General features: G+C 38.6%; 3 protein-coding genes across 5 annotated transcripts; all 3 read left to right on the plus strand.

The window, feature by feature from the left end:
- The first annotated feature begins 34,822 nt into the window (after positions 1–34,822).
- Positions 34,823–39,900, plus strand: LOC145907976 (uncharacterized). The gene is made up of 17 exons (XM_082995128.1): positions 34,823–35,338; positions 35,463–35,665; positions 35,817–35,951; positions 36,217–36,372; positions 36,442–36,498; positions 36,589–36,823; positions 37,024–37,199; positions 37,256–37,324; positions 37,384–37,584; positions 37,740–37,808; positions 37,869–38,087; positions 38,335–38,397; positions 38,462–38,680; positions 38,746–38,826; positions 38,895–39,047; positions 39,114–39,185; positions 39,300–39,900. Exons 1-17 carry the CDS (start codon positions 35,296–35,298, stop codon positions 39,669–39,671), a joined length of 2,523 nt encoding a protein of 840 aa, XP_082851254.1. The 5' UTR covers positions 34,823–35,295; the 3' UTR covers positions 39,672–39,900.
- A 1,619-nt stretch (positions 39,901–41,519) lies between these two features.
- Positions 41,520–46,474, plus strand: LOC145907982 (atlastin-3-like). Of its 2 annotated transcripts, XM_082995135.1 has the most exons (17): positions 41,520–41,619; positions 41,744–41,946; positions 42,096–42,230; positions 42,513–42,668; positions 42,732–42,788; positions 42,908–43,142; positions 43,349–43,524; positions 43,580–43,648; positions 43,712–43,912; positions 44,094–44,162; positions 44,223–44,441; positions 44,554–44,616; positions 44,681–44,893; positions 44,959–45,039; positions 45,108–45,260; positions 45,327–45,398; positions 45,513–46,474. In XM_082995135.1, exons 1-17 carry the CDS (start codon positions 41,577–41,579, stop codon positions 45,882–45,884), a joined length of 2,517 nt encoding a protein of 838 aa, XP_082851261.1. In that variant the 5' UTR covers positions 41,520–41,576; the 3' UTR covers positions 45,885–46,474. The 2 variants fall into 2 exon arrangements, with proteins under 2 accessions (XP_082851261.1, XP_082851262.1); XM_082995136.1 differs by lacking the exon at positions 43,712–43,912.
- A 2,393-nt stretch (positions 46,475–48,867) lies between these two features.
- LOC145907977 (uncharacterized) lies at positions 48,868–56,173 on the plus strand. Of its 2 annotated transcripts, XM_082995129.1 has the most exons (18): positions 48,868–50,732; positions 51,393–51,466; positions 51,591–51,793; positions 51,945–52,079; positions 52,345–52,500; positions 52,570–52,626; positions 52,717–52,951; positions 53,152–53,327; positions 53,384–53,452; positions 53,512–53,712; positions 53,868–53,936; positions 53,997–54,215; positions 54,463–54,525; positions 54,590–54,808; positions 54,874–54,954; positions 55,023–55,175; positions 55,242–55,313; positions 55,428–56,173. In XM_082995129.1, exons 2-18 carry the CDS (start codon positions 51,424–51,426, stop codon positions 55,797–55,799), a joined length of 2,523 nt encoding a protein of 840 aa, XP_082851255.1. In that variant the 5' UTR covers positions 48,868–50,732; positions 51,393–51,423; the 3' UTR covers positions 55,800–56,173. The 2 variants fall into 2 exon arrangements, 1 of the variants encoding a protein (XP_082851255.1); XR_014402907.1 differs by lacking the exons at positions 55,242–55,313; positions 55,428–56,173 and having other exon boundaries at positions 48,868–51,466; positions 54,590–54,781; positions 54,843–54,954; positions 55,023–55,163.
- Positions 56,174–72,089: the final 15,916 nt, after the last annotated feature.

Here is a 72,089-nt window from a genome sequence, read left to right on the forward strand (position 1 = left end):
AGTCCTCTTTCTTCACCACATAGACGTTGTTTAAATAAATTCTCTTTCTTCACTACACATTTGTCGGTCAAAACAAAGCACTTCAACTTCGGTTTTGCGAAACCTTATGTTCAGGGGATCATTTCCAGAGGTTCAATCTACTTAGGGATCCATGCAAGTCATTAACTGTTGACATTATCAACATTAAATAATGTGTTATGTAAAAATATTATGTTGCACTATACGTTTATGAAAGGAGAGTGTATAATTATAGAGGATTATTTTCAACAACATTCATGGGGTGGAGCTACAGAACTATTTTAAATAACATCCGCGTGACGGAGCTAGACGACCGTTTTAGAAATATAGTAAACCCTTGCAGTAGGCAAATATTGTATAGTTCAACAGAATATTTCAGTGTAACGCAGTATTTAATGTTGTATTCTCTTGCTCCTTTCGCTACATTTTAACTAACTTCATAATGTTGAGACATGCCGTCCATTGGACCTAGATAGCTTGGATTACATATTTGTGGCCAATACCTTTATATGTGTGTGACAAAACCAATCTATCCCTAAGTTATTTTCCCCAGTAACAGTCCGACAAGACTTTCTTAAACACTGTACACTACATTGTACAAACATTAACAACTGCCACTTGCATGAGACGTTTTTGCAAATTTGCGTAACCTACCATTACCTGTATGTGCAAAAAATTCCATAATAATTAAGAGCTGCAGACAAGGTGTACACGCACTATTTCGACCTGTAAGGTCTTATCAGTGCAGCTGTGTTGACTGTGGCACTGTGCCAGCTTTTACACTAGCGGACACACATATTTCCACTTTGTAGTACCTTTCGGTCAACGTCGATCTGGTTGAGTGCTCTAAGGAGTAACTTTGATTTGATCATTGTGACTAACATTACCTTTATGCATGTTTAAACACCTTTTCTGTAACAGGTTTTATGGCTTTGTTATATGCAATTTAAACGTGAGTTAAATAATCAAATCAAAGTTACACCTCGAGCGGCAAAACTAAACTGTTTGTACCGCTTTTGATCTTGCGTCACTTCAATATTCATGTGGACAAAACGTGTCTAGCTCAGTGCACCGCCTCCAAACGAGCAACTTAAAAAGAACAATCTTATTTCAACAAAAAGTTAAATATATTATGCAGCTTGTTGGGAAATAAAAAAACTCTTTCCGTGACTTATCAATTGGCAACGAGAACATGCTGGCAACAAACCACAGTCTTGTGAACTGGGACGTGAACTTCATTAAACGTGAAGTTTACTTCCTGAAACATATGACACATTTCACTTAAAAAAGAAACGTAGTAGAAAGTATGACTCACCATCTAGAAAGGTCTTAAATCAGCACATGAAGACTGAGCCGAACATTTGGTGAGAAACATTTACAAATCGTACGGAAAAATTAAGTATTAGTTATGATGAATTTTAGAGTTGTTTGCGTTTGCATATGTTTACTGGCGGTTATTCATGGCGGGTCGGCATGGTATGTTTTTTTGCCTCTTTGAATTCAACATAAATAATAAACCAATTTTCTCGTCAAATGTTTGTCAGATTTTCGGTTGGAAAGTTTTAAATGGCCAAGATGCAAAATTAAGCATTCACTTTTTTGAGAACATTTTCAATTACGCTAGAATGTAGATGTGTTTATTGCTAATTTGCGAAATCAAAGTTATGCATCTGTTTGTATGTGTAAAAGTTGTCAGACCAAGAAAAAGTTGATGTGATGATTATCATTTTTTTGTGCCGACAGAATATTTCTGTTTCTAGTATTTATTTTGTAAAAATTTAAGCTAAATGGCGACACTGTTTAAAATAACTCGTTCGGTCATGATAATTCTTGGCTAAGAAATTTATGCATTTGATTCACGTTTTTTGCAGGTGGCGTCGAAGAAGACGCAGATGCGACAAATCACCTTGCCAATGGACCTGGGCAAGCTGCTCACGGACTTGTGGAGGCGGAACCCAATCACCCCGTGTAACAAGAGGAAAAGGACAATGCGGTTCCTGCAACTTGCCGAGCGCGAGATCGTGCAACAACCATTGTTGTCCAGGCATGTTCCTTTATAATGCAAAATAAAAATAGTTAATTGTTGTAAACTTAGTCGCGCACATTATCTGAAATTCTTGGTAGGCACTTTTTTGTCTAATCGGTGCTTTTCATGACAAGGATTTCGATAACTGTCAATTCTCTGGTTTAACATACATGTGATTTTCCTAAAGTGTGAAACAAGATAAAACTGCTGTTCTTTAACCTTGCCGTACGGTAACAAGAAATCACCTGACGCCTGGTTGCCACAGTACCGAGAGTGGTTACCGTTGTGTTCATGAATTATTTCAGTCAACTGTGTATGGGGAACATGGAGAAGTTGGAACGAATGTTCTAAGAGCTGCTCAGACGGCACCCAATCACGGACTCGTGAGATTAGCCGCAGAGAAAGTTGCGGAGGCAGTCGATGTTATGGAAGTTCAGTTTCAACGCAGAGATGCAACACCAAGTGCTGTCCGATAGACATTCATTGGGCGTCGTGGTCAAATTGGGGAGAGTAGGTTGAACTTAACATTAGTTTTACCTTCAGGTTAATTTGTCATGACCATAAGCAAACATAATAAAGCGCGGACAAAAATATCGATAAACGGTTTTTCAATTGCAAGCCGAAACTGACGCAGAAGTTTTGAAAACATACGTCACAGAACTGTTGTTTTCATAAGTTGGCGTAATTGAAACAACTCATGAATGTTCTATTTCTGGTATTTTTGTTCGCTTCTGGCGTGATATTTTTTCCTTACTGGCAAGGTCGTGTTTAGATGTAGCACGTCATGCGGAAATGGCGCGGAGTTTCGAACTCGAGAAATTCTGTCTGATAAATCGTGCAAAGGAGCTGGCTGTAGTGGGCAACTCAGCGAGGAACGTCTGTGCAACCCTGGGTGTTGTCCTGGTTAGTAAAAGAACACTTTCCAGTAAATACACGACAAATACCTCAATTTCTTCAATACGACGTGTCAGTCCATGGTCTTACAACAACTCCATTGTACGAGCTTTCGCTTGTCTCTTATGAAAACAGTGCACCAGCAAGTACTATATATAACGATAAATGCTGCAAGTTAAACATGATTGGCAACGACAACAAGATTTAACACAAGTTCCAACTTCAAAGTATTCCAACTTTAATACAAGTCACACTTAACGTTAAAGGATATCTACAAAGGCTAAATTGTTTTTGGTTTCAGTGAACTGCACTGTATCGGATTGGGAAAACTGGGGCGTTTGTCCACAAACCTGCGGCGTTGCGATCAACAAAGTCAGGAACAGATCAGTGATCACTAATAACACGTGTGGAGGGGAGGAATGCCCGACCCTACAGGAAGTCGAGAGTTGTGAAATGATTTGTTACAATGGAGCCACTGCCAATGCTACAGGTTGTTTATGTCAACCAGGGTGGAGCGGTCTATGTTGTGATCAAGGTACATATTTTCTGTAGTAAAATCGTATCTCCTTAGCCATTTCTTGGTGGTTATCAATATTAAAATAAAAAAACGTCACTGTTCCAGACGTTGACGAATGCACGCAACAAGGAAGTAGTCCATGCCCCTTGAATTTAGTCTGCGTCAACACAGAAGGAAGTTACCGATGCGATTGCGACCCAGGCTATCAGAAAAACAGCGACATGGGATGTGAAAGTAGGTCATCAGGAAATTGCTGGAACATAGCAGTTAGTAATAACATGTCTAAAGGAAATTAGAACAGTGCGTATTCCAAAAATCCAAAGATCCATTCCAAAATATTTTGCATCACTAATTTGAACATTTCGCCCATAACACCCATTCAATGTTGCCTGTTTCAGATATTAATGAATGCGATGATCAGAGGGACACATGCCACCAAAACGCACAGTGTTTCGACACTAATGGAAGCTTCTACTGTTTGTGTGATGAAGGGTACTCTGGAAACGGTACTCATTGCTCGGGTAATGAACACGCATCCCATGTCCCATATCTTTACATTGACAAACATTTAAACATACAAAATTAAATTCTACACATATCAGGCATTAGGTTACATGGATAAATTCTTTCAGTTGCGCTACGTTGATTATTAACCGAAACTAACTTTTGTAGAAATAAACGAGTGCGAAGCGGGCACTGATACTTGCCCAGACAACAGTGAATGCGTCAACATTGAAGGAAGCTATACTTGTCCTTGTCTTCCTGGCTTCGTGTCCCAAGACGGACAATGCTCTGGTTTGAATTAATACGAAACTTTTTTTACATTTGTCCTTCGCGCCAATCAACAATAAGCATAGGCACCAATTGCAATATAGCTGTGTTGGTAATAGATAATTGCGCTATGAAAACAAGAAACGTGTCTCAACGATATTCACCTACGTGTAAACCACTTCCACGTGTATATAACCCTTTTATCTGCACATGTCAATTATGCTAAACCTATAGGATTTATAAAGCCTTTTATTATGAACAATCTACAGATATCAACGAATGTGCCGACCAAACCGCAAATTGCCACGTCCGAGCAATATGTGAAAATAAAGTTGGGTCGTACGATTGTCGATGTGATGAAGGTTTCGAAGGGGACGGCAGGACCTGTGTTGGTGAGAAATAAACGGATATGTTTATTTGTTTTTTTGTCATACACATTGATGACAAGTCTTTCTATGACCCAAATTTGTTACGTGGGTATAAAGAATTAAGAAGTTTCCAAATTAAAAGAGAGATTTTTAGTTTAAAAGCTTTTATGAAAATTTCTAAATTTGTGATAGGAATTGTGCTGAATTTGGCGAAGATGCGTGTCCAGATAACGCCGTGTGCGCTGATTTGCATGGATTTCGGTGTGTATGTAATTACGGAATCCTTCAGGCAAATCAGCGCACACGGCGTTATCTGTTGCTTGTGATGTAAAGTTAGTTAGCCTACCATATACGAGATTTAATGCTGCACGATTCCTAATGATTCTTGGCGAAAATTATGTAAAGATATCAACGAATGCGATGACGATCCGTGTACAGTAGACCACATGGAATGCACAAACACGGTTGGTAGTTACGTGTGTGCTTGTCCTGATCACATGGAATTGGAGGGTGGAAGCTGCATCGGTAAGAAACTGTTTGAAAGTTCGATTTTCTGTGAATGCTTGTTGGTATTGTGATTGCCAAAACTACGTCAACATATTTTGTACAGTTTTGAAATATGTGCTTGGTAAACTTCTCTACAACGTAAACAACAGGACTTAACACGATTCAGCTGAAAACAAGCTCAGTGTTTCCTTGTGAGTAAACTCACGAATTTCTTTCCAGAACTTCCGCCTGACTTACTTTAGAGAACGTGTGATGTGAAGTCTGGCCTTTAAAATGACAACCCGGAAAGACCCTACTTTTTTATTATTATTGCATCTCATATGATTTATCATCTATTAATACATCTTGAAAGAGTTTTAAAGTAGCGTGCCATTATCTATCTATCTATCGATTTTACTTTATGAAAACCTATTAAGCCAATTGAAAAACTCGAACTCTACGCAATTTTCTCTCTCGTATTTCACAGATCATATATCGCGATGACACAATTTTAATCATGGTTGATTGTGACTAAGTTAAACTCGTGAATCAAATTGTTGGAAATGTAACAATATTGACGGAGAATCGTTTTCAGCTACTTTCGCTCTAACATTTGAAACGTCTGACACCAGTTTTTTCTGTAGAATTACGAACATTATTGTGAACATCATGATCAACAAATTAAATTAAGTACTCACAATTTAAAAAAATAAAAGTTGTAAATTTGACGTTTTCATATAGTTTGTAGTGAAACCAATTTTATTGTTAAATGTTCTGTAATCATGGATCACAAGAAACGTTTTGATCGAAAGATGCATTCCTTAACTGATAAATAGAGCTAATAATACCCAGTACAAGGTTGATTGCCCAAGAATAATCAAAACATTTTGCGCTTTACTTTAAAACTACGAACTTTTTTCCGAAAAAAGAGTTTTCACAGCAAAAAGCAGCAAAAATGCAGTTTGGTTTGCACCAAAAGTTTGCAATTCGGTGTCGACCCCAAACATGTTCTACGCAATGGCAATAAAATTAGTCAAGCAGATTTTATCAAAATTAAAATTTTAAGAAAAATTTTAAGAAATCAAAATTACCTAAAATCGAGAAGAATAAAAATCGCAAGATTAGAAACTTGGCCTGTAATGTATTCTGCTTCTCCATAAAAACTAAAGTCAAAAGATAGTAAGATGCCAAAACTCCTTTGCATATATACCTGTTTGTGGTGGATAAATCATACTTCAACAAAAAGTTAAATATATCATGTGGCTTGTTGGCATCTTACCATCTTTTGACTTTAGTCTGTTATTGACAGTTTGCAACGAGAGCATGCTGGCACCAAAACGCTGTCTTGTGAACTGAAATTTGTAACTAAATTAAATTTTAGTTCCTTCAAGAAATCGTACATTTCTCTCAAAAAAGAAACGTGGTCGAAAGTATGACTCACCATCTAGAAAGGCCTTAAATCAGCACATGAGCACTGAGCTGAACATTTGATGGGAAATCAAAAAATCATTTAGTGACTTGTTGGCATTTTCCCATCTTTTGTCTTTAGTCTGTTATTGACAGTTGGCAACGAGACCATGCTGGCACCAAAACGCAGTCTTGTGAACTGAAAATTGTAACTAAGTTAAATTTTAGTTCCTTCAAGAAATCGTACATTTCTCTTAAAAAAGAAACGTGGTCGAAATTATGACTCACCATCTAGAAAGGCCTTAAATCAGCACATGAGCACTGAGCTGAACATTTGATGGGAAACATTGACAAATCGTGCGGAAAATTAAGTATTAGTTATGATGACTTTCAGATTTGTTTGCGTTTGCATATGTTTACTGGCGATTATTCATGGCGGGTCGGCATGGTACGTTCTTTGCCTCTTTGAATTCAACGTAAATAATAAACCAATTTTCTCGGCAAATGGTTTTCGGATATTCGGTTGGAATGTTTAAATTAGTTAGGATGCAAAACCAAGCATTAATGCTAGTAGTCTCTTACAACCTTTTTGGTGAACATTTTCAATTACGCTAGAATGTAGATGTGTTTAAGTGATTGTTATCATGTTTTTGTGCCGACAGAATATTTGTGTTGCCAGTAATTATTTTGTAAAAATTTGGCTAAATGGTGATTTGATTGACGTACTTTTGCAGGTGGCGTAGACGAAGACGAAGATGCGACTCCACGCCTTGCCAATGGACCTGGGGAGGCTGCTCAGTGCCATGCGGTGGTGGAACCCAATCTCCCCGAGTAACTAAAAGACAAGGAAATTGTGGCGCATGCAATTTACCCAGCCCGAGGTCGTGCAACAACCAATGTTGTCGAGGTAATAAAATAAAGAGCCGGGTTCTGCTCGATTATTGCTCAATAATGTTTGCTTTTCATTGATGAAACTGATCATTGCGTTTACCAAACCATGTTGGTACTTTCGACAATAAGTTACAGCGATACAGATATTAGGTGCATTCCGTTGAACGCACTGTCACGACGAATCAGTTCACATCAGCGCAGTTGGTGACTGGCAACAGTCTTGTCGCTAACTGTCCAGACTATTTCACTTTGTGGTGACTTTGCAGGGGACATGGTTACTTTGTAGGTACCAAACTAGGTACGAACTCCCCGAGACGAACTTCAGCGGAACACACTACGGCCAAACAATTGCTTGGGAACCAATAGTGTTGACGGCTGGGTATCACGAAAATCACTGGCTCGTTGCTTGTACATAAAATACAGTAGCTGTTAATAATTACAAACTACACTGTAAGTGACAGTTAGTATTGCTGCTAGAGAACACATGTACCTTGTATGGTACCGTAATGTACTTGTTATTCAAACTCCAAATATCGCACTTCCACTGTTATTCTCATGATTGTTTCAGTGAACTGCTATTGGGCTTCATGGAGGAGTTGGGGTGGATGCTCTGCGAGCTGTGGAAGTGGGACCAGAACACGGACCCGAGAATACGGCCGGAGTGCTAGTTGCGGAGGCAGTCAGTGTTCTGGAAGCTCAACTATGTCGGAGGCTTGCAACACAAAATGTTGTCCGGTGAACTGCGCCTGGGGTCCTTGGGGATTGTTCGGATCATGCTCCGCCAATTGTGGCGAAGGAACGCAATCTAGATCTCGCTCTACAACAAGATCACATTCTTGCGGAGGTTCTTGCTCCGGTTCGTCAACTTCGTCTCGTCCGTGCAGCAATCCTTCCCGTGAGTTAAAACCGTTTCATCATTGAACAAAAATTCCAAGCAATTAAACTTCAACACAAGTTACACGTAACATTGCACAATATCCCGGGTGGCTATTTTTTTGGTTTTAGTGAACTGCACTGTATCGGATTGGGAAAACTGGAGCACTTGTCCACAAACATGTGGTGTGATGAACAATAAAGTCAGGAACAGATCAGTGATCACTAATAACACGTGTGGAGGGGAGGAGTGTCCGACCCTACAGGAAGTTGAGAGTTGTGAAGTAATTTGTTACAATGGCGCCACTGTGACTGCTACGGGATGTTTATGTCAACCAGGGTGGAGCGGTCTTTGTTGTGATCAAGGTACATATTTTCTGTAGTAAAAACCGTATCTCCCTAGCTATTTCCCTCTGGTTATAACAACAGTGACATACATCGTCACTGTTTGGTTTTCCAGACGTTAACGAGTGCACCCAACAAGGAAGTAGTTCATGCCCCTTGAATTCAATCTGCGTCAACACAGAAGGAAGTTACCACTGTGATTGCCAGTCTGGCTACCAGAAAAACGACGATTTTGGATGTGAAAGTACGTCAGCAGGAAATTGCGGGAATCGCAGCAGATAACAAGGACATGTCCCAAAAAAAAAAAAAAAATTTCTTTCTGTCAACACTAAACTGTTACATTATAATTTTCATTGCATATTTTTAAATTTTTTGTTTATAATACTAATATAATATTGTTTTTTCCAGATATTAATGAATGCGATGATCAGAGTGCCACATGCCACCAAAACGCACAGTGTATCGATACTGATGGAAGCTTCTACTGTTTGTGTGATGAAGGGTACACTGGAAACGGTACTCATTGCTCAGGTAAAGGACCACGCACTTCATCTCCTCTTAATGTAGACAAACATTGAAACACATAAAAATTTAATTCTACACATATTATGCATTAGGTTACATGGGTAAAACGTTACAATTGCGCTACGTTGATTAATAACCGAAACTTACTTTTATAGAAATAAACGAGTGTGAAGCGGGCAGTGATATTTGCCCAGACAACAGTGAATGCGTCAACATTGAAGGAAGCTATACTTGTCCTTGTCTTCCTGGCTTCGTGTCCCAAGGCGGACAATGCTCTGGTTCGAATTAATGAGAAACGTTTTTCATATTTGTCTTACGCGCCAATCAACAACAAAACTGTGTTGGCAATAGATAATTATGCTATGGAAACAAGAAACGTCTCAAATTTATTCACTCATATGTTCCACGTGCAAAAAAAACCCTTCTCAGCCATTCTTATTTTCAAACATGTAAATTGTGTTAAACCTATTGAAGTTTATGTAGCCTTTTATTCTGAACATCGATCTACAGATATCAACGAATGTACCGAAGAAACCGCTAATTGCCACGTCCGAGCAATATGTGAAAATAAGGTTGGGTCGTACGATGGTCGATGTGTTGAAGGTTTCGAAGGGGACGGCAGGACCTGTGTTGGTGAGAAATAAACGGACATGTTTATTTGTTTTTTTGTCATACACATTGAAGACAAGTCTTTCTATGACCCAAATTTGTTACGTGGGTATAAAGAATTAAGAAGTTTCCAAATTAAAAGAAAACTTTAGTTTTTTTATGAAAGCTTTTATGAAAATTTCTAAATTTGTAATAGGAATTGTGCTGAATTTGGCGAAGATGCGTGTCCAGATAACGCCGTGTGCGCTGATTTGCCTGAAGGATTTTGGTGTGAATGTAATTACGGAATCCTTCAGGCAAATCAGCGCACACGGCGTTATCTGTTGCTTGTGATGTTAAGTTAGTTAGCCCACCATATATGAGATTCAATGCTGCACCATTCCTAATGATTCTTGGCGAAAATTATGTGAAGATATCAACGAATGTGGTGACGACCCGTGTACAGTAGACCACATGGAATGCACAAACACGGTTGGTAGTTACGTATGTGCTTGTCCTGATCACATGGAATTGGAGAGTGGAAGCTGCATCGGTAAGAAACTGTTCGAAAGTTAGATTTTCTGTGAATGCTTGTTGGTATTGTGATTGCCAAAACTACGTCAACATACTTTGTACAGTGTTGAAATATGTGCTTGGTAAACTTCTCTGTAACGTAAACAACAGGACTTAACACGATTCAGCTGAAAACAAGCTCAGTGTTTCCTTGTGGGTAAACTCACGATTTCTTTTTAGAACTTCCGCCTGACTTACTTTAGAGAACGTGTGATGTGAAGTCTGGCCTTTAAATGACAACCCGGAAAGACCCTACGTTTTTTTATTATTGCATCTCATATGATTTATCATCCATAAATACATCTTGAAAGAGTTTTAAAGTAGCGTGTTAATATCTATCTATCGATTTTAGTTTATGAAAACCTATCAAGCCAATTGAAAAACTCGAACTCTACGCAATTTTCTCGTATTTCACAGATCATATATCGCGATGACACAATTTTAATCATGGTTGATTGTGACTAAGTTAAACTCGTGAATCAAATTGTTGGAAATGTAACAATATTGACGGAGAATCGTTTTCAGCTACTTTCGTTCTAACATTTGAAACGTCTGACACCAGTTTTTTCTGTAGAATTACGAACATTATTGTGAACATCATGATCAACAATTTAAATTAAGTACTCACAATTTAAAAAAATAAAAGTTGTAAATTTGACGTTTTCATATAGTTTGTTGTGAAACCAATTTTATTGTTAAATGTTCTGTAAAATCATGGATCACAAGATACGTTTTGATCGAAAGATGCATTCCTCAACTGATAAATAGAGCTAATAATACCCAGTACAAGGTTGATTGCCCAAGAATAATCAAAACATTTTGCGCTTTACTTTAAAACTACGAACTTTTTTCCGAAAAAACAGTTTTCACAGCAAAAAGCAGAAAAAATGCAGTTTGGTTTGCACCAAAAGTTTGCAATTCGGTGTCGACCCCAAACATGTTCTACGCAATGGCAATAAAATTAGTCAAGCAGATTTTATTTAATAAGAAATCAAAACTACCTAAATTCGAGAAGAATAAAAATCGCAAGATTAGAAACTTGGCCTGTAATGTATTCTGCTTCTCCATAAAAACTAAAGTCAACAAGATGGTAAGATGTCAAAACTCCTTTGCATATATACCTGTTTGTGGTGGATAAATCATACTTCAACAAAAAGTTAAATATATCATGTGGCTTGTTGGCATCTTACCATCTTTTGACTTTAGTCTGTTATTGACAGTTTGCAACGAGAGCATGCTGCCACCAAAACGCTGTCTTGTGAACTGAAATTTGTAACTAAGTTAAATTTTAGTTCCTTCAAGAAATCGTACATTTCTCTCAAAAAGGAAACGTGGTCGAAAGTATGACTCACCATCTAGAGAGGCCTTAAATCAGCACATGAGCACTGAGCTGAACATTTGATGGGAAATCAAAAATTCATTTAGTGACTTGTTGGCATTTTCCCATCTTTTGTCTTTAGTCTGTTATTGACAGTTGGCAACGAGACCATGCTGGCACCAAAACGCAGTCTTGTGAACTGAAAATTGTAACTAAGTTAAATTTTAGTTCCTTCAAGAAATCGTACATTTCTCTTAAAAAAGAAACGTGGTCGAAATTATGACTCACCATCTAGAAAGGCCTTAAATCAGCACATGAGCACTGAGCTGAACATTTGATGGGAAACATTGACAAATCGTGCGGAAAATTAAGTATTAGTTATGATGACTTTCAGATTTGTTTGCGTTTGCATATTTTTACTGGCGATTATTCATGGCGGGTCGGCATGGTACGTTCTTTGCCTCTTTGAATTCAACGTAAATAATAAACCAATTTTCTCGGCAAATGGTTTTCGGATATTCGGTTGGAATGTTTAAATTAGTTAGGATGCAAACCAAGCATTAATGCTAGTAGTCTCTTACAACCTTTTTGGTGAACATTTTCAATTACGCTAGAATGTAGATGTGTTTAAGTGATTGTTATCATGTTTTTGTGCCGACAGAATATTTTTGTTGCCAGTAATTATTTTGTAAAAATTTGGCTAAATGGTGATTTGATTGACGTACTTTTGCAGGTGGCGTAGACGAAGACGAAGATGCGACTCCACGCCTTGCCAATGGACCTGGGGAGGCTGCTCAGTGCCATGCGGTGGTGGAACCCAATCTCCCCGAGTAACTAAAAGACAAGGAAATTGTGGCGCATGCAATTTACCCAGCCCGAGGTCGTGCAACAACCAATGTTGTCGAGGTAATAAAATAAAGAGCCGGGTTCTGCTCGATTATTGCTCAATAAAGTTTGCTTTTCATTGATGAAACTGATCATTGCGTTTACCAAACCATGTTGGTACTTTCGACAATAAGTTACAGCGATACAGATATTAGGTGCATTCCGTTGAACGCACTGTAACGACGAATCAGTTCACATCAGCGCAGTTGGTGACTGGCAACAGTCTTGTCGCTAACTGTCCAGACTATTTCACTTTGTGGTGACTTTGCAGGGGACATGGTTACTTTGTAGGTACCAAACTAGGTACGAACTCCCCGAGACGAACTTCAGCGGAACACACTACGGCCAAACAATTGCTTGGGAACCAATAGTGTTGACGGCTGGGTATCACGAAAATCACTGGCTCGTTGCTTGTACATAAAATACAGTAGCTGTTAATAATTACAAACTACACTGTGAGTGACAGTTAGTATTGCTGCTAGAGAACACATGTACCTTGTATGGTACCGTAATGTACTTGTTATTCAAACTCCAAATATCGCACTTCCACTGTTATTCTCATGATTGTTTCAGTGAACTGCTATTGGGCTTCATGGAGGAGTTGGGGTGGATGCTCTGCGAGCTGTGGAAGTGGGACCAGAACACGGACCCGAGAATACGGCCGGAGTGCTAGTTGCGGAGGCAGTCAGTGTTCTGGAAGCTCAACTATGTCGGAGGCTTGCAACACAAAATGTTGTCCGGTGAACTGCGCCTGGGGTACTTGGGGATTGTTCGGATCATGCTCCGCCAATTGTGGCGAAGGAACGCAATCTAGATCTCGCTCTACAACAAGATCACATTCTTGCGGAGGTTCTTGCTCCGGTTCGTCAACTTCGTCTCGTCCGTGCAGCAATCCTTCCCGTGAGTTAAAACCGTTTCATCATTGAACAAAAATTCCAAGCAATTAAACTTCAACACAAGTTACACGTAACATTGCACAATATCCCGGGTGGCTATTTTTTTGGTTTTAGTGAACTGCACTGTATCGGATTGGGAAAACTGGAGCGTTTGTCCACAAACATGTGGTGTGATGAACAATAAAGTCAGGAACAGATCAGTGATCACTAATAACACGTGTGGAGGGGAGGAGTGTCCGACCCTGCAGGAAGTTGAGAGTTGTGAAGTGATTTGTTACAATGGCGCCACTGAGACTGCTACGGGATGTTTATGTCAACCAGGGTGGAGCGGTCTGTGTTGTGATCAAGGTACATATTTTCTGTAGTAAAAACCGTATCTCCCTAGCTATTTCCCTCTGGTTATAACAACAGTGACATACATCGTCACTGTTTGGTTTTCCAGACGTTAACGAGTGCACCCAACAAGGAAGTAGTTCATGCCCCTTGAATTCAATCTGCGCCAACACAGAAGGAAGTTACCACTGTGATTGCCAGTCTGGCTACCAGAAAAATGACGATTTTGGATGTGAAAGTACGTCAGCAGGAAATTGCGGGAATCGCAGCAGATAACAAGGACATGTCCCCCCCAAAAAAAAACTTTTCTTTCTGTCAACACTAAACTGTTACATTATAATTTTCATTGCATATTTTTAAATTTTTTGTTTATAATACTAATATAACATTGTTTTTTCCAGATATTAATGAATGCGATGATCAGAGTGCCACATGCCACCAAAACGCAGAGTGTTTCGACACTGATGGAAGCTTCTACTGTTTGTGTGATGAAGGGTACACTGGAAACGGTACTCATTGCTCAGGTAAAGGACCACGGACTTCATCTCCTCTTAATGTAGACAAACATTCAAACATATATAATTTCTTTCTACACATATTATGCATTAGGTTACATGGGTAAAACGTTACAATTGCGCTACGTTGATTAATAACCGAAACTTACTTTTATAGAAATAAACGAGTGTGAAGCGGGCAGTGATACTTGCCCAGACAACAGTGAATGCGTCAACATTGAAGGAAGTTATACTTGTCCTTGTCTTCCTGGCTTCGTGTCCCAAGGCGGACAATGTTCTGGTTCGAATTAATGAGAAACGTTTTTCATGTTTGTCTTACGCGCCAATCAACAATAAAACTGTGTTGGCAATAGATAATTATGCTATGGAAACAAGAAACGTCTCAAATTTATTCACTCATATGTTCCACGTGCAAAAAAAACCCTTCTCAGCCATTCTTATTTTCAAACATGTAAATTGTGTTAAACCTATTGAAGTTTATGTAGCCTTTTGTTCTGAACATCGATCTACAGATATCAACGAATGTACCGAAGAAACCGCTAATTGCCACGTCCGAGCAATATGTGAAAATAAGGTTGGGTCGTACGATTGTCGATGTGTTGAAGGTTTCGAAGGGGACGGCAGGACCTGTGTTGGTGAGAAATAAACGGACATGTTTATTTGTTTTTTTGTCATACACATTGAAGACAAGTCTTTCTGTGACCCAAATTTGTTACGTGGGTATAAAGAATTAAGAAGTTTCCAAATTAAAAGAAAACTTTAGTTTTTTTATGAAAGCTTTTATGAAAATTTCTAAATTTGTAATAGGAATTGTGCTGAATTTGGCGAAGATGCGTGTCCAGATAACGCCGTGTGCGCTGATTTGCCTGAAGGATTTTGGTGTGAATGTAATTACGGAATCCTTCAGGCAAATCAGCGCACACGGCGTTATCTGTTGCTTGTGATGTTAAGTTAGTTAGCCCACCATATATGAGATTCAATGCTGCACCATTCCTAATGATTCTTGGCGAAAATTATGTGAAGATATCAACGAATGTGGTGACGACCCGTGTACAGTAGACCACATGGAATGCACAAACACGGTTGGTAGTTACGTATGTGCTTGTCCTGATCACATGGAATTGGAGAGTGGAAGCTGCATCGGTAAGAAACTGTTCGAAAGTTCGATTTTCTGTGAATGCTTGTTGGTATTGTGATTGCCAAAACTACGTCAACATACTTTGTACAGTGTTGAAATATGTGCTTGGTAAACTTCTCTGTAACGTAAACAACAGGACTTAACACGATTCAGCTGAAAACAAGCTCAGTGTTTCCTTGTGCGTAAACTCACGATTTCTTTTTAGAACTTCCGCCTGACTTACTTTAGAGAACGTGTGATGTGAAGTCTGGCCTTTAAAATGACAACCCGGAAAGACCCTACTTTTTTTTATTATTGCATCTCATATGATTTATCATCCATAAATACATCTTGAAAGAGTTTTAAAGTAGCGTGCCATTATCTATCTATCGATTTTAGTTTATGAAAACCTATTAAGCCAATTGAAAAACTCGAACGCTACGCAATTTTATCTCTCGTATTTCACAGATCATATATCGCGATGACACAATTTTCATCATGGTTTATTGAGACTAAGTTAAACTCGAGAATCAAATTGTTGGAAATGTAACTATATTGACGGAGAATCGTTTTCAGCTGCTTTTCGTTCCAACATTTGAAACGTCTGACACCAGTTTTTTCTGTAGAATTACGAACATTAATTTGAACAACGTAATCAACAAATTAAAAAAGCACTCACGATTTTTTAAAAAAAGTCGTTTTTATATAGTTTTGTAGTGAAACTTATTTTATTGTTAAATTTTCGGTAAAATCATGGATCACAAAGCACGCTTTGATCGTAAAATACATTCCTCAGCTTATAAAAAGTGTTAGCAATACCCAGTACAAAGTTGATTGCTCAAGAATAATCGAAATATTGTATGCTGTATTTGAACAATAGCAACAGTTTAGTGCGATTTTGGGTCAGGCGATGAACCGATCTTGCACACCGGGATTCGAACCCCAAGTGATCCTGGCCACGAACATCGATCAGGATTCCTTACTGGTATATGGGTCGGGGGATAAAGCGATGTTATTGGTCTGCGAACGTTAACGTTTTGCATATGCATAGAGCGATGGCTCCTTTATGCGGTCATTTTTGTACAATATGTTGACTATTTTGCACCAGAGCGTAAAATATGACTTGTTTACAAAAATTTCTCCCTCAAACTCGAGCGCATGTGTTTCCACTTTAGACAGAATGCTACGTGTTGTTAGGTGCCAACAACTTTTTGCTTTCTTAATTTTTCGGCAATGGCAGGGGGCGCTCGCGATTAGGCAGCTCTGTGCACATCGTGTTGATATTTTCCAACTGATTAAGTTCTAGAATTTCTATGTACAAATTCTGTTGCATCAAAATCTGGTGAAGTTTTAACAAAAAAGATCGATAAAAGTAGTGTTTAACAAACGGCTAAACATATTATGAAATAAAAGCTGTAATAATCTCTAAAATAGGATTGCAAAAAAATAAATAATACCAGAAATTTTGTGTAAAATTGTTCAGTGTCTTGGAATTTCCGGAATTTTAATTTTGCTAGAGCAATTTAATGTGCCGTTGTTTACAAAGATGCGTCATGAGTTTGGCTTCATTTGAATTTCACTTCCTTGCTCTTCAATCTCGCTTCCTTAATTGCTCTAAATGCTTGACTCATCCTGAAAACTCTTCAAATTAGCGCAAGCACGCTTGTGGTTCGTACATTCATTTGAGACCAAATAGTGTTGAAACGTTTATTTTAGCAAAACTGCAGAAATTTTAAGCACCGGTAGTTATGCTGAAAACTCTTTTCGTTTGTTTATGTTTGCTGGCAATTATTCATGGCGCATCGGCATGGTAAGTATGTTTGTTGTTGTGCGGAGTGAGGTTTGTGATGTGTTTGTAAATCGAATTTTGCCGTCAAAAAGAAATACAAATTGCAGCAAAATGTTCGATTTACCCCAGAATTTGGACTTCTGCAGGTTGTTTTGGAGTGATTGTAGCACCACGCCCTGTCAATGGAGGTGGGGAAGCTGCTCACGACCTTGTGGAGGTGGAAGAATGTATCCAACAATAACTCGGAGTAAGGGAGAGTGCGGTTCCTGCAACTTGCCTTACTCGAGATCGTGCAACACCCAATGTTGTCGAGGTAATGAAACAGAGAATAGGTTTCTCCTTATTTGCTGTTCAGTGGAAAATGAGGTTAAATTTGTTTTAAATTTATGAAACATATCAATGCGACTACAAAAAAACGTGCTGTTGTGTTGGAACGTAATAGCGATACAGATATTAGCTACAAAGCGTTGTGCGCATTGCTTCGACCTGCCAATACACATCAGTGCAGTTGGTGACTGACAACAGTCTTATCAGCTATAAAGAGAGGATCTCACTTTGCAGTTTCTTTGCGCTGGATGTCGCTGCGTTAGGTCCCAAACGAGGTACGAGCGGCTAGAGACAAACTGTATTGGATAATACCATCGCCAAGCAACTGCTTGGGATCTAATAGTGTGGCCGGCTTGGTATCACGAACATTATTGGCTCATTCCGTGTACATAATATACAGAAATTGGCAATATAACAATTATAATCTACACTCCGAGTGGAAGTTAGTAGTACTCTTTATGAACAAATGTACTTTGAATTTAACTGTAATGAAATTTTGTAATAAAAAAATTCAATCTCTGTGTTTTAAGATATCGCATTTCGACTATTATCATCATGATTGTTTCAGTGAACTGCTATTGGGCATCATGGAGGAGTTGGGGTGGATGCTCTGCGAGCTGTGGAAGTGGAATCAGGACACGGACCCGGGGATACGGCCGGAGTGCAAGTTGCGGAGGCAGTCGTTGTTACGGAGGCTCAACTTCGTCACAGACTTGTAACACAAGATGCTGTCCGGTGAACTGCGCCTGGGGATCATGGGGGCGTTACGGTTCATGCTCCGCCAATTGTGGCGGAGGAACGCAGTCTAGATCTCGCTCTAAAACAAGATCCGATTCTTGCGGAGGGTCTTGCTCTGGGTTTTCGTATTCTTCTCGCTCGTGCAATACTCACTCTTGCCCTATCAATTGTCGTTGGAGTTCATGGGGTGAATACGGGACATGTTCTGTCTCTTGCGGAGGGGGGACACACGTTAGATCAAGAAATATCTCTGTAAGTTCCCGGCATGGAGGTTTAGCTTGTTCGGGGCCATCGAAGTCTTCAAGTAGATGTAACTCTCAGCTTTGCCCTATCAATTGTCGTTGGAGTTTGTGGGGTGAATACGGGACATGTTCTGTCTCTTGCGGAGGTGGAACACAGGTTAGATCAAGAAATATCTCTGTAAGTTCCAGGCATGGAGGTTTAGCTTGTTCGGGGCCATCAACGTCTTCAAGTAGATGCAACTCTCAGCTTTGCCCTATCAATTGTCGTTGGAGTTTGTGGGGTGAATACGGGACATGTTCTGTCTCTTGCGGAGGTGGAACACAGGTTAGATCAAGAAATATCTCTGTAAGTTCCAGGCATGGAGGTTTAGCTTGTTCGGGGCCATCAACGTCTTCAAGTAGATGCAATTCTCAGCCTTGTCCTATTGATTGTCTTTGGAGTTTGTGGGGTGAATACGGGACATCTTCTGTCTCTTGCGGAGGTGGAACACAGGTTAGATCAAGAAATATCTCTGTAAGTTCCAGGCATGGAGGTTTAGCTTGTTCGGGGCCATCAACGTCTTCAAGTAGATGCAACTCTCAGCTTTGCCCTATCAATTGTCGTTTGAGTTTGTGGGGTGAATACGGGACATGTTCTGTCTCTTGCGGAGGGGGGACACACGTTAGATCAAGAAATATCGATGTAAGTTCCAGACATGGGGGTTTAGCTTGTTCGGGGCCATCGAAGTCTTCAAGTAGATGCAATTCTCAGCCTTGCCCTATCAATTGTCGTTGGAGTTTTTGGGGTGAATACGGGACATGTTCTGTCTCTTGCGGAGGTGGAACACAGGTTAGATCAAGAAATATCTCTGTAAGTTCCAGGCATGGAGGTTTAGCTTGTTCGGGGCCATCAACGTCTTCAAGTAGATGCAACTCTCAGCTTTGCCCTATCAATTGTCGTTGGAGTTTGTGGGGTAAATACGGGACATGTTCTGTCTCTTGCGGAGGGGGGACACACGTTAGATCAAGAAATATCGATGTAAGTTCCAGACATGGGGGTTTAGCTTGTTCGGGGCCATCAACGTCTTCAAGTACTTGTAACTCTCAGCCTTGCCCTATAGATTGTCGTTGGAGTTTGTGGGGTGAATACGGGACATGTTCTGTCTCTTGCGGAGGGGGGACACACGTTAGATCAAGAAATATCGATGTAAGTTCCAGACATGGGGGTTTAGCTTGTTCGGGGCCATCAACGTCTTCAAGTACTTGTAACTCTCAGCCTTGCCCTATAGATTGTCGTTGGAGTTTGTGGGGTGAATACGGGACATGTTCTGTCTCTTGCGGAGGGGGGACACACGTTAGATCAAGAAATATCGATGTAAGTTCCAGACATGGGGGTTTAGCTTGTTCGGGGCCATCAACGTCTTCAAGTACTTGTAACTCTCAGCCTTGCCCTATAGATTGTCGTTGGAGTTTGTGGGGTGAATACGGGACATGTTCTGTCTCTTGCGGAGGGGGGACACACGTTAGATCAAGAAATATCGATGTAAGTTCCAGACATGGGGGTTTAGCTTGTTCGGGGCCATCAACGTCTTCAAGTACTTGTAACTCTCAGCCTTGCCCTATAGATTGTCGTTGGAGTTTGTGGGGTGAATACGGGACATGTTCTGTCTCTTGCGGAGAGGGGACACACGTTAGATCAAGAAATATCGATGTAAGTTCCAGACATGGGGGTTTAGCTTGTTCGGGGCCATCAACGTCTTCAAGTACTTGTAACTCTCAGCCTTGTCCTATAGATTGTCGTTGGAGTTTGTGGGGTGAATACGGGACATGTTCTGTCTCTTGCGGAGGGGGGACACACGTTAGATCAAGAAATATCGATGTAAGTTCCAGACATGGGGGTTTAGCTTGTTCGGGGCCATCAACGTCTTCAAGTACTTGTAACTCTCAGCCTTGCCCTATAGATTGTCGTTGGAGTTCATGGGGTGAATACGGGACATGTTCTGTCTCTTGCGGAGGGGGGACACACGTTAGATCAAGAAATATCGATGTAAGTTCCAGGCATGGAGGTTTAGCTTGTTCGGGGCCATCGAAGTCTTCAAGTAGATGCAACTCTCAGCTTTGCCCTATCAATTGTCGTTGGAGTTTGTGGGGTGAATACGGGACATGTTCTGTCTCTTGCGGAGGTGGAACACACGTTAGATCAAGAAATATCGATGTAAGTTCCAGGCATGGGGGTTTAGCTTGTTCGGGGCATCAACGTCTTCAAGTACTTGTAACTCTCAGCCTTGCCCTATAGATTGTCGTTGGAGTTTGTGGGGTGAATACGGGACATGTTCTGTCTCTTGCGGAGGTGGAACACAGGTTAGATCAAGAAATATCTCTGTAAGTTCTAGGCATGGAGGTTTAGCTTGTTCGGGGCCATCAACGTCTTCAAGTAGATGCAATTCTCAGCTTTGCCCTATCAATTGTCGTTGGAGTTTGTGGGGTGAATACGGGACATGTTCTGTCTCTTGCGGAGGGGGGACACACGTTAGATCAAGAAATATCGATGTAAGTTCCAGGCATGGGGGTTTAGCTTGTTCGGGGCCATCGAAGTCTTCAAGTAGATGCAACTCTCAGCCTTGCCCTATCAATTGTCGTTGGAGTTTGTGGGGTGAATACGGGACATGTTCTGTCTCTTGCGGAGGGGGAACGCAGATTAGATCAAGAAAGATCGCTGAAAGTTCCAGGCATGGGGGTTTAGCTTGTTTCGGGCCATCAACGTCTTCAAGTGGATGTAACTCTCAGCCTTGCCCTATCAATTGTCGTTGGAGTTTGTGGGGTGAATACGGGACATGTTCTGTCTCCTGCGGAGGGGGAACGCAGATTAGATCAAGAAAGATCGCTGAAAGTTCCAGGCATGGGGGTTTAGCTTGTTTCGGGCCATCAACGTCTTCAAGTGTATGTAACTCTCAGCCTTGCCCTATCAATTGTCGTTGGAGTTTGTGGGGTGAATACGGGACATGTTCTGTCTCTTGCGGAGGGGGGACACACGTTAGATCAAGAAATATCCCTGAAAGTTCCAGGCATGGGGGTTTAGCTTGTTTCGGGCCATCAACGTCTTCAAGTGGATGTAACTCTCAGCCTTGCCCTATCAATTGTCGTTGGAGTTTGTGGGGTGAATACGGGACATGTTCTGTCTCTTGCGGAGGGGGGACACACGTTAGATCAAGAAATATCGATGTAAGTTCCAGACATGGGGGTTTAGCTTGTTCGGGGCCATCAACGTCTTCAAGTACTTGTAACTCTCAGCCTTGCCCTATCAATTGTCGTTGGAGTTTGTGGGGTAAATACGGGACATGTTCTGTCTCTTGCGGAGGGGGGACACACGTTAGATCAAGAAATATCGATGTAAGTTCCAGACATGGGGGTTTAGCTTGTTCGGGGCCATCAACGTCTTCAAGTACTTGTAACTCTCAGCCTTGCCCTATAGATTGTCGTTGGAGTTTGTGGGGTGAATACGGGACATGTTCTGTCTCTTGCGGAGGGGGGACACACGTTAGATCAAGAAATATCGATGTAAGTTCCAGACATGGGGGTTTAGCTTGTTCGGGGCCATCAACGTCTTCAAGTACTTGTAACTCTCAGCCTTGCCCTATAGATTGTCGTTGGAGTTTGTGGGGTGAATACGGGACATGTTCTGTCTCTTGCGGAGGGGGGACACACGTTAGATCAAGAAATATCGATGTAAGTTCCAGACATGGGGGTTTAGCTTGTTCGGGGCCATCAACGTCTTCAAGTACTTGTAACTCTCAGCCTTGCCCTATAGATTGTCGTTGGAGTTTGTGGGGTGAATACGGGACATGTTCTGTCTCTTGCGGAGGGGGGACACACGTTAGATCAAGAAATATCGATGTAAGTTCCAGACATGGGGGTTTAGCTTGTTCGGGGCCATCAACGTCTTCAAGTACTTGTAACTCTCAGCCTTGTCCTATAGATTGTCGTTGGAGTTTGTGGGGTGAATACGGGACATGTTCTGTCTCTTGCGGAGGGGGGACACACGTTAGATCAAGAAATATCGATGTAAGTTCCAGACATGGGGGTTTAGCTTGTTCAGGGCCATCAACGTCTTCAAGTACTTGTAACTCTCAGCCTTGCCCTATAGATTGTCGTTGGAGTTCATGGGGTGAATACGGGACATGTTCTGTCTCTTGCGGAGGGGGGACACACGTTAGATCAAGAAATATCGATGTAAGTTCCAGGCATGGAGGTTTAGCTTGTTCGGGGCCATCGAAGTCTTCAAGTAGATGCAACTCTCAGCTTTGCCCTATCAATTGTCGTTGGAGTTTGTGGGGTGAATACGGGACATGTTCTGTCTCTTGCGGAGGTGGAACACACGTTTGATCAAGAAATATCGATGTAAGTTCCAGGCATGGGGGTTTAGCTTGTTCGGGGCATCAACGTCTTCAAGTACTTGTAACTCTCAGCCTTGCCCTATAGATTGTCGTTGGAGTTTGTGGGGTGAATACGGGACATGTTCTGTCTCTTGCGGAGGTGGAACACAGGTTAGATCAAGAAATATCTCTGTAAGTTCTAGGCATGGAGGTTTAGCTTGTTCGGGGCCATCAACGTCTTCAAGTAGATGCAATTCTCAGCTTTGCCCTATCAATTGTCGTTGGAGTTTGTGGGGTGAATACGGGACATGTTCTGTCTCTTGCGGAGGGGGGACACACGTTAGATCAAGAAATATCGATGTAAGTTCCAGGCATGGGGGTTTAGCTTGTTCGGGGCCATCGAAGTCTTCAAGTAGATGCAACTCTCAGCCTTGCCCTATCAATTGTCGTTGGAGTTTGTGGGGTGAATACGGGACATGTTCTGTCTCTTGCGGAGGGGGAACGCAGATTAGATCAAGAAAGATCGCTGAAAGTTCCAGGCATGGGGGTTTAGCTTGTTTCGGGCCATCAACGTCTTCAAGTGGATGTAACTCTCAGCCTTGCCCTATCAATTGTCGTTGGAGTTTGTGGGGTGAATACGGGACATGTTCTGTCTCCTGCGGAGGGGGAACGCAGATTAGATCAAGAAAGATCGCTGAAAGTTCCAGGCATGGGGGTTTAGCTTGTTTCGGGCCATCAACGTCTTCAAGTGGATGTAACTCTCAGCCTTGCCCTATCAATTGTCGTTGGAGTTTGTGGGGTGAATACGGGACATGTTCTGTCTCTTGCGGAGGGGGGACACACGTTAGATCAAGAAATATCCCTGAAAGTTCCAGGCATGGGGGTTTAGCTTGTTTCGGGCCATCAACGTCTTCAAGTGGATGTAACTCTCAGCCTTGCCCTATCAATTGTCGTTGGAGTTTGTGGGGTGAATACGGGACATGTTCTGTCTCTTGCGGAGGGGGGACACACGTTAGATCAAGAAATATCGATGTAAGTTCCAGGCATGGGGGTTTAGCTTGTTCGGGGCCATCAACGTCTTCAAGTGGATGTAACTCTCAGCCTTGCCCTATCAATTGTCGTTGGAGTTCATGGGGTGAATACGGGACATGTTCTGTCTCCTGCGGAGGGGGAACACAGATTAGATCAAGAAATATCGATGTAAGTTCCAGACATGGGGGTTTAGCTTGTTCGGGGCCATCAACGTCTTCAAGTACTTGTAACTCTCAGCCTTGTCCTATAGATTGTCGTTGGAGTTTGTGGGGTGAATACGGGACATGTTCTGTCTCTTGCGGAGGTGGAACACAGGTTAGATCAAGAAATATCTCTGTAAGTTCCAGGCATGGAGGTTTAGCTTGTTCGGGTCCATCAACGTCTTCAAGTAGATGCAATTCTCAGCCTTGTCCTGTTGATTGTCGTTGGAGTTTGTGGGGTGAATACGGGACATGTTCTGTCTCTTGCGGAGGTGGAACACAGGTTAGATCAAGAAATATCTCTGTAAGTTCCAGGCATGGAGGTTTAGCTTGTTCGGGGCCATCAACGTCTTCAAGTAGATGCAACTCTCAGCTTTGCCCTATCAATTGTCGTTGGAGTTTGTGGGGTGAATACGGGACATGTTCTGTCTCTTGCGGAGGGGGGACACACGTTAGATCAAGAAATATCGATGTAAGTTCCAGACATGGTGGTTTAGCTTGTTCGGGGCCATCGAAGTCTTCAAGTAGATGCAATTCTCAGCCTTGCCCTATCAATTGTCGTTGGAGTTTGTGGGGTGAATACGGGACATGTTCTGTCTCTTGCGGAGGGGGGACACACGTTAGATCAAGAAATATCTCTGTAAGTTCCAGGCATGGAGGTTTAGCTTGTTCGGGGCCATCAACGTCTTCAAGTAGATGCAACTCTCAGCTTTGCCCTATCAATTGTCGTTGGAGTTTGTGGGGTGAATACGGGACATGTTCTGTCTCTTGCGGAGGTGGAACACAGGTTAGATCAAGAAATATCTCTGTAAGTTCCAGGCATGGAGGTTTAGCTTGTTCGGGGCCATCAACGTCTTCAAGTAGATGCAACTCTCAGCTTTGCCCTATCAATTGTCGTTGGAGTTTGTGGGGTGAATACGGGACATGTTCTGTCTCTTGCGGAGGGGGAACACAGGTTAGATCAAGAAATATCTCTGTAAGTTCCAGGCATGGAGGTTTAGCTTGTTCGGGGCCATCAACGTCTTCAAGTGGATGTAACTCTCAGCCTTGCCCTATAGATTGTCGTTGGAGTTCATGGGGTGAATACGGGACATGTTCTGTCACTTGCGGAGGGGGAACACAGGTTAGATCAAGAAATATCTCTGTAAGTTCCAGGCATGGAGGTTTAGCTTGTTCGGGGCCATCAACGTCTTCAAGTAGATGCAACTCTCAGCTTTGCCCTATCAATTGTCGTTGGAGTTTGTGGGGTGAATACGGGACATGTTCTGTCTCTTGCGGAGGGGGAACACAGGTTAGATCAAGAAATATCTCTGTAAGTTCCAGGCATGGAGGTTTAGCTTGTTCGGGGCCATCGAAGTCTTCAAGTAGATGTAACTCTCAGCTTTGCCCTATCAATTGTCGTTGGAGTTTGTGGGGTGAATACGGGACATGTTCTGTCTCTTGCGGAGGGGGAACACAGGTTAGATCAAGAAATATCTCTGTAAGTTCCAGGCATGGAGGTTTAGCTTGTTCCGGCTTGTCGATGTCCATAAGAAGTTGCAACACCCACCCATGTCCAATGCATTGCATCTGGGGAGCGTGGAGCGAATTTGGAAAATGTTCTGTGAGTTGTGGTGGCGGAAATATGATGAAAACAAGATCGGTGCAAGTAAAGGAACAACTTGGTGGCACAAAATGTGCGGGCGAAACATTCTTTAACCAATCCTGCAACACTCGGCCTTGCCCTGTTGATTGTTTATGGGGAGAATGGAGCAATTACGATAAATGCTCTGTAAGTTGTGGTGGGGGAACTCAAACAAAACTTAGGAAAATCGCTCGTTACGTAAGGCATGGAGGTTTAAATTGCACAGGACCAACCGAGCAGTCGCAGAGATGCAACACCCAATGTTGTCCGGTTAACTGCCAGTGGGGACAGTGGAGTAAATTTAAGGATTGTTCCATTGAATGTGGTAACGGCACACAATATCGCAATCGACAGGTTGTGGTTGCATCTGACTGCGGTGGTCAAGGATGTTTGGGCGAAGATACCTCGTCACAATTCTGTAACACTCACTGCTGTCCCATCGACTGCCAGTGGGTAGAGTGGAGTGATTTCGGCGAGTGTTCTGTCCCATGCGGTGGAGGCCAAAAACACCGTCAACGCCAAGTTTCTGTGGAGCTAGCGTGTGGCGGACGATCCTGCAATGGTTTAGGTATTGATTCAACACCGTGTAACACACACCCATGTCCTGTGGATTGTGTCTGGGGTAACTGGGGTGTGTGGGGCAACTGCAATGTTACCCGCAGTGGTGGATCCAGGTTCAGATCAAGAAAAATTGACGTGGAAGCTCAGCATGGGGGATTCGAATGCGAAGGCCAATCATATGAGTCAGAGTAAGTGTTTATTGAATAGAAATGCATGGTGTTTGGTACTTGTCATGAGTGGGAATGTGGCGATTTTGTGTTGGCACCAGATATCACTCAGCTTCCCATTTGTTAGATTCCCTGTTCCTAATTTGCTAAAAATTTACTGCTCATTACTTCTATAACAATAAACAATTATTTGCAGAATCTGTAATCAAAATTGTTGCCCAGTCAAATGTGTCTGGAACAATTGGAGTGTTTGGACGCTCTGCTCCAAAACGTGCCAGAATGGTTGGTAGTTATTTGGTATGTTTTCTGGCATAGATTGAAAAAAAAACGTAACAAAATTGTTTATTTGAAGGAACGCAATCAAGGTTGAGAAGTGTCAGTGTGACGCAAACATGCGGTGGTTCCCCTTGCAATGGCAGCTTCATGGAAGAGAGAACGTGCAATGATGTTTGTTGTCCTGAAGATTGTGTGTGGGGCCAGTGGTCAGCTTGGGGAGAGTTAGTATTTATTTTGGCTCTTGTACCTATCTAAATGTTACCGTAATGATTCGTTTTCTCTGAAGGCAATTTTCTGGAAAACAATTACTATCAAAGTTTGACACTGCATTGCTTCATAGGATGTATAAATTAGTGATAATCAAGTTTATATGATGCTAAAAATTGGTTGATAATTTGTCCAGATGCAACAAAACTTGCGGCACAGGCTCTAAGGTACGGGAAAGAAATATTCACTTGAATAAGACCTGCAACGGGGCGGAATGCGTTGGTGATCACAGGGATGAACAAAAATGCAACTCTCAGTGTTGTTCTGGTATGTTGTCCCAGAATAGCTGAATAGCAGTTCAGAAATTCGTGTCAAAATCTTGAAATCGAAACCCAAATTACACTCTGTCTACAAAGAATCAGCAGGACAAATTTTTGTTTAGTAAGCTGCACTGTATCGGATTGGGAAAACTGGGGCGTTTGTCCACAAACATGCGGTGTGACGAACAATAAAGTCAGGAACAGATCAGTGATCACTAATAACACGTGCGGAGGGGAGGAGTGCCCGACCCTGCAGGAAGTTGAGAGTTGTGAAGTGGTTTGTTACAATGGAGCAACTGCGACTGCTTCAGGTTGTTTATGTCAACCAGGGTGGAGCGGTCTGTGTTGCGATCAAGGTATTTTGTTTAATTATGTGGTTTGTTATATCTGCAATAGAAAAGTGGCAATGAATTTTTTTGTGATGTAATGAGTAATCTGCAGCTTCGAAAGCTTTTAAAAGTGTTACAAAACTCTTTTGGAATTTTGAAAGAACAGCACAGTAAATGAGTAATCTGCAGCAATGTTAGTAATTACGTGGCTGTCTGCATTTCCAGACGTTGACGAGTGCACGCAACAAGGAAGTAGTTCATGCCCCTTGAATTCAGTCTGCGTCAACACAGAAGGAAGTTATCGATGTGAGTGCGTCTCAGGCTACCAGAAAAACAGCAACATGGAATGTGAAAGTAGGTTTTTGGCTTGTGTTGCATTTTATTGTGAAAAACTCCGAAACTTTTTGAAAAAACATGTTTACTTCTAAATTGGTTATTTAGTGTTTAGGCATTCATTACGCGGTTTGTTCTTAGCGTCCAACAAAAGTTTTGAATAACAACAAATTTTAAACCTTCTGTTGCAGATGTTGATGATTGCATTAGCGAGATTTCGAATTGCCACCAACACGGTCGATGCGTTGACACTGAGGGAAGTTTTTTTTGCATGTGCGAGCATGGATTTTCGGGAAATGGAATAGTCTGCTTAGGTATGCCACTAGTCTTTTTTTATTCATTTAAACAAAATCGGCTGCAGAATCCTTACACTATTAACAGTAATTTTGATTAGACGACAAAACAAGAACAAGCATTCATGATATTAGATTTTTTTTAATTTTAGGTCAACATAGTTAATGATACAATTTTGGAATTATGTATTTTATTCGGGCAGATATTAACGAGTGTGAAGCAAACACTGCTCCCTGCCCAGACAACACCATATGTGTCAACACTAAAGGAAATTATTCATGTCCTTGTCTAACTGGCTTCGTGTCTCAATTTGGGCTATGTTCTGGTTCGTACTGACAAAATAGTGATCGTTATTCGATAGTTAATGTTAGGTTTGAAAACACAGTTCACATTTTTCAATTAAGCATTCAACAATTTTGGACACTGTTTTGTGAGCCCACGCAATGTAATAGCTGAAATTGCTAAGTTAAGCGGTTGTAAAGCGGGCGACTTTAGCATGGAAAAAGTATGCATTATTTCAGAAATTGCTTGTTATATTTTGTTGAACAGATGTTAACGAGTGCCAGCAAGGGAATGCCGGGTGCGCTGTCAACGCAAATTGCGAAAACACGTTCGGTTCGTACAAATGCTTCTGCAATGAAGGAATGTCCGGGGACGGAAGGACTTGTGTTGGTAAGAATTAAACTTGCTTATGTTTGCTTGTTCGGCAACTGGTGATTTGAAACGAAACATTCAACTGATTATGAAAAGAATGCGATCATATAAAAAATAACTACCTATATCACCTTTTTGATAAAGTAGGTCAGTCCTCACCAATATCAACCAACACAAAAAATTAAACATCTGCTTTAAAACACACGTTATCCTTGAGTTTAGTTTGCGTTTCATTCATCAAAAATATCACGTTTTATTGGGGATTTCCGTAACAATTTAATAGTAATGATGTAAATACAGTACAGTTAGGGCTTGTCACACCTATGCCACCATCCATTTTCAAAATGGTTTATTAAGGTTTTATTCTTTGATTTCAGTTATGATTTAATAAAACACTTTTGCCTTGAAGACATCGACGAATGTAGCGACCCACAGAAGAAACCTTGCACCGGTGACTACATGGAATGTCAAAACACAGTGGGTAGTTTTCAATGTACATGTCCTTCCTACATGGGCCTCCAAGATGGAAACTGCGTTGGTAAAAACTACTTTGCAAATTTTTATTTGAATGTAAAAGAGGGTGTATTGAGCGTACAACCAAAGCTATCAACAACCTTTTGTGCAATAGTGTAGATTGATTTACAAATACAAATCAAGCAGCATTGATGAATAATTGATCTAATCTAATAATCTAATCTAATTACCCCTACTGGCATGTGACAAACTTTCGGTTTAGAACTTCCGCCAAACTTTGTTTCGAGGAAAAAGAAAGAACCGTCAGCGTCAGGCGGAACCATAATTATAAAGTTGACGCTTTACGTGCTTTCGGGAATCGTGGTGATCCTACTGCTCGTATTTGTTGCAGTGCAGGTAAATTACATCTTTATAATGTATTCCAGTACGTTTTTTATGCCAACTGTTGTAACTGTGTAATCCATGCTCATGTTGTGCTTTTTAACCAATTTATTGTATAAGGTGTACAAAGGAGTGGCAAATTCAGAGACCGAAATATTGACAAATCCGTCTCACTGTGAACACAACGCAATAAAACTGGACGAAATTAATGACGAAGATCTTTAACATCTGAATGTGACACTTTTGACATTGAAATATGTCCTCACATGTGTTGTTTACAAATAAAGCTTTGGAATATTTTTCGCATATTTGATCATTTTATGACACTATTCTTTTGAAATTAAAAGAAAACAAGTCGTTCATTACAAAACATGAGTCACCTTCCTTTAAATCAGGACGTTTTCTGATGTTTCGCAACATGTTTAATAAACAAACTGACAAAGAATTTTACAACAGTATTCGTATATTTTCCACGAAAGATTTTTTGCCAGCGCAATTCCTAACATCGTCTCTCAAATCTTCAACATCGATAAAGCAACATATCGAATATCGTTCGTCATATCGACAATCGTACGATTTCAGTACAGAATTTTATAAAGCAACTAATAACGTTTATTTAAAGAAATCAATGTCGTGATTTCGCCTTTTGATAGTTTGCACAAAACCTGTTGTTGTTGAATTCTTTTTCATCATGATTCTGCAGCTAAACCACACTAGGAAACCGTTTACCTAAGAAAAAATGTAATACTTTTTGTGCAAGTGCAAATTTACAGACGAATTCCCAGAGTTCGCTAACTAGCCTTGTTGACTTGTGATGCAAACAGATGACCACTGTTTCGACTTAAGTCTCAGTGGTCACCGTCTTGCTTAGTTTCGTGGTGTTCCAATTTTAGGCCTATACACTCTGACAGTGAAGGATTGACCACAGCAAATTACCAAGTCGAAAGAACTTTTGTGTCCTGTTTAGAACGGTTTAGCGTATGACATCTAGAGCTACGACGAAGTGTTCTTCACTTTTTTGTTAAAGAGTGTAATGAAAGGTGTTTAAGATAGTATGGAATATAACCTACAGAATCCCAGAAGAAACCCGCATGAATTTATATGCAAGATCAAGAAATGCATCGTGATTTAAAATAATTAACCTACAAAGGAAGAATTTAAATTTGTCGGAAGGTGTCGTTGCAGAGCAATATAGTTCCCGCTGTGTAAGGGTGATATTAGATTTTTCCGCTTAAAAGTTAAAGCTAAACACTCATTTAGAAGGCTACGTGTACATATCCTCGTGCAGTCGGTATATTTTTGACAATACGTCGATTATTTCAAGGAGGATGTTCATGTTTTGTAATGAACGCCTTGTTTTCCCACATTACAGCTTTCAGTAAATGTCGATAAGGAACTGATTGATTAAAAAATAGTGTCAAAAATGACGAAATAGGCAAAAAAAATTCCAGTTTAAGAACTCATTTTCGAACTCATACTGGAGAAAAGCCGTTTAAATGTGAAATATGTGATCAATCTTTTTCTGTATAAGGCAGTCTGAGAACACATTTTCGTCTGAGAACACAACTCATACTGGAGAAAAGCCGTTTAAATGTGATATATGTGATACATTTTTTTCTGATAATTGCAACCTAAGAAAGCACTTTCGAACTCATACTGGAGAAAAAACGTTCAAATGTGACATATGTAATAAATCTTTTTCTGAAAAACACAATTTCAGAACGCACTTTCGAATTCATACTGGAGAAAAACCGTTCAAATGTGATATATGTGAAAAAACATTTCGACAGAAAAACCAGAGAAATGTTCACCTTCAAACTCATACTCATAGGGAGAAATCATTAAAAAGCTTGCAACATATGTAATGGACTTTTTCTGCAAGGAATGCGTCGTGAACATTTACCGTCGGATCCACACTGGAGAAACATCGTGAAGATGTAGTTGAACCTTTTCAACACAACCTCTAGATTTGCACCGTCTAACTTGCTCTTGACAAAAGAAAAAACCCAGCGGATTGCAACATGCCAGATAAAGATTTCAAGGAACTTAAACAACACAAAATATCGTATACTGATAATATATGTCTCATGCAATCTGTTTTTGAAAATCGTTGGTTGATGCTATGTGGATTGATAATTATATTTTAATCTATGTCAAATAGTCATGACATTACGTCACCGGGAACAACTGTGCCAACGCGAGCGTAAACACAGTGTATGTGTCTTCAAATGCTGTTGAAATTTTTCGCGGAACTTTGTCATTTCCTTTCTTACTTTTAAATGTTTTTTTCCCAGTTCTGTGCCTGGTATTCTGTATGGTTGCCTCGTGAACTACTATGTAACAAGAGATAAGTTATCGAGGCCTGTCTTGTGCCCCGTCAAACGGAACTTAGTAAGAATAAAATTGTAGGTATTATTTGGAAGAATCATTCATAATCGAATAGGATCAGACTATATGACCAAAAATATAGCTATGCAGAAAGTGAAGTGCCACATACTTTGCCGATCGTTGTATGCTACATGTTTTACAACTTTAATATCAGAGATAAGATAGCCTTAATCTTCTTTCAAATTTTTCTATTAAGCACGTATCAACTAGTACGACTAATTTCAACTTGTTGTTAGTAAATTCATTCAGAATGCTGATAAATTATCTCTAATATTAAACCCACTTTGTATGTGCCTACGAGAATTACACTACTTTATATAGAAATAATGGGTACGGTTTTTATTTCAAACAATTCATCAAGCCCTGGGTTTCTAACCAGCGTGAATTTGGTTTTCAAAACGTTTGCAAATTAGTTAGGGGCCATTTAATTGTAGCTTTTTGACATTTCATCCGTATATTAAGCAAACGCCCAAGGTGCTGGCATTAGTGGAGCGGTATGTATGTGTTTCAAGACACGTTGCAGCGCACTCTCTAATGTGGTTTATAAATTTAGCCAATTGAAAAGTCCTGCACTGAATTGTTAATACAATAAATCCACAGCAAAATGACCGTCACAATTGAACGATAAAAATTTGAGGAAAAAGTTGATAAGATTTATAGCAAAATGAGTGATAAACTGTTATTTAATTTTCAACTTTGCACTGAAATGCAATGGGTTCAAATAAACCAAGCTCGAATATGATTTGTGTCGTGTTGTTTCATCAAAATCAGTTTCAGATCAGCAAAAAACACGTCACAAGACTCGACTTGTAATGACCGCCGATTTCCGTATTCGTTAATACGATTGTATGATTTTCAGCCTCTGGCGCTAGAAGAATTGTGTAAATAATCGCCAATATTACTCAGAGGAAATATTGAATACTTCTGGAACGTCGGACGGAACGAAGGATGCAGACAGAGGCTTTCCTGTAGTAGTCCCACAGCCTTCTGGCATCCGGTTCAACGACTGACCCTTTTCATTGCAACTTGTTAAACACGTGTGACCTGTTCACATTCACTCTGCCACCCAACTAGTCTCTGCCACTTAACTTACTGCCTATAGCACAGCAGTTACTCGCTCAGTCAGTCTAGTATTTATCATTATCTCACAAAAGCACGTTTTATGGTAACTAACTTGCTACAATTCAGTCACATGTTTTCATTCTTAAACATTAACTCGAAGTCATTTACGCGCTTTGACAATTTAACAAACGCTAATTGATACTGAAACGTGTTCTTCAACTGATGAATAACTCTGCTCGCGGATTCAAAACCAGTAGTCGTAGGTAAAGAACACACACAACAGACTTAGTTTCAAACATTTGGAGGCTGCAGAACTGGTAGATGGAATTGAATAGTAATTTTTGAGAACTCTAATCGTTAAAAATAAAGGAAAATGCACAATTCTTGAAAAATTATTTCACTTTCAGGTTATATAGGGGAGACCGGGGATACCTCGGACACGGGGATACCTCGGACCAGGTATTTTACGTCACAATTAGGTATTGTTAAGACACTTTTACAAAAGCCTTATGTCTCCATCAAACGTTAACAGGAACTTTGGAATTAAATCATGTCTGCAGAATGAATATCGTGTACGGTGAAGAGAATGCGATGCGATTTTAACGTGAGTCAAAACAGGTTAAATTTTTTTTATGTTTCGAATTTTTGATCACACCGAGATTCGAATCCAGATGGCTCGGGGTTTCTTAAATGATGTTGCCAATTGCTCATATTTTTTTTTACCGCACCGATGTTTGAGCCTAGGATATCCTGGCCACGAATCCCGATCAGGTTTTCTTCTTGGTGTATGGGTCAGGCACATGGCCAATGCTGCCAATCACCCGCCCCAATTGCTCATCGACCATTAACTCATAACTAAAACAGCTCAACAGCGCCCACGTCCGGGTATTAGATTTTGTGTTTTCATTCGCTGAACGTGTTATGGAGCATCTAAGATGTTCTGCACACGTAAATTTGTACGTGAAGAACGAATTCGAATTCGCTTCGCCCAATCGCTCCTCCCTTTTCATGTGCAAGAGGAGCGCTGGCGCACTCAATTGTTCTCGCGTTTAAACGGTTCAAATGAGGTGTATTGAATTCGAATCGCTTTCAAACTACTTCGCTTTTTAACAAATGCAACCGGTTTTTAGGTTGTTAACTTTGTCACATTGCATCAGATAAATGATAAACATTGAAAGACAAGATGTGCTTGAAATTGCTTTTATAATTGTTTTTTTACGCCCTATGGCTTGTACAAGTTTTTCTTAGCACTTCTATGTTGGTTTGTTTTCCGAGGGTTGCGCTTAGTTTTGTTCCCAATGGTTGACGGCGACTGTGCTGTAGTCACCACAAATTGGATGTCTTGCTTGACTGCTCGCATACAAGATCATTGTAGGACCTATTATGTGGAAACAGTGGACCTTTCTATGGCTCACCATTGAAAACATATTGGTTACATAGCTTTAATGCCAATCGTTGAGGTGTTGGTCGTATAGCATCTTGACCGAGGAAATCCAGCTGCGCAATGTACGAGCGGAATGTGATCTTGAATGTGGTTTTGTTCAGTCGCCCATGTCATGCAGTCAAGCGTATCCTTAATTTCGACAGAGCTGGTTTGCGCGAAAGGGAAGTAGGTGTGGGGACGGAAAAAGAAATACCTACTAGTTTTTCATTGCTGTATTTCAGTAGTGAGCTGACAGGGTTGCAAAATATACTGCAAATTTGTTGTGATTATTGTATGATGTCGTTGTGCTACTTTTTGCCACCAACACTGGTTACAGCTGTAATTTTGATTGACATAAGACTCAATTAGCGGTACAATTCGCGTTTTGTGTTTATTGTTACAACTTATATACAGTTTATAGCAGTGGTGGAATTTAAATATTGAAGAACTTTGCTGGAGGTCAAGCATAGATGATTTGCATGTTTATTATAAATGACATTTTCAGGTTTCACTGTCATTGCATCCATGCTAAGTGGAAGCGCTTTTTTTGACGGGTTTAAATCGACATCGAAAAAATCATCAGTTTATTATATTATCATGGACACGTAGGGCCACTGTGCTCTGTCGACTAAAGTTGAAAATTTTGCACAACGGCAAATCGCTTGCTGGCAAAAAAACTCTAGCTTGGGATACCCATGTTTATGTGATATGTCAAAAACTTTTATTTAACCCTTCATGTTATTAGTTATAGGAGCTTTATTTTGTGAAGTGATCTCATGTTCCGAAGCGTACAGCAAGCGCTTCCAAGTGCGCCTTGTGGTAAGTAACTGTATGCAAATGTAGTATTAAACATTATCTACCCTAGCATATGTTGATGTATAATGACTTTCTTCTTAATAACTACACTAAATAAAATTTTTAAACTAGTCTGGTCGTATTTAAGCGGTTACAATAACAACGAAGAAAGAAGTAAACAAGGAATATGTGCACGTGATTGACCAAAATAAAATCGAAAAAGTGTTTGGAAGAAACGATGTTCGAAACTCCCCTGTTGCAATCTACTCAATTGCAGGATGCTTAAGAAAGGGAAAGTCCTTTTTTATGAACTTGGTATCAAGATACTTGGACTTTCTTGTGAAAAGCCAGGTTAGTTCATATGCCAACATATTTTATCAAACAGGACATCACCGTCAAATGCATTTAAAGAAAGTTTGTGCATTATATTTCCGAAAATGTTTTGTACATTTATTTTGTTAAATTTGCCTCAGTTTCCTTTAAACTTGAACCTCTGATACAGGAAGACGAGTGGACAAAGGAGAAAAATGCCGAACTAAACAAGAATTTTGAATGGCGCCCGGGAACTGAGTCTCACACTGAAGGAATATTGGTTTGGAGTGAACCGTTTTGGCTAAAAAGTAACGAAAACCCAAAGGTTTGCAGCTGAATTGAATTTATTTTATTAATCTGTTCTTCTGGCACAATTAAACGTAACTTTTATTGACCGACGTTTTACTTGCTATACAGCTAGGCTTCCTCAGGGTAATAAATATAAACGATTTTCAATAGCTTCGCTTTGTGGGTCTGATAGGCTAAAGTTCCTTCTTTAGTGGGGTAGTTACCAATAATATAAACAACAACAGCATTACACAATCACGTGAAAAAATACTGCGGTAATATGTATGTTTTTGGATCTACAGATAGCTGTGTTTCTCATGGATACACAAGGTGTCTTTGACGGAAAAAATTCGGAGTTTTCCGATTCTGTGGTCTTCTGTTTAAGTACTTTTTTAAGTTCATGCCAGATTTACAATGTAATGAGCATGATAGATTCATCACATTTGAATAAACTGAAGGTCGGTTTTTACATATACAGATAATATCCTTAACTAACTTTCACTTTTTGATCCAATATTTGTATTCAGACGTTTTCAGATTGTGGAAGTCATGTGTTTGGTGCAAACCTCTGTGAAAGTTACCAAGTAAGATGGTTGCTTTTAAAGTAATATTTTGCGACGAATCTTGCCTTTAACGCACCAAAAACATTAACAATGCATTGTTAAAATTGGTAGACGTTGCTCTTTCTTGTGAGGGATTGGCAAAACGCAGATTATGAACTCGGTTTTGAAGGTGGTAAACTCCATCTAAAGGAAGCAATGCAACAACATGAAGAAAAGTCTGCAGAGTACCAATCGTTATGCAGAAATATAAAAACATCTTTCAAAGAAGTAAATTGCGCTTTGCTTCCGCAACCTGGAGATAAAATAACATGGAGAAAAAAAACCAACACTAAAGCTTGTATAAAAGGTATGTTTTGTTATTCTTATGCATTTTTATTACAACCAAATTCACAAGCTGAAAAACAAAGCACTGTATTTTATTTGCTGTATATTTGTTACAACTTATCTATTTCTGTCTTTCTGTAACACTTATGTCTAGAAACGGCAGTTACCTCACATCAATTACAGTTTTGGTTTGAAACTATTTTAAAATATCTTTAAACACAGATATTAATTCAATGTTTTTGGAAGCAACTGATGATGTACTAAAAAAAATGTTTAAGGAAATCGAGGTAAAGAAACTTAATGATACGACGCTCAAAGGAGAGGATATTATCAATATGGCAATAGCAATTTCTGAAAAAATTGAAAAAAACCTATTGGATCCAAAGGGAATCTTTCAGGTTTTTTGTGTGTTATTATTACAAACTATTTCTTTCACTTTTAAGACTATATTCAGGCATTATCAACCACAATTATTGCAAATCTTGTGAAGAGCAGCGAAGATGATTTCTACACAGAAATACAGGTCTGTCCTTGGCGATTAATCATAACTGCTTTAAACTTTCTAGTATATTTGTTTTTCAGGTCGCCTCAGCTGAAAACAAATACATGTCCAAAAAAGTTTTGGAAAATACTCATTCAAAAATTGTTAATAAAGTGATGAGAAAGTTTAACAGCAGACTAAAGCCTGAATTGCAGCACTTTCTTTCCCAAAGTCGACTTGATTTGGAAAAGAGTCTTGAAGAAAGAATCTTTTTTGCAGAAAATCTAAACAATATTTCAAGGGTATATTGGTTGTATACATTTTAAGGTTGTTGGCAATGTAGTATTGTGCTGCATTTATATTTGCAGGAACAATATTTTTGTTTGTCAACTAAAAACCTTGGCATTAGGATGAATAGATAATATCTGGTTCATTCGATTTATTTTTTTATGCACAGGAAGGTGTGTGGGAGCTATACCGTTTGTTGATGGAAGACTGCTTCGATGCATGCCTTGATGAGTATAAGGTTTGTGTGCAAACAGAACAGTACGTTACAAACAGCTTATCGCTAATCGAATGACTTTAGAGAATATACGGAAGACACGTGAAACAATGTCGCTTCTTGTCTGCTGATAGAATAAAGGAAGAGTTTGGTGAAATAAAAAACAACGCAATAAAACTGTTCAAGTACACTGCAGGCGACAAAGTGGTTGACAAAACTTTTGAAACAGAACTGCTGATTAAACTGGAAAAGAAACTTGACCTATTATTAAGGGTATTTGTGGAGGATAATGAACTACAAAAGGTAAAACCAAACAATTTTTTTCTTTATTTAGTTGTTAAAAGGACTTTAGAGCGTAGCCTAATTTTTCAAAAACGATGAAACAAGTTTATTGCAAAAGAAAACAAGTTGAGTCAAACATGAAACACAATAGGGTATGAAACTTGGCGGACTGAGAAATACACACACACACAAACGTTTCATCAATATGTCACAGCAATTTACGAATATTTTATGCCACGTCAAATGCAAGAAACTGTGTATATTGTAGGTAAATACTGCTATCGCTGTTTTGAAGGAATCTGAAAATGTGCTTAAAAATTTTCAAGAAAAGGTAAGAAACATTTTTACATGAAAAGCCAAAGGCCTGCTGCATTTTTTTCTTTTCGCTTACATAGGTCAAAAATAAAGGCATACTTGAGAGAAACGTCCTGAGTATTAAAAATCAAACGGTGGACGATTTTGCTGTTGATCATCTGAGCAAACTTCCAGCAACGTGGCAGGATTATTTCAAACGGAAACTTGATTCTGCAATGGACAACATCGCTAAACACTACTTGGACCAGTCTTTAACCTCCAGTGATCAAAATGTCGATGAATATAAACTGAAAGAATACGTGGGGCATTACATTCCTGTGTTCATTTCTGCAGAAATATAAGCACTTACATGCATTTTTCCTAGACAAAGAATCGTGTTGAATTGGAAAAGGCAATGCAAAGCATTCGTTCTTTGTGCAAGCAAAATATTGGTGATACAACATCGGTAGGTAAACATAAAATAAATCATTTCTGTTCATTTGCCAAACAGATTATTGAAGTATAATTTTTAAGATGTTTCGACTTGAATCCTTGTTTTCCATTTCCGAGAAAAATTTAAATAAATGGAGAAGTTCGCCAAATACCGAGGAAATACTTTCTCTTTGTCCAAAGGAAACAGTGAAAAAGTGGATAGAAACACAACAAAAATATAATGAATTGTACTTGGTGAGAATTAGGTACTGGGTAAATTATTTGTAATTTAATAATTATACGCTTATCTATTTATGCCAGAATTTTCAACGAAAAAGATCATCAGTTCTATTACAACTCCTTTTGAAAAAATGGAATGAAGACATGCAATGGGTGGGAAATATGTTCGTATTTACTTTTCCACTCCTTGTAAATTCCACAAAAATATCTTTTGTTGTCCAAACTTGCGTAAAATAAACATTAATCAAAATTCCTACTCTTTATTAGATGCTTTCTGGTACAAAAATGACCGGTTCCCAGATGAGAAAATGTTATGACGAAGTGGAAAACATAGGCAAGGCTTTCACAGCAAACTTGCCAGCTGATATTAGGAAGGAAGAACATGCAGCTTTAAAATCGGAATTAAAATCTAATTTAGCAAAATGGGAAAATGTGAATTTGTTTCACAAAAAAATCTTTGTCCAAACCCTTCAAGAGGTCCACGTTTTCTTCAGGAATGTTAAATTATGGTTTGAATCCTGGTTTATCCAAGCGGATGTGCAGAAAATGCGCTTCGCCACAAAACCGAAAGAATGGTCGCTCCAGCGAGTAATGGGTTCATGCACACCTGGATATGCCAATTTGAAAACTATTGCTTAAAGGTTTAACTGTACATCTTGATATACATTAGTTTTAACATCGGTAGTTTGACTAATTGATTTGCTAATTGGCATTGAATTGTGTTGCAGCGTTTTGTATAATATATTGTACATAATTTTGTCGTTTATGATTTGCGACCATTTTGCTTATAATTCTCTTTACATTTGATGTGTTTGCATTGTGGCTGTCATAACATGTGCATGTATAAAGTAAGCAATAAATGCAGATCCTAAACCACAAGTGCTTTAATAAAATTAATATAGCTGGCGCTAACTTTAACATTTCACTCGCCGAGCAAGATATGCTTTCAGGCCTTAAAAAAGGAACTGAGCCCACTAGAGGCGCAGAAGGAAGTTGTGGCGACTGTGCCCAGATGTCGTAGGTAAAAATATATATTATGTGATCGACAAGATGCAGTTCATAGGGAAAGATGACGTTAACTTGGTTAAGATTTAGGTGTTTTTTGTGCTTTACTTATGAAATTGGTTTTGTGTCCCGATCAGGTTTTCTTCTTGGTATATGGGACAAACACATGGTCAATGCTGCCAATTGTTCATCGACCATTAACTCATAACTAGAACAGCTCAACAGCGCCCACGTCCGAGTGATTGATTTTGTGTTTTGATTCGCTGAACGTGTTATGGAGCATCTAAGATGTTCTGCACACGTAAGTTTGTACGTGAAGAACGAATTCGAATTCGCTTCGCCCAATCGCTCCTCCCTTTTCATGTGCAAGAGGAGCGCTGGCGCACTCAATTGTTCTCGCGTTTAACCTGTTCAAATGAGGTGTATTGAACTCGAATCGCTTTCAAACCACTTCGCTTTTAAACAAATGCAACCGGTTTTTAGGTTGTTAACTTTGTCACATAGCATCAATAAATGAAAAACATTGAAAGACAAGAAGTGCTTGAAATTGCTTTTATAGTTGTTTTTTTCGCCCTATGGCTGGTACAAGTTTTTCTTAGCACTTCCATGTTGGTTTGTTTTCCGCGGGTTGCGCATAGTTTTGTACCCAATGGTTGACGGCGACTGTGCTGTAGTCACCACAAATTGGATGTCTTGCTTGACTGCTCACATACAAGATCATTGTAGGACCTATTATGTAGAAACAGTGGCCTTGTCTACGGCTCATGATTGAAAACATATTGGTTACATAGCTTTAATGCCAATCGGTGACGTGTTGGTGGTATATGATCGTGACCGAGGAAATCCAGCTGCGCAATGTGATCTTGAACGTGGTTTTGTACAGTCACCCACGTCATGCAGTCAAGCGTATCCTTAATTTCGACAGAGCTGGTTTGCGCGAAAGGGAAGTAGGTTTGGGGACGGAAAAAGAAATACCTACTAGTTTTTCATTGCTGTATTTCAGTAGTGAGCTGACAGGGTTGCAAAATATACTGCAAATTTGTTGTGATTATTGTATGATGTCGTTGTGCTACTTTTTGCCACCAACACTGGTTACAGCTGTAATTTTGATTGACATAAGACTCAATTAGCGGTACAATTCGCGTTTTGTGTTTATTGTTACAACTTATATACAGTTTATAGCAGTGGTGGAATTTAAATATTGAAGAACTTTGCTGGAGGTCAAGCATAGATGATTTGCATGTTTATTATAAATGACATTTTCAGGTTTCACTGTCATTGCATCCATGCTAAGTGGAAGCGCTTTTTTTGACGGGTTTAAATCGACATCGAAAAAATCATCAGTTTATTATATTATCATGGACACGTAGGGCCACTGTGCTCTGTCGACTAAAGTTGAAAATTTTGCACAACAGCAAATCGCTTGCTGGCAAAAAAAACTCTAGCTTGGGATACCCATGTTTATGTGATATGTCAAAAACTTTTATTTAAACCCTTCATGTTATTAGTTATAGGAGCTTTATTTTGTGAAGTGATCTCATGTTCCGAAGCGTACAGCAAGCGCTTCCAAGTGCGCCTTGTGGTAAGTAACTGTATGCAAATGTAGTATTAAACATTATCTACCCTAGCATATGTTGATGTATAATGACTTTCTTCTTAATAACTACACTAAATAAAATTTTTAAACTAGTCTGGTCGTATTTAAGCGGTTACAATAACAACGAAGAAAGAAGTAAACAAGGAATATGTGCACGTGATTGACCAAAATAAAATCGAAAAAGTGTTTGGAAGAAACGATGTTCGAAACTCCCCTGTTGCAATCTACTCAATTGCAGGATGCTTAAGAAAGGGAAAGTCCTTTTTTATGAACTTGGTATCAAGATACTTGGACTTTCTTGTGAAAAACCAGGTTAGTTCATATGACAATATATTTTATCAAACAGGGCATCACCGTCAAATGCATTCAAAGAAAGTTTGTGCATTATGATTCCGAATATTTTTGATGCGTTTTTTGTTAAATTTGCCTCAGTTTCTTTTAAACTTGAATTTCTGATACAGAAAGACGAGTGGAAGAACGACCAAAATGCCGAGTTAAACAAGAATTTTGAATGGCGTCCGGGTACTGAGTCTCACACTGAAGGAATATTGGTTTGGAGTGAACCGTTTTGGCTAAAAAGTAACGAAAACCAAAAGGTTTGCAGCTGAATAGAATTTATTTTAATAATCTGTCTTTCTGGCACAATTAAACCGACGTTTTACTAGCTATCCAGCTAGGCTTCCTCACGGTAATAAATATGTTGAATAGAATATGTTGGAAACGATTTTTAATCTGTAATGTGTAGTTTCACCTTGTGGGCCCCTTAGGCTAAAGTCCCTTCTTTAGTGTTGTAGTTACCAACAGCATGAACAACAACAGCATTACACAATCACATGAAATAATATACTGCATTATTATGTATGTTTTTGGATCTACAGATAGCTGTGTTTCTCATGGATACACAAGGAGTTTTTAACGCGAAAAGTTCGGAGTTTTCCGATTCTGTTTTGTTCTGTTTAAGTACTTTTCTAAGCTCATGTCAGATTTACAATGTAACGTGCATGATAGATTTGTCAGATTTAAATAAACTGAAGGTCGGTTTTTACATATATAAATAATATCTTTAACTAACTTTTTTATCTAATATTTGCATTTAGAGGTTTTCAGATTGTGGAAGGCATGTGTTTGGTGCAAACCTGTGTGAAAGTTACCAGGTAAGATGGTTGCTTTTAATTAATGCAAATATAAGATGGTTGCTTTTAAGTAATATTGTGCGACGAATCTTGCCTTTAACTCACCAAAACCATTAACAATGTATTGTTAAAATCGGTAGACGTTGGTCTTTCTTGTGAGGGATTGGTCAAACGTAGATTATGAACTCGGTTTTGAAGGTGGTAAACTTCATCTAAATGAAGCAATGCAACAACATAAAAAAAAGTCTGCAGAGCATCAATCTTTATGCAGAAATATCCAAACATCTTTCAAAGAAGTAAATTGCGCTTTGCTTCCGCACCCTGGAAATAAAATAACATGGAGAAACGAAACAAACACTAAAGCTAGTATAAAAGGTATGTATATATTCTTATGCATTTTTATGCCAAATGTTTCACCAAATGCACAAGCTGAAAAACGAATCACCATATTTTATTTGCTATATCCCAATATTTCTGATACAACTTATGTATTTCTGTCTTTCTCCAACACTTATCATTAAATGACAGTTACCTCACATCAATTACAGTTTTGTCGGTTTGTTTTGGTTTGTTAAACACAGATATTGACTCAATGTTTTTGGAAGCAACTGATAATATACTAAAAAAAATGTTTGAGGAAATCCAAGTAAAGAAACTTAATGATACGACGCTCAAAGGAGAGGATATTATCAAAATGGCAATGGCAATTTCGGAAAAAATTGAAAAAAACCTATTGGATCCGAAGGGAATATTACAGGTTTTTTGTCTGTCATTATTGAAACTATTTCTTTCACTTTTAAGATTATATTCAGGCATTATCAACCACAATTGTTGCAAATCTTGTGAAGAGCAGCGAAGATTTTTTCTACACAGAAATACAGGTCTGTCCTAGACATGCGCTTAATCATAACTGCTATAAACTTTCAAGAATGTCTGTTTTTCAGGTTGCCTTAACTAAAAACAAATACATGTCCAAAGAAGTTTTGAAAAATACGCATTCAAAAATTGTTAATATAGTGATGAGAATGTTTAACACCACACTAAAGCCTGAATTACAACACTTTGTTTCACAAAGTCGACTTGACTTGAAAAAGAGTCTTGAAGAAAGAATCTTTATTGCTGAAAATCTAAACAATATTTCAAGGGTATATAGGCTGTACAAATGTTAAAGTTGTTGGCAATGCAGTATTGTGCTGCATTTATATTTATAAAAATAATTGTTTTGTCAACTAAACACTTTGGCATTAGGATGATTAGATAATATCTGGTTCATTCGACTTTTGTTCAAACAAAACGAAACATTTTTTGTTCTCCTTTTATGCACAGGAAGGTGTGTGGGAGCTATACCGCTTGTTGATGGAAGACTGTTTCGATGCATGCCTTGATGAGTTTAAGGTTTGTGTGCATACAGAACAGTACGTTACAAATAGCTGAACGCTAATCGAATGACTTTAGAGAATATACGGAAGACACGTGAAACAATGTTGCTTTTTGTGTGCTGATACAATAAAGGAAGAGTTTGGTAAAATAAAAAACAACGCAATAAAACTGTTCAAGGACACTGCAGGCGACAAAGTGGTTGACAAAACTTTTGAAACAGAACTGCTGATTGAACTGGAAAAGAAACTTGACCTATTATTAAGGGTATTTTTGGAGGATAATGAACTACAACAGGTAAAACCAAACAAACTTTTTACACACACACACACACTGTGCGAGAGAATGTGAGGCAGCAATTACGAATATTTTATGCCACGTCCAATGCAAGTAACTGTGTATATTGTAGGTAAATACTGCTATCGCTCTTTTGAAGGAATCTGAAAATGTGCTTCGAAATTTTCAAGAAAAGGTAAGAAAAATTTGTACATGAAAAGCCAAAGGCCTGCTGCATTTTTTCCTTTTCGCTTACATAGGTCAAAAGTAAAGGCATGCTTGAGAGAAACGTCCTAAGTACAAAAACTAAAACGATGGACAATTTTGTTGTTGATCATCTGGGGAACCTGCCAGCCACGTGGCAGGATCATTTCAAACGAAAACTTGATTCTGCGATGGACAACGTCGTTAAACACTACCAGTTTTTAACCTCCAGTGATCAAAATGACGTTGAATATAAATTAAAAGAATACGTGGGGCATTACATTCCTGTGTTCATTTCTGCAGAAATATAAGCACTTACATGCATTTTTCCTAGACAAAGAATCGTGTTGAATTGGAAAAGGCAATGCAAAGCATTCATTCTTTGGGCAAGCAAAATATTGGTGATACAACATCGGTAAGTAAACACAAAATAAATCATTTCTGTTCATTTGCCAAACAGATTATTGCAGAACAATTTTTAAGATGATTCGAGTTGAAGCCTTGTTTTCCATTTCCGAGAAAAGTTTAAATGAATGGAGAAGTTCGCCAAATACCGAGAAAATACTATCTCTTTGTCCAACCGCAACAGTTAAAAAGTGGATAGCAACACAACAAAAATACAATGAATTGTACTTGGTGAGAATTAGGTACTGGGTAAATTATTTGTAATTTAATAATTATATGCTTGTCCATTTATGCCAGAATTCTCAACGAAAAAGACCATCAGTTCTATTACAACTCCTTTTGAAAAAATGGAATGAAAAAATGCAATGGGTGGGAAATATTTTCGTATTTACTTTTCCACTCCTTATAAATTCCACAACAATACCTCTTGTTGGCCAAACTTGTGTAAATGAAATATTATTTAAAACTCCTATTCTTTGTTAGATGCTTTCTGGAACAAAAATGACCGGTACCCAGATGGGAATATGTTATGACGAAGTGGAAAACATAGGCAAGGCTTTCACAGAAAACTTACCAACTGATATTAGGGAGGAACAACATGAAGCACTAAATTCGGAATTAAAATCTAATTTAGCAAAATGGGAAAAAGTGAATTTGTTTCACCAAACAATCTATATCCAAACCCTTAAAGACGTCCACGTTTTCTTCAGGAATGTTAAATTATGGTTTGAATCCTGGTTTATCCAAGCGGATGTGCAGAAAATGCGCTTCGCCACAAAACCGAAAGAATGGTCGCTCAAGCGAGTAATAGGTTCATATAAACCTAAATTTACCAATTTAAAAACTATTGCGTAAAGATTTAACTGTACATCTTGATATACATTAGTTTTAACATTGGTAGTTTGACTAATTGATTTGCTAATTGGCTTTGAATTGTGTTGCAGCGTTTTGTATAATATATTGTACATAATTATTCTGTTTATAATTTGCGACCATTTTGCTTTACATTTGATGTGTTTGAATTGTAGCTGTCATAACATGTGCATGTATAAAGTAAGCAATAAATACAGATCCTAAACCACACGTGCTTCAATAAAATTAATATAGCTGGCGCTAACTTTAACATTTCACTCGCCGAGCAAGATATGCTTTCAGGCCTTAAAAAGAGAACTGAGCCCACTAGAGGCGCTCAAACGCCTTCGCCAGCAAATCGGTCAGAAGGAGGTTATGGCGACCGTGCCCAGATGTCGTAGTTAAAAATATATATTATGTGATCGGCAAGATGCAGTTTATAGGGAAAGATGATCTTAACTTGGTTAAGATTTGCGTTGTTTTTTTTGTGCGTTGCTTGTGAAATTGGTTTTGTGTTGCTGCTTTCTATGGGATGTGTGAAATGCATTTCGTGCTGGATTATCGACATAAACAGATTTATGAAGGTCTCTCGCTGCTTTTTTTGACTTTTTCATTCATTTAATTGTGTCAGGAAGATAAGAATTGTCATTTCTGTATTTTTTGTTGACAACATGGAGAATCATATCGTACTTTTGTGATCAGTCAGTCAGTCAGTCAGTCAGTTTATTTCCGCGAATTGAAATAAAATAAAGCTAACTATTTGATTATACTGGATAAGAAAATTACTTTCGCTTCAGGCTGTATTTTAAACTGATGATTTCTTTTTCGCAAAATGAGTTTTCACAACGATTCGCCAATGCAATTATTTTTGTTTTCTTTTGAAACTAGCGTAATATCTGCTTCCTAGAAATCAGTGGTGCTGGCGGTTGACAAAGTATTTTGTGTCCTATAGTCAGCATCACCCGCTCTACACAAAATATGCACATTACTTTATTTTATTTTAATTCGCGGAAATAAACTGACTGACTGTACTTTTATGATCCCTACAAAGCGCCGAAACGCACAAGAACAAAACGGTACAGGAGTTTGTATATTTGGTAAAGGGTAAAAAGGGAGCACAGCAAAGAGGCAGAAACTGTTTTTTTGAATACAAACGACTGCTTAACGTAAGTTTCCAGAATCTCGGTAGGAAACAAGTTATTGAAGAAGATCTGCGCATTGTCGCGATGTGGAGGATATAACTTGACAAAATGGTTGAGCAACAACAAAAGGTGTTTTGCGCGATAACGCAAACGCCAACAATCGCAAGAGAATGCCACGCGAACGAACAAAATAGATTGCGTTGAGATTTCAAGAAATAAATTTTGAACAAATGTGTAGTATTTGTACGACTGAGAAAATTGATTCAAACGCGTACCTGCAGTTGACTGGTTGCTTACCAGTGCATGTGTTTCACACAAACATCAACATACACTATGAATTTATTAATATCGCGAGGTAGTACTTTTTACAAAGCGACAGTGTTTCATGCTTGTTTCTTGTTTTTCCAAATCTTTTACGGGCCGACACCAAGGGAAAAACGTCAGAAGAAATTCAAGCGCATTTTATGTAAAGGGTTTTTAACAAAAATGCGACGGACTGAAGAACTTTTTTGCTGTAAAAAATCTTGCCAACAAAACGATTGTTTCACATTAACTGATGTACTGTTTATCGTCAGTGATGCCATAATATTGATTGAACGATAATAGATACCAAATAAAATATTGCAGTGTTTTGAGTTGTTTGCGCGATAGCTGCCCTTCACGTGAACAGACAAGAATCGGTAACCTCTATGGAAGGTAATTCTAGATCGGTTACTGTGCTGTCCCTTTTCACAATACCTATCGCAAACAACTACAGAATGATTATCGTGAACGGTAAAGAGAAAAAACGTCAAGTTATGCGATGCGATTTTAACGTGAGTCAATACAGGTAAAAATTCTTTATTTTTTTAAATTTTCGACCACACCGAGATTCGAATCCAGAATATCTCGGCTACGAATCTAGATGGGTCAGGGCTTTTTAAATGATGTTGCCAATTGCTCATCTTTTTTTACCACATCGAGGTTTAACCCAGGATATCCTCGCCACGAATCCTGATCAGGTTTTCTTCTTGGTGTATGGATCAGGAACATGGCCAATGCTTCCAATCACCCGCCCCCAGCCGCTAATCGACCATTAACTCATAACTAGAACAGCTCAACAGCGCCCACGTCCGAGTGATTGATTTTGTGTTTTCATTCGCTAAACGTGTTATGGAGCATCTAAGATGTTCTGCACACGTAAATTTGTACGTGAAGAACGAATTCGAATTCGCTTCGTCCAATCGCTCCTCCCTTTTCATGTGCAAGAGGAGCACTGGCGCACTCAATTGTTCTCGCGTTTAACCTGTTCGAATGAGGTGTATTGAATTCGAATCGCTTTCAAACTACTTCGCTTTTTAACAAATGCAACCGGTTTTTAGGTTGTTAACTTTGTCACATTGCATCAGATAAATGATAAACATTGAAAGACATGAAGTGATTGAAATTGCTTTTATAGTTGTTTTTTAGGCCCTAGCTTGTACAAGTTTTTCTTAGCACTTCCATGTTAGTTTGTTTTCCGCGGGTTGCGCTTAGTTTTGTACCAAATTGTTGACGGCGACTGTGCTGTAGTCACCACAAATTGAATGTTTTGCTTGACTGCTCACATACAAGATCATTGTAGGACCTATTATGTAGAAACAGTGGCCCTTTCCACGACTCACCATTGGAAACATTGTTGACTCTATTGATTATTAATGCTTTCCAATCGGTGACGTGGTGGTCGTATGATCGTGACCAAGGAAATCCAGGTGCAAGGTACGACGCGGAATGTGATCTTGAATGTGGTTTTGTTTAGTCGCCCATGTCATGCAGTCAAGCGTATCCTTAATTTCGACAGAGCTGGTTTGCGCGAAAGGGAAGTAGGTGTGGGGACGGAAAAAGAAATACCTACTAGTTTTTCATTGCGGCATTTCAGTAGTGAGCTGACAGGGTTGCAAAATATACTGCAAATTTGTTGTGATTATTGTATGATGTCGTTGTGTTACTTTTTGCCACCAACACTGGTTACAGCTGTAATTTTGATTGACATAAGACTCAATTAGCGGTACAATTCGCGTTTTGTGTTTATTGTTACAACTTATATACAGTTTATAGCAGTGAAGGGATTTAAATATTGAAGGACTTTGTTGAAAGTCAAGCATAGACGAGTTCCATGTTGATTTGTTTGATTTCATAAGATACAGCTTTAGATTTTTCGGGTTTCACTGGCATTGTACCCAAGCTAAGTGGAAGCGTTTTTTTCTTGACGGGTTAACGACATCGAAAAAATCATAAATTTATTATATTATCCTGGACACGTAGGGCCACTGTGCTCTTAAAAAAAGATATTAACTTAGATTTAGATTTTGAATAAATTTGTTTCTCATTGGTTCAATAAGTTCAGATACTGCAGTTATGAAGTCGAATATTTAGAAATGAGATTTGTATTCAGGTACAAAATCTCGCTAAGTAACGAGGATCTCAGACCACTCAGTTTTGTAGAAAGCCGCATTATGGCAGCATATTTTGCAATTGTTTGTTTGAAAACTAGGACAAAAATAACCAAATATACGTATAGTTAACAGCAAAACAGTATTTTTTTCAAATGAGCAACATTAATCCTTCGCAAACACAAGTCGATAAGATTCAATCTGCTAAAGTTTAAAGCGATTGGGAAAATTTAGTATATTGAAATGTCCAAAACAACAGAGTCTGTTGCTTTCGTCAAACAACCAGTTTTATGCGGTTGGTGTCATTTTTGCATGGTTTTTCATAACGTCTTAGTAAATTAAATAGTGTTTTGCAAGCGTTCCCATCAGCATAACGAAGCAATTGCCTTCCCGTCTGCGATTTTAACGTGAGTCAAAACAGGTTAAATTTTTTTTTATTTTTTGAATTTTTGATCACACCGAGATTCGAATCCAGATGGCTCGGGGCTTTTTAAATGCTATTGCCAATTGCTCATCTTTTTTGTACCACACCGATGTTTGAGCCCAGGATATCCTGGCCACGAATCCCGATCAGGTTTTCTTCTTGGTATATGGGACAGACACATGGTCAATGCTGCCAATTGCTCATCAACTATTAACTCATAACTAGAACGGCTCAACAGCGCCCACGTCCGAGTGATTGATTTTGTGTTTTCATTCGCTGAACGTGTTGTGGAGCATCTAAGATGTTCTGCACTCGTAAATTTGTACGTGTAGAACGAATTCGAATTCGCTTCGCCCAATCGCTCCTCCCTTTTCATGTGCAAGAGGAGCACTGGCGCACTCAATTGTTCTCGCGTTTAACCTGTTCGAATGAGGTGTATTGAATTCGAATCGCTTTCAAACTACTTCGCTTTTAAACAAATGCAACCGGTTTTTAGGTTGTTAACTTTGTCACATTGGATCAGATAAATGATAAACATTGAAAGACAAGAAGTGCTTGAAATTGCTTTTATAGTTGTTTTTTAGGCCCTATAGCTTGTACAAGTTTTTCTTAGCACTTCCATGTTGGTTTGTTTTCCGCGGGTTGCACTTAGTTTTGTACCAAATTGTTGACGACGACTGTGTTGTAGTCACAACAAATTGGATGTCTTGCTTGACTGCTCACATACAAGATCATTGTAGGACCTATTATGTAGAAACAGCGGCCCTTTTCACGACTCACCATTGGAAACATTGTTGACTCTATTGATTATTAATGCTTTCCAATCGGTGACGTGGTGGTCGTATGATCGTGACCAAGGAAATCCAGGTGCAAGGTACGACGCGGAATGTGATCTTGAAAGTGGTTTTGTTTAGTCGCCCATGTCATGCAGTCAAGCGTATCCTTAATTTCGACAGAGCTGGTTTGCACGAAAGGGAGGTAGGTTTGGGGACGGAAAAAGAAATACCTACTAGTTTCTCATTGCGGCATTTCAGTAGTTAGCTGACAGGGTTGCAAAAGATTCTGCAAATTTGTTGTGATTATTGTATGATGTCGTTGTGTTACTTTTGCCACCAACACTGGTTACAGCTGTAATTTTGATTGACATAAGAATCCTTTAGCGGTACAATTCGCATTTTATTGTTACAACTTATATACAGTTTATAGCAGTGGTGGGATTTAAATATTGAAGAACTTTGCTGGAAGTCAAGCATAGATGATTTGCATGTTTATTATAAATGACATTTTCAGGTTTCACTGGCATTGCACCCATGCTAAGTGGAAGAGCTCTTTTTTTGACGGGTTTAAATCGACATTTAAAAAATCATGAGTTCATTATATTATCCTGGACACGGAGGACCACTGTGCTCTGTCGACTAAAGTTGAAAATTTTACATAACGGCAAATCGCTTGGTAGCAAAAACAACTCTAGCTTGGGACACCCATGTTTATGTGATATGTCCAAAACTTTTATTTAAACCCTTCATGTTATTAGTTACAGGAGCTTTATTTTGTGAAGTGATCTCATGTTCCGAAGCGTACAGCAAGCGCTTCCAAGTGCGCCTTGTGGTAAGTAACTGCATGCAAATGTAGTATTAAACATTATCTACCCTAGCATATGTTGATGTATAATGACTTTCTTCTTAATAACTACACTAAATAAAATTTTTAAACTAGTCTGGTCGTATTTAAGCGGTTACAATAACAACGAAGAAAGAAGTAAACAAGGAATATGTGCACGTGATTGACCAAAATAAAATCGAAAAAGTGTTTGGAAGAAACGATGTTCGAAACTCCCCTGTTGCAATCTACTCAATTGCAGGAGGCTTAAGAAAGGGAAAGTCCTTTTTTATGAACTTGGTGTCAAGATACTTGGACTTTCTTGTGAAAAGCCAGGTTAGTTCATATGCCAACATATTTTATCAAACAGGACATCACCGTCAAATGCATTTAAAGAAAGTTTGTGCATTATATTTCCGAAAATGTTTTGTACATTTATTTTGTTAAATTTGCCTCAGTTTCCTTTAAACTTGAACCTCTGATACAGGAAGACGAGTGGACAAAGGAGAAAAATGCCGAATTAAACAAGAATTTTGAATGGCGCCCGGGAACTGAGTCTCACACTGAAGGAATATTGGTTTGGAGTGAACCGTTTTGGCTAAAAAGTAACGAACACCCAAAGGTTTGCAGCTGAATGGAATTTATTTTATTAATCTGTTCTTCTGGCACAATTAAACGTAACTTTTATTGACCGACGTTTTACTTGCTATACAGCTAGGCTTCCTCAGGGTAATAAATATAAACGATTTTCAATAGCTTCGCTTTGTGGGTCTGATAGGCTAAAGTTCCTTCTTTAGTGGGGTAGTTACCAATAATATAAACAACAACAGCATTACACAATCACGTGAAAAAATACTGCGGTAATATGTATGTTTTTGGATCTACAGATAGCTGTGTTTCTCATGGATACACAAGGTGTCTTTGACGGAAAAAATTCGGAGTTTTCCGATTCTGTGGTCTTCTGTTTAAGTACTTTTTTAAGTTCATGCCAGATTTACAATGTAATGAGCATGATAGATTCATCACATTTGAATAAACTGAAGGTCGGTTTTTACATATACAGATAATATCCTTAACTATCTTTCACTTTTTGATCCAATATTTGTATTCAGACGTTTTCAGATTGTGGAAGTCATGTGTTTGGTGCAAACCTCTGTGAAAGTTACCAAGTAAGATGGTTGATTTTAAAGTAATATTTTGCGACGAATCTTGCCTTTAACGCACCAAAAACATTAACAATGCATTGTTAAAATTGGTAGACGTTGCTCTTTCTTGTGAGGGATTGGTCAACCGCAGATTATGAACTCGGTTTTGAAAGTGGTAAACTCCATCTAAAGGAAGCAATGCAACAACATGAAGAAAAGTCTGCAGAGTACCAATCGTTATGCAGAAATATCAAAACATCTTTCAAAGAAGTAAATTGCGCTTTGCTTCCGCAACCTGGAGATAAAATAACATGGAGAAAAAAAACCAACACTAAAGCTTGTATAAAAGGTATGTTTTGTTATTCTTATGCATTTTTATTACAACCAAATTCACAAGCTGAAAAACAAAGCACTGTATTTTATTTGCTGTATATTTGTTACAACTTATCTATTTCTGTCTTTCTGTAACACTTATGTCTAGAAATGGCAGTTACCTCACATCAATTACAGTTTTGGTTTGAAACTATTTTAAAATATCTTTAAACACAGATATTAATTCAATGTTTTTGGAAGCAACTGATGATGTACTAAAAAAAATGTTTAAGGAAATCGAGGTAAAGAAACTTAATGATACGACGCTCAAAGGAGAGGATATTATCAATATGGCAATAGCAATTTCTGAAAAAATTGAAAAAAACCTATTGGATCCAAAGGGAATCTTTCAGGTTTTTTGTGTGTTATTATTACAAACTATTTCTTTCACTTTTAAGACTATATTCAGGCATTATCAACCACAATTATTGCAAATCTTGTGAAGAGCAGCGAAGATGATTTCTACACAGAAATACAGGTCTGTCCTTGGCGATTAATCATAACTGCTTTAAACTTTCTAGTATGCTTGTTTTTCAGGTCGCCTCAGCTGAAAACAAATACATGTCCAAAGAAGTTTTGGAAAATACTCATTCAAAAATTGTTAATATAGTGATGAGAAAGTTTAACACCAGACTAAAGCCTGAATTGCAGCACTTTGTTTCACAAAGTCGACTTGATTTGGAAAAGAGTCTTGAAGAAAGAATCTTTATTGAAGAAAATCTAAACAATATTTCAAGGGTATATTGGTTGTATACATTTTAAGGTTGTTGGCAATGTAGTATTGTGCTGCATTTATATTTGCAGGAACAATATTTTTGTTTGTCAACTAAAAACCTTGGCATTAGGATGAATAGATAATATCTGGTTCATTCGATTTATTTTTTTATGCACAGGAAGGTGTGTGGGAGCTATACCGTTTGTTGATGGAAGACTGCTTCGATGCATGCCTTGATGAGTTTAAGGTTTGTGTGCAAACAGAACAGTACGTTACAAACAGCTTATCGCTAATCGAATGACTTTAGAGAATATACGGAAGACACGTGAAACAATGTCGCTTCTTGTCTGCTGATAGAATAAAGGAAGAGTTTGGTGAAATAAAAAACAACGCAATAAAACTGTTCAAGTACACTGCAGGCGACAAAGTGGTTGACAAAACTTTTGAAACAGAACTGCTGATTAAACTGGAAAAGAAACTTGACCTATTATTAAGGGTATTTGTGGAGGATAATGAACTACAAAAGGTAAAACCAAACAATTTTTTTCTTTATTCAGTTGTTAAAAGGACTTTAGAGCGTAGCCTAATTTTTCAAAAACGATGAAACAAGTTTATTGCAAAAGAAAACAAGTTTAGTCAAACATGAAACACAATAGGGTATGAAACTTGTCGGACTGAGAAATACACACACACACAAACGTTTCATCAATATGTCACAGCAATTTACGAATATTTTATGCCACGTCAAATGCAAGAAACTGTGTATATTGTAGGTAAATACTGCTATCGCTGTTTTGAAGGAATCTGAAAATGTGCTTCAAAATTTTCAAGAAAAGGTAAGAAAAATTTGTACATGAAAAGCCAAAGGCCTGCTGCATTTTTGTCTTTTCGCTTACTTAGATAAAAAATAAAGGCATACTTGAAAGAAACGTCCTGAGTATAAAAAAACAAACGATGGACGATTTTGTTGTTGATCATCTGAGCAAACTTCCAGCAACGTGGCAGGATCATTTCAAACGAAAACTTGATTCTGCAATGGACAACATCGCTAAACACTACTTGGACCAGTTTTTAACCTCCAGTGATCAAAATGTCGTTCAATATAAACTGAAAGAATACGTGGGGCATTACATTCCTGTTTTCTTTTCTGCAGGAATATAAGCACTTACATGCATTTTTCACAGACAAAGAATCGTGTTGAATTGGAAAAGGCAATGCAAAGCATTCATTCTTTGGGCAAGCAAAATATTGGTGATACAACATCGGTAAGTAAACACAAAATAAATCATTTCTGTTTATTTGCCAAACAGATTATTGCAGTATAATTTTTAAGATGATTCGAGTTAAAGCCTTGTTTTCCATTTCCGAAAAAAGTTTAAATGAATGGGGAAGTTCGCCAAATACCGAGAAAATACTATCTCTTTGTCCAACCGAAACAGTTAAAAAGTGGATAGAAACACAGCAAAAATACAATGAATTGTACTTGGTGAGAATTGGCTACTGGGTAAATTATTTGCAATATAATAATTGTACGCTTATCTATTTATGCCAGAATTTTCAACGAAAAAGATCATCAGCTTTCTTACAACTCCTTTTGAAAAAATGGAATGAAGAAATGCAATGGGTGGGAAATATTTTCGCATTTACTTGTCCACTCCTTGTAAATTCCACAACAATACTTTTTGTTGTCCAAACTTTTGTAAATGTAATATTATTTAAAACTCCTATTCTTTGTTAGATGCTTTCTGGAACAAAAATGACCGGTACCCAGATGGGAATATGTTATGACAAAGTGGAAAACATAGGCAAGGCTTTCGCAGAAAATTTACCAGCTGATATTAGGGTGGAACAACATGAAGCACTAAATTCGGAATTAAAATCTAATTTAGCAAAATGGGAAAACGTGAATTTGTTTCACCAAACAATCTATGTCCAAACCCTTAAAGACGTCCACGTTTTCTTCAGGAATGTTAAATTATGGTTGAAATCTTGGTTTGTTGAAGCGGATGTGCAGAAAATGCGCTTCGCCACAAAACCGGAAGAATGGTTGCTCACGCGAGTAATGGGTTCATGCAAACCTAGATTTACCAATTTAAAAGCTATTGCCTGAAGGTTTAACTGTACATCTTGACATAAAATATTTTTGACATTGGTAGTTTGACTAATTGATTTGCTAATTGGCATTGAATTGTGTTGCAGCGTTTTGTATAAAAAGGTGTACATAATTTTGCCGTTTATGATTTGCGACCATTTTGCTTTTAATTCGCTTTACAATTTTTGCGTTGTAGCTGTCATAACATGTGCGTGTATAAAGTAAGCAATAAATACAGACCCTTAGCCACAAGTGCTTCAATAAAATTAATATAGCTGGCGCTAACTTTAACATTTCACTCGCCGAGCAAGATATGCTTTTAGGCCTTAACAAGGGAACTGAGCCCACTAGAGGCGCTCAAACGCCTTCGCCAGCAAATCGGTCAGAAGGAAGTTGTGGCGACTGTGCCCAAATGTCGTAGGTAAAAATATATATTATGTGATCGGCAAGATACAGTTCATAGGGAAAGATGCTGTTAACTTGGTTAAGATTTAGGTGTTTTTTGTGTGCGTTACTTGTGAAATTGGTTTTGTGTTGCTGCTTTCTATGGGATGTGTGAAGTGCATTTCGTACTGGATTATCAACGCAAACAGATTTATAAAGGTCTCTCGCTGCTTTTTTTGACTTTTTCATTTGTTTAACTGTGTCAGGAAGATGAGAATTGTCATTTCTGCATTTTTTGTTGACAACATGGAGAATCATATCGTACTTTTATGATCCCTGCAAAGCGCCGAAACGCACAAGAACAAAACTGTACAGGAGTTTTCATATTTGGCTGCTATAACGACTGCTAAACGTAAGTCTCCACCATCTTGGTAGGAATTTAGTTAGTAAAGAAGGTCTACGCATTGTCGCGACGTGGAGGATATAACTTGACAAAATGATTGAGCAACAACAAAGGTGTTTCGTGCGATAACGCAAACGCCAACAATCGCAAGCGAATGCCACGCGAACGAACAAAATAGATTGCGTTGAGATTTCAAGAAATCATATTTGAAGAAATGTTTAATATTTGTCCGACTGAGAAAATTTATTCAATCGCGTACCTGCAGTTGACTGGTGGCATACTTGTACATGTGGTACTTTTCACACAAACATCAACATACAAATACACTATGAATTTATTAATATCGCGCAGTAGTACTTTTTACAAAGCGATAGTGTTTCATGCTTGTTTTCTTGTTTTTTCTTTTACGTGCCTGACACCAAGCGAAAAACGTCAGAGGAAATTCAAGCGCATTTTATGTGAAGGGTTTTTAACAAAAATGCGACGGACTGAAGTACTTTTTTGCTGAAAAAATCTTGCCAACAAAACGATTGTTTCACTTTAACTGATGTACTGTTTATCGTCAGTGATGCCATAATATTGATTGCACGATTATAGATACCAAATAAAATATTGCAGTGTTTTAAGGTATTTGCAGGATGGCTGCCCTTAACGTAAACAGACAAGAATCGGTATCCTCTATGGAAGGTGATTTCAGTTCGGTTATTCTTTCTATGCTATCCCTTTTTACAATACCTATTGCAAACAACTACAGAATGAATATCGTGAACGGTAAAGAGAAACAACGTCAAGTTATGCGATGCGATTTTAACGTGAATCAAAACAGGTTAAATTTTTCATTTTTCGAATTTTTTATCACACCGAGATTCGAATCCAGATTATCTCGGCTACGAATCTAGATGGGTCGGGGCTTCTTAAATGATGTTGCCAATTGATTATCTTTTTTTACCACATCGAGGTTTAACCCAGGATATCCTCGCCACGAATCCCGATCAGGTTTTCTTCTTGGTATATGGGTCGGACACATGGCCAATGCTACCAATCACCCGCCCCCAATTGCTCATCTTTTTTTTTATTTTTTTTTTTTTTATTTTTTTTTTTTTTTACCACACCGGGATTTGAACCCAGGATGTCCTGGGCACGAAACCCGATCAGGTTTTATTCTTGGTATACGGGTCGGGCGCTTGGTAACTCATAACTAAAACAGCTCAACAGCGCCCACGTCCGGATGATTGATTTTGTGTTTTCATTCGTTAAACGTGTTATGGAGCATCTAAGATGTTCTGCACACGTAAATTTATACGTGAAGAACGAATTCGAATTCGCTTCGCCCAATTGCTCCTCCCTTTACATTTGCAAGAGGAGCACTGGCGCACTCAATTGTTCTCGCATTTAACCTGTTCAAATGAGGTGTATTGAATTCGAATCGCTTTCAAACCACTTCGCTTTTAAACAAATGCAACCGTTTTTTAGGTTGTTAACTTTGTCACATTGCATCAGATAAATGATAAACATTGAAAGACAAGAAGTGCTTGAAATTGCTTTTATGGTTGTTTTTTAGGCCCTATGGCTTGTACAAGTTTTTCTTTGCACTTCCATGTTGGTTTGTTTTCCGCGGGTTGCGCTTAGTTTTGTTCCCTATGGTTGACGGCGACTGTGCTGTAGTCACCACAAATTGGATGTCTTGATTGACTGCTCACATACAAGATCATTGTAGGACCTATTATGTAGAAACAGTGGCCTTGTCTACGGCTCACTATTGAAAACATATTGGTTACATAGCTTTAATGCCAATCGTTGACGTGTTGGTGGTATATGATCGTGACCGAGAAAGTCTGCAAAAGGTAAGACTTTTAATTTAATTTTGAACGTGGTTTTGTTCAGTCGCCCACGTCATGCAGTCAAACGTATCCTTAATTTCGACAGAGCTGGTTTGCACGAAAGGGAAGTAGGTGTGGGGACGGAAAAAGAAATTCCAACTAGTTTTTCATTGCGGCATTTCGGTAATTATCTGAAAGGGTTTCAAATATACCGTAAATTTCTTGTGGTTGTTGTATGTTGTCGTTTTGGTACTTTTTGCTACCAATACCGGCTACAGCTGTAGCGGTATATTTCGCGTTTCGTGTTGTTGTTGCAACGCTATATACATTTTAAGAAGTGGTGCTGGTATTTAAATATTGAAGAACTTTGCTGGGAAGCATAAACGAGTTGCATGTTTATTATTTACGACATTTTCAGGTTTGACTGGCATTGCACCCATGCTAAGTGGAAGCGTTTTTATTTCTTGACGGGTTACAGCGAGTTTAATGAGTTTATTATATTATCCTGGACACGTAGGGCCACTGTGCTCTGTAGATTAAAGTTGAAAATTTTACATAACGGTAATAGTTAACTAAAAAAAAAACCCTAGCTTAGAACACCCATCTTTATGTGATATGTCCAAAACTTTTATTTAAACACCTCATGTAATTAGTTACAGAAGCTCTATTTTGCTGTGAAGTGATCTCATGTTCACAATCACACTGCCAGCGCCTCCAAGTAAACCTTGTGATATGTAACTGTATGCAAATGCAGTATGCAACAATATCTACCTTACTATAAAATTTTACAGGAGCAACATATGGTGATGTATAATGACTTCCTTCTAAATGACTAAAACTGGTGAATTTTCGGACCACTTAGCCTTGTAGTTGGTTCAGCCTGGCAGAGGCACAATTTGCAATTAAAAACATCGGCCGAAGCACCACCACGTTGTGTCAGCTTTGGACCAACCACCCCGCAGAGGGCGACCTACGTAGAGGCAACAATTTCTTTTATGTGTATGTTTTTGAGATGACCATCTACCCCACATACCCTTTCGGAGGGGAGCTGTGTGGCGCTTGTGTTTTGCCGACAGGCTGTGCCGAAGCGGATTTAGTACTTTTTTCCCTGTCTCTCTCTCTAGTCTAGTGTACGTGACGTTTTGCCTATTTTTAAGATAGTTAGCGGCAACGTTCTGAGAATATATTTTGAAATTTTGATCCGCTAATGCGCATCTAGTCACGTGCATTGTAACACCCATGGTTGTATGTGACGAAATCATGTTTGCTTGGGACAAATAGAAACAAAGGTTTCGTAGTGGCGGATATAATTTATGGTGGCAGCGCTCACTCCAGCAAAATATTTAGGAATAACAATAGGCAGAAATGCCAGCACATTATGGATCGTAGTAATGTTAAAAAAATTGTGAAGGGCAAGTGAAAAAGATCAAATTTCTGTTATACATTAGTCGATTTTGTCTTGAAGCTTGCGAGTTGGGCGTCGGACGAACTGTTTGTCTGGCTCAAATAAAAACCTAGGTTTCGTCGCTAGTTTAACTGTGTTTAACGACTTTGTATCCAATACAAATATATACGATACAAAGTCCGTACAACGTTGAGTCGATCTTTATGATCAAACCTTGTTGTAACTTAGCGCTACAGATAAAGATTTACACACACTGGTTGGTGCAGAGAAAGGCCTATGCAGTTACATTATTAAAACAGTTTTTCATTAAGTAGTTGGAACATAGTTGTCGTCCCAGCCTGAGCCATTTTGGGTAGCTATTGTGTAACAAGGTTACTACACTGTCGTAATGAAGAATACAACTCTTGTCGAAATTCTTTTCGGTTTGGAACTATTTTGTTTGCTTCGAGTAGTTTGTATAAGAAGCATGTTTGAATTACTAGATACCTTATGTACGTGTTTTAGTTTTTCGGAGATATTAGAAATGAAATGCAGTCTCTAGCAATAAGCAAAGAAGTAATTGTTCATAATCGTTTCCTAACCTCCACGGTAACATCCTGTAGCTATACGTTTTGCGTGTTGTCTTAAAAAGAGATTAGCATGGTGCCATATTCTATAGCGCAATAAAATATTCCAGTGTTTTAAGGTATTTGTGATATAACTTGCCCTAGCGCAAACAGACCAGAATCGGTATTCATTATGAAAGCTTATTCTAGTTCGGTTACTACTTCTGAGCTGTACCTTTTTACAATACCTAACGCATTATATAACTACAATGATTATCGTATGCGGTAAAGAGAAACAACGTTAAGTAATGCGATGCGATTTTAACCACGAATCCCGATTATGGTTTTCTTCTTGGTATATGGGTCAGACACCTGGTCAATGCTGCCAATCACCCGCCCCAATTGCTTATCGACCATCAACTCATAACTAGAACAGCTCAACAGCCCCCACGTCCAGGTAATTGATTTTGTATTTTCGTTCGCAAAGCTAGTTATGAAGCAAGATATTTTGCACACGTAAATTTGTAGCTGTAATTCACTGTTACTCACATTATTGCACGAATGTTGCGCTAGTGTTTTGCCGGTAGGCTGCGCCGAAGCGGATTTAGTGCCTTTTTCCTTGTTTCTCTCTCGATTATAGTGTACGTGGCGTTTTGTCGGCATTCGTTTCTTGACACGCACAATAAAGGTTCATACGAGAAAGAATTCGAATCGTAGCCCAGGTATAGACAAACAAATACAGCGTGGTTAAACTCGCTTCGCTCAATCGCTTCTTCCGTTTTATGCGCAAGAGGAGCGCTGTCGCACTCAATTCCTCTCGCACTTGAAAGGACGGTATTGAATGCGCTTCGTTTTCAAAAACAGACAAATACAATTGGGTTTTTAGGGAGTGACGTTTTGTTAAGTTTGTCACATTGCATCAGATAAATGATAAACATTAAAAGACAAGATGTGCTTGAAATTTCTTTTAATTATTTTAGACCCCTGTTGCCTGTACAAGTTTTTTTAGTAATTCCATCCTGGTTTGTTTTCTGCGGATTGCACTTAATTTTGTACCCAATTGTTGACGGCGACTGCATAATCACTGCAAAGTAAATGCCTTGCTTGCAGTGATAAGACTTGTTACGTCGAAACAGTAGCCCTGTCTGCAACTCGGTATAAAAACAGTACTGGCTATATTGCGTATTGTTAAATACTTGCCAATCGGTGGCGCGATGGTCACATGACAAGGGAAACAAGACGTTTGGACGTTGGTCTTGAATGTGGCCTGATCAGTTTCCATGTAGGTGTATGGGCAGAATTAGAAATACCAACTTGTTTTTCATTCCGATATTTCAGTACTTATTTGAAAGGGTTGCGAAATATACCGAAAATTTGTTATGTTTGTTGTAGGATGTCGATTTGCTACTTTTTACAGTACGTTGCACAAAAAGTTGTAGTAGTTTTTGGACAAGTACTCGGTCTGCGTCATTTGCGCCACTCACATATTTGTTCATATGGCCTAAAAACTCAGACAAAACTCGCGACATGGAAATATATAGTGTAGTGGATAAAGACATACACCGCCAATTGTGTTGTATTAGCTACATCACGTGTTTTCCGTTTGAGTGCTTTTACATATTCAAACCAATTCTGTCTTAGTTCAATTCACCCTATCCGTCTATTGCATGTTCAGTTTGGTTCTAAATTATCGGAAACGAATCGGGTTAGCCGGAAATGAGACGAATTAAAACATCTCGATCTAATCCATAAATCGCCTGTGTTCACATGTGAGGTTTTAAAACCTATTTCAGGCACAAATTGTTTAATGTTTATCATTTATCTAATGTAATGTGACGAACTAAAAAAAGCTACACCCAAAACCCTTCGCATTCTTCTGTTCTTCAAGTGGATTGAATTTCTCCAAAAGCGAGAGCAATTGAGCGCTCCGTCGCTCCGTCGCTCCTCTTTCGCAAAAAATGGAAGGAGCGATTGATTGAAGCGCGTTCGAAATCGCTTTTCCACACGTAACCTTGTTTACAGAGCGTAAATAAAAACTACAGTTTCTACATCAGTTGCACGTAATGATTGCCAGCAGTAAAAGCATTAGTGCAAGGTTTGGACCGAGAGTAGCTGTGTGGAGTATGAAAAATATTTTATGTATATTTCAGTACAAACAGCCTTCAGTTGAAAAACTGTTGAGGGATGCAAGGGAATGCATTAAGTTATCGCAGAATTTGTTGATCACAGATAAGTTTGTGATAACGATTTCATTGCAGTTGCGATAGTGAAAAGCAATAGGGATGTATAAACAATGGTGGAGATAGTAGAAATTCAGGGATTTGGGATTTTATCCAGTATGCAACTATATAAAACTCAACTGAAATTATTAAACGTAGCGGCGTTCAACGGAGCAAACAGTTTAAGAGCTATACTACGACATCATGTCACGCATTTGAGCTTTGCTTTTTCTGCACTTTGAAAGTCTAAGGTTATTATGAGAGCAGCAGACAGGGTGTACACACTGCTTTGACCGGCAAGGTCTCATCAGTGCAGTTGGTAACTGTGGCACAGGGCTAGGTGATAGACTAGCAGCCACATTAATTGTTATGGCTCTTTTGCGCATATAATAAGTTTATTAATATAAAACGATTATGTATTTCTAATTTTCTTTTGTGTAGGCTATATTTTTGTGGAGTCTAGGCAATGGTATCTGTTACATTTTCTAATGTGCCACCTGCACAACTATCAAACGAGTCCGTAATCCAGACGATATTCCTAAAATGCAAGGCAAGAGTGATTGAGGTAAACCCAGAATGTAATTTGCTTCCTACATGTTTTTAAAGTTATACTTTGCACATGACGTAAAAATTTATGCGCTACTGTTCTCGCCGGATAGAAGAAGAAAACGTCGATTACAAAAAAAATCTACAAAACTTTTATGCCAGAAGGTTGATTCATTCAAAATTTATGTATTTACTGCCAACTGATTAAATTTAGCAGGATTATTTCAACTATGTTATTTTTTTTCATTTTATAGATATCAGAAAGCATTCAAGAAATTGATGAAAAGGAAATCAGGTTGGTGCGAAAACTTGAAGGCAGTTACTATCACTGCATACAGTTGTAATGAGACCAAATGCATCCTTGGCGTTTTAAACAACGCATAGTTAGCTGTAATGTTATCTAATGACCAAACCCCTTTTTTGTATAGATCACTCAAAGACAACGAAGAATATTGGAAAACACAAAAATCTTTGAAGGGAATCCTTAAGGTGGAGCATTCTGTGGTACTTTTAAGCACAAACTTAAATTGGAAAATAATCGTTCATGAGAATAAAGTTTTGGATAAATAAGCTTCATCCTTTCATTGAATAATCATATACATTGCAGCTTGGTGACCGCGTGGTAATAAAACTGAAGAAGAGACAACTTAAACAGAAACAAGAACAAAGTGAACTTTCGTGGGATGAATTGCTTGCCAGAGTTAGTAAACAGTCTTACTTAAATGTAATGTAAATATTGTCGTACTCAATCATAGGACATAGGAGAATTGGGAACAATTACCAGATTTTTACACGACGGTGCCTTGGAACCAATTGTATACTTTCCCTCTCAGGGGAGAAGGTAAGTTATTGCACGTGAAAAAAAATACCGAAAACCATAAAAGTTTACTTTATTGTAGGTGGGCCTTGAACCCAGAAGTATTGTGCAATGTATCAGATGAAAGTGATTCCGATGGCTCAAATAAGTACTCTTGCAATGGCTTAAAGGTTGTTTGTTTTTTACTTTACGGCACTATATTGAATAACGAGGTTTCATTTGTTCTCTTTGCTATGTCTTGCCATCAATACAAAGCAAATATGATTTTGTCTGCCACAAAGTCATTTTGTGGTAAACATGTCCTCTTTTAGCTGAACGCATGAAGTATATTTAATTCTCTGATATTTCGGTAAGCAAACTACTGGCGGGGAGGTTTTAAAACAATTTCCGAAATGACGTAATCTAATTCACAAATGGTCCATGTTTATATCCATGTATATAACTTGCATTTCGTGAAATTGGCATCTGATTTTCAATGTGCTAAATGTACCACAGACAAAATCGTTAGTAGTTGAGCAAGTAGCACGATTGAGCGATGAACGATATTTGAGATGACAATCCATCGTAAAAGACCAAAGCGGAGAAAACAGCAAATATTTGTAATTTACGTGTGGGCTAATTGTCTGTTTTTTTAGTACCGAAAACTATTTAAGTGCAAAACACATACTGCATTATTTTTATTTAAGACACGTATAGCATTTATTATTATTGCAGGTAGGGGACCATGTTAGCATGGCATTTGAACCAGGAATTGTACAGAATCTGCAAAATCCTCAAAAATGTCAATGGCAACAAATAGTAGCTGTAAGTAATTGTCTGTCATCTTTATGTACAGAATGCTGAGATTAAGTTATTTTCAGTTTCAAGAATTTTTGGGAAAAGTTATTTCATTTGATGTTAGTGGTTACGCTTATGTGAGCGTGGGAGACAAATGGAGGTAATAAAAGCGAGATGTGTTTAAATATATACTGCTATTTTTGTTGCCAGCCATACTAATTAATCGGAATTGCTCTTCTGGCACTTAGTTTCTAAAGTGTTTATTGTAAACCAACGTTTCGTCTGCCATTCGGCGAGACTTCTTCAGGGTTATGTCAACAGTGAAGCATCACGCACATAAAACACTAAAAACGCAGGAAAAGGAATAAATAACACTGGCAACGGATAACACTGGTTCACGTGACGATGAAAGCGGTGCCGATGTTATCTATTCCCTTTTCCTTGTGTTTTTCTGGCGTTTTTCCTGCGTTTCTCCTGCGTTTTTAGTGTTTTATGTGCGTGATGCTTCACTGTTGACATAACCCTGAAGAAGTCTCGCCGGATGGCAGACGAAACGTTGGTTTCCAATAAACACTTTAGAAACTAAGTGTTTAAATATGTTTAGAAATATTTTGTCCTCAATTATACCCTTATGCAGTCTTATGTAATAGCAATTTTATGTGTTGCGGTGTCGTCTTTTAGCTTTCTCATTAACCCCACGCTGCTAAAGTCTACAAACGAAAAAAGGAAAAAGGAAATGGAGCCCAAAGTAAAAATCATCCCAAACGCGGTTTGTACTTTGCAACATGGTGCTTAGTTTTGTACAAAAAGTAACTTTCAGTTATAATTTAGTTTCAAAAAAAGTTCCCAGTGTACAGTGACGTGACCATCACCAGCGACCTTCTACAACAAGTTAGAAATCCTTCGTGGAAATATTCACTGACGCGGGTAACGTTGATGTTTTTTTGAGAAGAATATTTTGGAGGAAAGTTTGTACTCTTGGAATCTCCTGTTATATTTATGGCCAACAAAGACTTAGTAACAGATTTGTTTGAACAACTCCAGCAAATAATCTGCGTTGTTTTATCTTTTTAGCGATACTGACGATGGTTGCAAGCACAGGCGAAATATACATATCTAGAAAAAAAAACGTCAAACAAACGACTTTATTTTATATTTTTTTTTATTTACAGAAGTTATTTTTATCTGTGTTTCAGATATTGGGTGCAAAAGGTAAAGTGACGTATCATGGAGTAAATGGTGAGATCGGAGTTAACATAAAGAACAAAATGTAATTAATCAATCTAAATGCTTTTTTTCTTTTTTTCGTTTTTGCACTGTAACCTAAGCTTTTATTTCAGATATATTTTGCCCCACACAATGTTGGAAAAAAGAGACAAAAAAGACAAAAAGGATCGAAAAGAAAAAAAGGAAAGTCACAATGCTCCTTATATCAACGAAATGTTTCCATATGCAGTGAGTTATGTTGTATTTAAATAACGAAACTACGATAACACTAAACTGGAAATTTGTCATTATCAGGTTGATGACTTGGTTTTATTAAAATTTGCCTATAAACCTTCATTTGCTACCTATTTGGACGGTTTAAGAATTCCACAGAATTTTGCTGATGTATAATGGTTTTGTATTTTGTTGTTATATCCCTTTTTTAAATACTAATCCAATAGCTATATACTGATGCCAGTAAACTTATTTAAACACTTTTAGGTTTGTCGAGGAGTGGGTATTTTCTTAGGCTACGTTTCCCAAACCGAAGCGATAATATCATTAAACGGAGAGAAGTAAGTTTAATAATTGATATGTCTTCCAATATGCTTGCAAACTATTTCAGTACGCTGTGCAAATACTCAGAATTCAGGTAAATCCGTTCGACCTGATGCCATTGAAAAATGTACCGGAAGCATCCGCATCACGTAAGCAATTCGATTCGGAAAATAAAAAGCAAGACGCTTTGAAAGTAAAGCTTAGTACAATATGTATATTACTGCACGTGTTTGCATATTTTTGATTTATCGTAGGTGGGAGATGAGGTGATGTTGCATGTAGAGCCAAATGTGGTGATGTGGTATATGCTTCAAGGAAGAAGTATACCTGAGTCGAAACCTGTAAATCATAGTTTTAGTCACGCCGACTCCAGATTTCTCAACATATTTCCCTGTTTTATTTTAGATCATTGCGTCCCGTTTTAAACTGGTGGCATTTGATGACGACAAGGATTTAGCCGTACTTCAATTGGAAGAAAAGTTTTATACCGTTGAATCACGATATGTGATCGCATGTGATGATTCGCAAAAGGTATGCTACTAAAATCATCGTGAACGAATCAATTCAAAGGCCGTTTAGTCTTTTTTTGCAGCGAATTCAGTTATTGCAGACTTTCAACAAGCTATTAAAAAGATGGTAGTAAACGACATTAGTGAATGTGTAGAGGTGGTGCACAAAGTACAAGAAATATTAAACCGTCTAAAAAGTAGGCTTTGGAACTGATTCTGCTGTTGTTTCATGATTTAAACGAACTTAATAGAATAATATTATATATATTTAGTTTCCTTTGAAAAATCGCATATTCTTGCCATTTCTGGAAGGTCAATTGCATGTTTTGCTCTTCAAGTTACTTCAAACAGTTCAGTTGTTTCGGAACTCGAAGGCTAGTTGATTCTGATATTTTTTTCTTGTGTTCTTTAAAATTTAGCACTAACAAGGATTTCAGGCTCAAGTATACATAAAGGGCCCACTGTATATTTCTCTAAACCTATGTGGAAAATGTGTTTGTTCTCATTTCATTGTGAAATATATTCGTGACGATATTTTACAGCGCAATTGAAGAACGAATTGACTTGTGAAGTGTCAAAAAAACATACAACACTGATGGTCCTCACAACTGTTTCCGAACTAGTTGAGGTCAATGTTTTTCCGAATATGGGAATTTTTCATAGACCCAAAGAGTATTATACAATTACTTGTTTTACCGGTAAATTATAAAAACAGGTACAAATGAAATTGACTGAAGTAGGAGATGAAGACGATCCAAGCCTGAGAGAAATAGAAGCTAATAAACATTTGGAACAAACCGAAAATTTGTCGTCAGACAACATCGAAAATCAACCTTGTACATCTTCGTCAGTAGAAACTGCAGGGTCTGCGTCGCAAACCAATGACAGTAAGTTAAAAAAAAACACCAAACTGTGTGATTTGATGGCATACATTTTCAATAAAAACACTATTATTTGTCGTATGTAAGGGTTTGATGTCAGACAAATAAGTAAATATATCAAATAAATGGCGTGGTAGTCTAACATTGCTTCGATATAAAGGTCTGGGTTTCAATTTTATGAAGCAGTGTGATTATCATATTTTGGGATGTTTGAAACGACTAAACATCTCACACAACCCATAGGTTGCCAGTAACCCCGTTTTCACAGATGTTTCTCAGGAAGCGATTGAGGAAGATGCTGGGCCACCTACTGGTGATTTAATTGCTAGTGAAGATGAAACCGTTCCTTTCGAGACCAATTACTCAAATGCAACCCAAAATCATACGGCAACATCCAATAATGGCACAATTCATCAAAATGTGTCTTTTGATAGATCTACTAAAGAAATAATTATCCAATGTCAGTTAGACCAAAGAACACCAGAGGAACCACCTGACTCTGAGGTTGTACAATCAGCTTTTTCCACATTTAATCGGCAAAACAGCGAGATGCAAGGAAACTATTCGAGAAATACATACAACGTATATAATCCATCACAATGCAACTTTGGTGAATTTTCTTAAATGCAATTCCTCGTAAATTTATTGGTAGTATGCTGTACATAAAAGTATGTATGTCTTCAGCAGTTTGTCTATAGTTTCACTGCACTCTTTTGATGTCGTACTAGCTTCTACGCTTATTACTGAAAATTGTTTTTAAGGCAAATAGGACAACAACTTTACTGACCACCAAAACACAAACATTAATTTGTGTATAAGCTGCAGACAGATGGCCACTGTTTCGACCTAAAAGGTCTCATCAGTGCAGCTGGTGTGACTATCAGACGACTTTGCTGACCGAACGGCCAAGCAAAGACTTCCACTTTGTGGTGACTATACAGTCATCGTCATCCGTTGGGCACCAAACTAGGTGCAACCTTACGGAGCAAACAAGGTGGAAACACTACGGCCAAGCAAGCTCAACCAATAGTGCCGTCAGGCCCCGTGTCACAATAATCATATGATAAGCAATGTGGAGCCAATAATATGAATTTGTGTATAAGCTGCAGACAGATGGCCACTGTTTCGACCTAAAAGGTCTCATCAGTGCAGCTGGTGTGACTATCAGACGACTTTGCTGACCGAACGGCCAAGCAAAGACTTCCACTTTGTGGTGACTATACAGTCATCGTCATCCGTTGGGCACCAAACTAGGTGCAACCTTACGGAGCAAACAAGGTGGAAACACTACGGCCAAGCAAGCTCAACCAATAGTGCCGTCAGGCCCCGTGTCACAATAATCATATGATAAGCAATGTGGAGCCAATAATATGAATTTGTGTATAAGCTGCAGACAGATGGCCACTGTTTCGACCTAAAAGGTCTCATCAGTGCAGCTGGTGTGACTATCAGACGACTTTGCTGACCGAACCAGCTGCACTGATGAGACCTTTTAGGTCGAAACAGTGGCCATCTGTCTGCAGCTTATACACAAATTCATATTATTGGCTCCACATTGCTTATCATATGATTATTGTGACACGGGGCCTGACGGCACTATTGGTTGAGCTTGCTTGGCCGTAGTGTTTCCACCTTGTTTGCTCCGTAAGGTTGCACCTAGTTTGGTGCCCAACGGATGACGATGACTGTATAGTCACCACAAAGTGGAAGTCTTTGCTTGGCCGTTCGGTCAGCAAAGTCGTCTGATAGTCACACCAGCTGCACTGATGAGACCTTTTAGGTCGAAACAGTGGCCATCTGTCTGCAGCTTATACACAAATTCATATTATTGGCTCCACATTGCTTATCATATGATTATTGTGACACGGGGCCTGACGGCACTATTGGTTGAGCTTGCTTGGCCGTAGTGTTTCCACCTTGTTTGCTCCGTAAGGTTGCACCTAGTTTGGTGCCCAACGGATGACGATGACTGTATAGTCACCACAAAGTGGAAGTCTTTGCTTGGCCGTTCGGTCAGCAAAGTCGTCTGATAGTCACACCAGCTGCACTGATGAGACCTTTTAGGTCGAAACAGTGGCCATCTGTCTGCAGCTTATACACAAATTCATATTATTGGCTCCACATTGCTTATCATATGATTATTGTGACACGGGGCCTGACGGCACTATTGGTTGAGCTTGCTTGGCCGTAGTGTTTCCACCTTGTTTGCTCCGTAAGGTTGCACCTAGTTTGGTGCCCAACGGATGACGATGACTGTATAGTCACCACAAAGTGGAAGTCTTTGCTTGGCCGTTCGGTCAGCAAAGTCGTCTGATAGTCACACCAGCTGCACTGATGAGACCTTTTAGGTCGAAACAGTGGCCATCTGTCTGCAGCTTATACACAAATTCATATTATTGGCTCCACATTGCTTACAAACATTAATATGTGATAATGTATACATTTTCTGACAGTATAAAACAAACTTTTATAACTGCTGCGCCTCCTGCAGTACGCATTTGCCCCCAGCACGTGAGCTCACAAATCGAGTTAATGCATACGACAATACCTGGATTTCGGTACAAGAAGTTTCTCGGGCAATAACGTAACGTCAGTCGTCCATTGTTTGCTACATTGAAATTTTTCGCTTCCTTTGTAATTTGTGCTCACTTGCCGATCTGCTGCAATATCTATGCACACTTTTACAGCAATAGCAAATAATGCGTTACAGCAAATCCTTGTGTTGAGGAAAATTTAGCATGCAGAAATTTCGACTGCACTTTGTTGTATTAAGTTCTGTTGCATTGCGAATTTTTGGGTTTTATCAAGCTTATATATAAATACAAGCGAATGTTTTACCACCATAGATGCAGGTACAAATAACTCCTTCACTGTTGATGACTCGACCACGGATCGGAACATTTTGTGAAAGCAAATGTGAGCCGTTTGTGATTAGTGAAAACCGTACGACCTTCAAGGAAGTATCTGAAATGACGTACAGCCATGTGGGCGATTTATTCATTTTTTTATTACTTTGCAAGTTTTTGGTCACGATGCACATCTTGTTCACGTATATAAATTTCTATGGCATTCTTCTAGGATTCTGTAGGTTATGTTCCATAAAACACTGTTCACTACGTAGGTTGGCAAAACGAAAGTAAAGAAGACTCATACTTGTCGTGGCTCTAAATATGTTTGGATAAACCGTTCTAATCAGGACACCAACGTGCTTTTGGCTTGGTAATTTGTTGTGGTCAACTCCTCACTAACAGAATATATAGGTCTAAGATAACCACAATTCCACGCTTGGGACGCCACCAAACTAAGCAAGATGGAGACAATAACATGAATTATTTGAACTGCAGACAGATGGCCACTGTTTTTGCATATTAGGTCTCATCAGTAAAGCTTAGTGTGACTCTGGGGAATTCCTTGTGTTAAATTGCACATGCCTAAAAAATTTAAACGGTGTTTGTTCAGTGAATGGTTTCCTAATGGTTTAGCTGTCGACTGATTAAAAAGAATTCAACAACAACAGGTTTTGTGCAAACTATCAAAAGGCGCAAAATTACCGATTTGCCTTTTTTGAAAGGTATGTTTTTCGTATAGTTGTCGATTTTCGACACCTTAAGTATCGTCCAGGCAAATTGCAAAAGAATGGGGATCGATTCCCAATGTCACTTAACAAGCATTGTCCATATATTGAAGATTTTAGGGACGATGTCAGGAATTGCGCTGACAAAAAACTTTCGTGGAAATCAATGTGATTATTGTCGTTCAAAAATTCATTGTAATGGTGTATGTTAAACATGTAGCGAAATATCAGGAAACTACGTGATTTAACGGAGGATGATTCATGCTCTGTAATGAACGCCTTGTTTTCCCAAATTATAGCTTTCAGTAAATGTCGATAAGAAACTGGTTGATTTGAAAAAATTTGTGTCAAAAAATAACAAAATATGCGAAAAATAATCCAAAGATTTATTTGTTAACAACACATGTTAGGTCATATTTCAAAGTCAAAAGTGTCACAGTCGTTAAAGATCTTCGTCATTAATTTCGTCAGAAACGAAACCAGCGCTTTAAAGTTTCAGTTTCATCGGGTTGTCTTCATCGTGAGACGGATTTATCAACAATTCGGTCTTTAAATTTGCCAATCTTTTGTACACCTTATACAATATATTGGTTAAAAGCACTGCATAACATAGCATACAAAATTAAAAGCTGTTTCAGTCGGCAAAAAGGGTACTGGAATACAT

This window comes from Ascidia mentula, chromosome 7 (genome assembly GCF_947561715.1).
Source record: "Ascidia mentula chromosome 7, kaAscMent1.1, whole genome shotgun sequence".
Lineage (NCBI taxonomy): Eukaryota > Metazoa > Chordata > Ascidiacea > Phlebobranchia > Ascidiidae > Ascidia > Ascidia mentula.

Coding starts and splice junctions, on each gene's coding strand:
- LOC145907976 (XM_082995128.1), top strand. CDS start 35,296: ATGTTCCGAAGCGTACAGCAAGCGCTTCCAAGTGCGCCTTGTG. Junction 35,666..35,816: donor ACTTTCTTGTGAAAAGCCAG/GTTAGTTCATAT, acceptor CCTCTGATACAG/GAAGACGAGTGGACAAAGGA. Junction 39,048..39,113: donor AATATAATGAATTGTACTTG/GTGAGAATTAGG, acceptor TATTTATGCCAG/AATTTTCAACGAAAAAGATC.
- LOC145907982 (XM_082995135.1), top strand. CDS start 41,577: ATGTTCCGAAGCGTACAGCAAGCGCTTCCAAGTGCGCCTTGTG. Junction 43,143..43,348: donor CACTAAAGCTAGTATAAAAG/GTATGTATATAT, acceptor TGTTAAACACAG/ATATTGACTCAATGTTTTTG. Junction 43,649..43,711: donor TTTTCTACACAGAAATACAG/GTCTGTCCTAGA, acceptor TCTGTTTTTCAG/GTTGCCTTAACTAAAAACAA.
- LOC145907977 (XM_082995129.1), top strand. CDS start 51,424: ATGTTCCGAAGCGTACAGCAAGCGCTTCCAAGTGCGCCTTGTG. Junction 52,501..52,569: donor CACATTTGAATAAACTGAAG/GTCGGTTTTTAC, acceptor ATTTGTATTCAG/ACGTTTTCAGATTGTGGAAG. Junction 53,713..53,867: donor ATCTAAACAATATTTCAAGG/GTATATTGGTTG, acceptor TTTTATGCACAG/GAAGGTGTGTGGGAGCTATA.